The sequence below is a fragment of the Oryza glaberrima genome, chromosome 6 (assembly GCF_000147395.1).
Source record: "Oryza glaberrima chromosome 6, OglaRS2, whole genome shotgun sequence".
NCBI classification, from domain to species: Eukaryota; Viridiplantae; Streptophyta; class Magnoliopsida; order Poales; family Poaceae; genus Oryza; species Oryza glaberrima.
This window is the reverse complement of record NC_068331.1, coordinates 16,624,598-16,685,545: the sequence shown is the minus strand read 5'-3', so window position 1 is coordinate 16,685,545 and position 60,948 is coordinate 16,624,598. Positions and strand designations below refer to the sequence as shown.

Sequence of the window (60,948 nt, the reverse complement as noted above, 5' to 3'; positions counted from 1 at the left end):
TGCTCGCTCGCTTCCTTTAAAGGAGAGAATAAGAGAGAGGACAGAGAGATGATAAGAAAGGGTAGGAGGAGAAAGTTAAAATGAGGAGGAGAATAAGGGAAGAGGTGTTTGCTTGAGAATAAGTGCGAGGGATTATATAATATGTGTCGATTTTAGTCCTAAAAATAATAGGGGGACAAACACTTTCTGAAGCGGGAAAAAATAATCTTTAGTCCCGTTTGATAACACTAATCGGGATTAAAGATCATCAAGTGACGGTGGACTTTTCAACCGGAGCTAAAGATGATCTTTAGTCCTTGTTCCTATTTAAATCGGGACTAATGTGGTTTTTACACCACCTAGCAAAGGTCACTTTTACAGCAGTGTCCAGGTAAACATACTCTTTTTAAAAAGTCATCGACAAAGAAACTATACATAAAACGTATGTACTTTCGTTTGAATCTTGGGTATAAATAGATGGAAGTCCATTTTACAACAGCACCTCTTGTATGTTATCTAAATTATCATAAAATATTCTGAAAAAAAGAATCAATAACACATAGTTCCTAGTACTATGTTATGTATGTAAGTACTAGTGCTAGCTTAAATTAATTCCCTGCTTAGCTATATTTCTGAAGTGCAGACTGCAGCATCAAGATAAATCCTAAGCATGCAGGTACTTGCAAATTGGTGACGTACGACGACCAAGACACGAACAGAGACCTGTGCAATAGCAATAAATAGCACACGCTCCGGCTGCATGCATGCGAGCTGGCAACCCACGACGAAATGCATGACCAGTATGCTATATCTGCACGACACACCGCACCACTTTCCTGCCAGCAACACTACCTGCACCAAACCTAGATAGTACGATGGCCAGCTGAGATCATCTTTTCTCATCTCATCCTATCTCCCATCCCATAGAATTACGAAATTAAGAGGGGAAAACAAAAGTAGAGAGAGCTAGGATGGAGATGGAGGTAAGTCTCCAACAAACACAGGACGAGCAAACAAAGAAACTAGCTCGTTACCACTTGATTTATTCCTCTCTCTGGTAACAGAATATATGCCATTGACTGATATTATTTATCATGAATATATTTGTCTGGAGAAGAAGGTGATGTCCGGGTGCCACATCCCGGCGTTCGGCGCGTGGAACTACCGCGACGACGACCTGCCCATCACGCAGTGCTTCGACCTAGCCATCCAGGACCGCCTGATCAGGCGCGCCAACCGCCGCAGCGACGGCAACTGCAAACGGCGGCTCGTCGTGCCTTTCGACGCCTGGCCGCCTGCTCCGCGCGGAGCAGCTCATGGCAAGGTGATTAGGAGGGAATTGGCACAGAAGCAGTGGGATAATGTTGCCGAGGAGATGATGCAATGGAGAGCTGTTGGGGCGTACGGGACGAAGCGTAAGGTTGGCGACAAGGCTGTGGATGAGGACCTGTACAAGGTGCCGCAACCGCTGATATACCCGAAACGTAGAAAGGTACGTACAGCAGTATATACATGTTTTTAAACAACACGTATAAGATAGTGCGACATTTAGTATTAATAGAGTAGAAAAAAAATACAAGTCTATAGACCTGAAAGGTTATAGCATGAAAAAGAAAAATGCAACCACACCACGCGTTTAAAACCAGAACCCGCTATTAAAAGATAGGAAAGCAACATCCTAAAAAAAAATATTACCTAAACGACGCCTTCAGGAAGGTACCACACCGAGAGTGCCACCGCCGCTCGTCCTAGGATTCAGGACATGGTTTTCACATAGAGGAATCCATTAGATGATAGGAGAGATCACTCAACAACGCCCCCGGGGAAAATGAAACATGTGTGCGTCACCGTTGCTGATCCGGAGAGACTTTGCATTCGCCCGTAATCTTTTCTGCACCCCCGTGTTTAGTCTCCTACTGGACATAGAAGTCACCACCAACCGCAATCCTTCAACGCAGCCACCACAGGAGGACTAGCGTCTGGATCAGAACCCATCCTAGGCCTGCAACGCCCAGCGCACAGCGCCAGCGTTGTCGCCGCCTTGGTCGGGCTACATGAGTCACCATAGGCCACCTGTCCGCATCGCTACCGCCTCATCCATCCTGCCGCCACCAAAGCTTCGCCCAACACACCATGCCATGGCACGCACGTCGTCCCCGCGTCAGCCTACCCCTGTCAGCTGAACGCCTCCACGATGAGTCAGCCCTCCGGCCTCATCACCGCTACGTGCACGGGAATTGGCCTCCCATGCTGCCGCGCCCTTCCTACCTTGTCCCGCCGCCACGCAATCGCGCCCCACCGCCACGTCACAACTGCCGGCTCAGGAACGGCCTCCGCACCAAGGAGGTCAGATTCACACGAGAGGTAGCTGGATCTAGCCAGTGGACGCCAAATCCGGCGACGCCGCCTCGCCGTTGTCGCCCTGGTCGACACCACCGAACCTTGTTGTCCCTTTCGGCTCCAGCCCAGCGCCGCCACGGCCATCGCTGCCCCGGATCCAGGCGGGTCGTGGACTTCGACCCCATGACCTCGTGAGAAAGGCCCAACTGCCACCGTTCTTGTGGCCGTGCGGTTTCCGGCGGCCTAGTCGGGCGGTGGTGAGGAGAAGAAGGGATGGAGGCGGAGGTGGTGGTGCGGCGGCCAAGGTTGCCACCTGTGCATAAAATGGATTGGGACTCTATGGAGAATATCAAGGGAGTAACGTCTCTTGTTACCGCGGCAACGAGCACAAACTCAGTTGATGCGCTATATTAGTTATGTCGTCCAACCTTTGATCGTAAGACAGGCTATTTTCGGCGTGGACATAGCAGTAGCAGGAGCAAAGCACTTAAGTGATCTTTTACCTGACACTGTGTAGAGTATAGTGCTTTTTACCTTTCCTTGCCGTAGGGGCTGTATTTTACTCCACTATGTTTAATGAAAAGGCACACCCTCGTGCTATTTCCCCTTGAAAAAAAAATGTTGGCGTGCTAGGTGGAAATATATATTGTAAACACTAGCCTCACTTCCGCCGTCCATCTAACTTAATTATGTTGTGCGTTGTGTCGCAGTTAATTAATGACAATCTGCCAATTTTTCAGATGAGGAAAGTTGTCTGCAGCCTGTGGATTGGTTGCCTTGGTCTGGATTGCATTGCCTGATCAAACCCATCAAGTGCACTGTGTTTTGACTTAGAATCCAGAAAAACTTGAGGTCCGCATATCTTTGTTCCGCTCGAATTGTTCTTCCAATAAGAATTTGGTGTGCCATGTTTTGTAACATCTAATGATTTGTATTGAGAAAACGTTGCTCTTGGTTTGTTGTGACAAAAACAAAATCTTGATCTCTGGTGCCTTACCATTTTTTAGTTTTCATGTACGTACGGTTATAGGCCACCGTTCATATACAGTTTTGACATGGAAGTTTTCATAAATTTGTTTTCACGATTTTACGTTGCAGGAATATAATATTTCTGAAAATATTTAAATTTGCCTGTTGGATTGTTGGATGGTGACACAGTCGGTATCACCAATACGGTGGAGTTTGTGGCATCGTCCGTCCAATCGATGCGAATTTGTAGCTAGCCAGATAGCTGGGAAACGCGCCACGAACATGCAGCAATGCTGGAAATGAAGAACAGCCATGTTCCCAACCTGATGAGGACATCACGTCGAAACTAAATTCGGCAATATAAAAAGGGGTAGTGCAAGAGGCCATCATCTCCTTTTGTCTCTTTATATAACTAACAAAAAAAAAGAAACAAAAAAAAAAACTATCGCTACAGCCAGCCCTAGCCCTAGCCGCTCCTGCGCTCTTGCCGCCGCTGTCCTTGCGCTGCCACCACGGCCATAGCTGGAGGCCGCAGCCATCGTCATCCATCACAACCGGTGTTTTCTTTCCGTTTTCCTTCTTTCCGGTGAGTTCCTGCGGCTGCTCCTTCTTCTATCGTTGCTGATCTGATGGTTTGTTGCTGCTGCTGCCGTGGTCTGCGGCTGGCTGCTGTTGCCGCGGTCTGGTTTTTGCTTATTGCTGCTGCTACTGATGCCATGCGACTGCTGCTGCTAGGGTTGTTGCTGGTGCTGCTGCAGTGGCCCTGCTGCTGTTGCTGCTGCATGATCAGAAGAGAAGGGTAGAGAGAGGTTGTATAGCAGGGAGACACTATGCCAGATCCTCACACCTCTAACGAGATACCTGTGACGGGCAAAGCAAATGATCACTGATGACCGTCACCTTTGACGGGTCATACGGGATGCCGTCATCGGTGAGGCATCTGGACGCGGCCCATCACAGGTATCACCTCACCTGTGACGGGCCGCAAGACAAAGCTGTCACAGGTGAGGCAGTAACGGGTTTTTTCTCCAACCCGTCACAGGTATGACCTTACCTGTGACAGGTCTCATCATTACAAACCGTCACAGGTGATGGGCGTCACCTGTGACGGGTTTTCATCCCAGCCCATCACAGGTATCGACTTACCTGTGATGGGCAACTCAATTGAAGCCCGTCAAATGTATGACCAATACCTTTGACGGGCTTTTTTTCCCTAACCCGTTTAAGGTGTGTTGGGTCTATAAATACCCCCCAAACCACCAACTGCTTTCCATTCCGACCAGTTCAATGTTCACAAATCGGTTTGGAGGGCAAGAGGGGCGAATTTTTGCTAAAATTCAAGGTAAAAAACACATTATTCTTCCCTTCATTCTCAATATATCGATCATCATATATTTTTCTTCCTATGTTGTTGATTTCAAATGGATCGTAGTTGGATATACCATGTTCATCGTTCGTCTACAGAGTATAGTGAGGGGGTCACTGAATTTGTCACATTTGCGGAGAATGACAGAAAAAGTAGGATGAGCATGTACATATTGTGTCCATGTAGGGACCGTAAGAATGAAAAGATGATCCTTGATAGCTCAGAAGTGCATTCTCATTTGATAATGAATGGATTCATAAAGAAATATACCTGCTGTACCAAGCATGGAGAGCAAGAGGCGCCTGATGTCGCAGCTGAAGAAGTGTTGATCAGGATGTAGAGAACACCGCCGCAGCTCGAGAAGGCATGTTCATACCTTCTCCGTTAGGTGGAGAGACCATATATTTGGACACTCAATGTCTATCTACAATGTTGCATGACATTGAAGACGCAGAGGACAACGGCAGAGATTTTGAGAAGTTTAGTAAGTTGGTGGAATATTGTCAGATGCCCTTGTATGATGGTTCAAGTCAAAGCACAGCAAGTTGTCATGCGTGTTGGAACTCATGAAGCTTAAGACTAGTAATGGCTGGTCCGACAAGAGTTTTACAGAACTTCTTGAGCTGTTAAAGGACCTGTTGCCAAAGGGGAACAATTTACCGCAGACGACATATGAAGCGAAGCAAGTATTATGTCCGTTGGGCCTGGAGGTCAGAAGAATTCATGCTTGTCCGAACGACTGCATTTTGTATTAAAAGGAATACGCTGACTTGAATGTCTGCCCTGTCTGTGGGGCATCTAGATATAAACGAGCAAAGAGTGAAAGTGAAGGAAGTAAGCCAAAGATGGGAGGCCCCGCAAAGGTGGTGTGGTATCTCCCAATTGTGGAGCGCATGAAGAGAATGTTTGCGAATAAGGAACAAGCTAAGCTAGTGCGTTGGCATGCCGAAGAACGAAAAATCAAAAGTATGCTAAGGCACCTAGCATATTCAGTATAGTGGAGGACAATCGATAGGATTTACCACGAATTCTCAAAGGACCCAAGAAACATGCGTTTCGCCATGTGTACGGACGGCATTAATCCATTTGGTGATTTTAGTAGTCGTCACAGTACATGGCCAGTTCTGCTTGTTAACTATAACCTTCCTCCCTGGTTGTGCTTCAAAAGAAAGTATATTATGCTTGCCATGCTCATTCAAGGACCGAGACAACCTGGCAATGATATCGATGTGTTCCTTGAACCGATAATCGATGACTTCGAAAGGCTATGGAATGAGGGCACACGAACATGGGACGCATATGCACAAGAGTATTTCAAGCTCCATGCGATTATGTTTTGTACCATCAACGATTATCCGGCCCTTGGCAACCTTTCTGGCCAAACTGTGAAAGGGAAATGGGCGTGTTCGGAGTGTATGGAGGAAACAAGAAGCAAATGGTTGAAGCATTCACACAAGACGGTCTACATGGGTCACAGGAGATTTCTCCCAAGGTATCACCCATATAGGAATATGAGAAAGAATTTCAATGGACACAAAGATACAACCGGACCCTCGGCAGATCTAATAGGGACAGAGGTGCACAACTTAGTGATGGGAAAAACTAACAAGTTTGGAAAAAAGTGGAAAGTTGGAAAGACAAAAGAGAAGAGCATGTCAAAGGACAAAACATAAGAGCATGTGGAAAAACAAAAGATAATAGAGAAGAGCATGTGGAAAAAGAAGTCAATATTTTGGAGACTACCATACTGGATGGATCTTGAAGTTCGCCACTGCATAGATTTGATGCATGTCGAGAAGAATATATGCGAGAGTTTAATGGGATTACTGCTTAACCCAGGTACTACATAGGATGGTCTCAATGCCCGACGAGATCTAGAAGACATGGGCGTTCGCTCGGAACTACATCCCATAACCACGGAATCCGGTAGGGTGTACCTTCCTCCAGCCTGCTACACTCTCTCGAAAGAAGAGAAGATTGATTTGCTAACATGTTTGAGTGATATAAAGGTTCCATCTGGTTACTCATCAAGAATTAGTAGGTTCATTTCACTGCAAAACCTTAAATTGGTAGGAATGAACTCGCATGATTGTCACGTTCTTATCACACAGCTGTTGCCCGTTGTAATAAGGAATATTTTGCCTCCTATGGTGTGACACACGATCCAGCGATTGTGCTCCTTCTTCCATGCAATCGGTCAGAAGATCATTGATACCGAGGGACTAGACGAACTACAGGCAAAAATTGTGAGAACCCTATGTCATCTTGAGATTTACTTTCCTCCAACTTTCTTTGACATAATGGAACATCTTCCCGTGCACCTTGTGAGGCAAACAAAGTGCTTTGGTTCAGCTTTCATGACGCAGATGTATCCTTGCGAAAGGTACCTAGGGATCCTTAAGGGTTATGTACGAAACCGTTCACACCCCGAGGGGACTATGATCGAGAGTTACACCACCGAAGAGGTCATCGATTTTTGTGTGGACTACATGTCAAAAACATCTTCAATTGGATTACCACGATTTCATCACAAAGGAAAGCTTGATGGTGTTGGTACTATTGGAAGGAAGATTGTTAGGTTGGATCGGAAGGTGTATGATAAAGCTCATTTCACGGTACTGCAGCATATGACTGAGGTGGTGCTGTACGTTGACGAACACCTTGCGGTTCTCCGACAGGAGAACTCGGGCCGATAAGAGAGTTGGGTCAGAAACAAGCACATGTCTTCTTTCAACGAGTGGCTGAAGAACCGAATTGCCATGTTGCAGAACTTGTGAAACACTTCAGTGGTTGTCGTAGGGTCTTGAATGGAGTGCCACCACCTGGCAAGGATATGTCATAAATGGATACACCTTTCACACGGTAAAGCAAGACAGCAAATACACAGTGCAGAACAGTGGGTTACGCATCGAGGCTGCTAGTGACGGTGGTCGGCGTGATCAATACTATGGCAGAGTTGAGGAAATATTGGAGGTAGATTACTTGAAGTTCAAAGTCCCATTGTTTCGTTGCCGATGCGTCGATCTTCGCAATGAAAAAGTTGATAATGAAGGTTTCACCACTGTCAACCTGGCTAACAACGCGTACAAGGATGAACCGTTCATTCTCGCCAAACAAGTTGTTCAAGTCTTCTACATAGTTGACCCATGTAACAAGAAACTACGTGTTGTTCATGAAGGGAAAAGGAGAATTGTTGGATTGGACAATATTGCAGACGAGGATGATTATAACCAGCACGTCCACGGCATAGGTCAAGAAATACCTCTAGAAGAGGAAGAAGAAGAAGATGACGTTCAACATGCACGCGTCGACTATGAGGAAGGATTATTTTTGTAATTTATGTATGTAGTTTATATCTACATGTCTGTTATCTGTATGACTCTAATATGTTCGCAATGATCAATAGTATATTGCTTATGAAATATTCAAATAAAATAATTAAGTGAAGCACCCACTAGAAGCGAAATAAAATAATTAAGCAAGTATAACCACTGGAAATAAAATAAAAAAATTAGTAAAATAATAAAGTACAATTACTACTGTTAGTGAAATAAAATAATTAAGTAAAACAAAATATGTAGTGTATGTGGAAATATATTAAAGGAAAATAAAAGAACTAAGTGAAATAAAATAAAATATTGTAGGCAAACTCACCTGTGACGTGCTCTAACTATGGGGCCGTCACAGGTGACGGCCCAGAGTGTTGTGCCCGTCACAGGTGGCCTCACCTGTGACGGCCCCACAGTTACCGCCCGTCACAGGTGAGTTTGACTAGGGTTGACCTAGGGCTGGACCTCTTCTAGATCCAGATCCGGCCACTCTCTCTCACTCTCAATCTATCGACTGCCGCCGCCGGTCGCCCTCTCCGCCCTCCTCTCCACCGTCGCCGCCTCGCCCTCGCCACCTCTCCCTCTCCGCCATCTCCACCGTTGCCGCTCGCCCTCTCCGCCATCTCCACCGCCGCTGCCTCACCCTCTACGCCGTCCTCTCCACCGCCGCCGCCGCTCGCCCTCTCTGCCATCCTCTCCACCGTCGCCACCTCTCCCTCGCCGCCTCGTCCTCTCCGCCCTCCTCTCCACCGTCGCCGCTCGCCCTCTCCGCCGTTCGTCCTCGGTGCCGCCCCGCCCTCCACGACGCTGAACCTCGACATCGTATTTGCCGCCACCTCGACGTCATCTTCACCACCACCTCGACCTCGTCTATGCTGCTCTCCCTCTCCACCGCCGTCCCCGCCCTCCGGACGTCCCCGCCACGACCCCGGACATCGGCCGTGATCCACAACGCAGGGATGACCAGCGACCAGCGCCGTCGTCGCCTCTCGGACCTCTTCTCCTCGTCCTCTTCTCCCGGACCAGGTACGCCGCCACACCTCCTCCTCCTGATGAATGGATGAATTGTTTCCTTTTTTTGATGAATTGCTACTACTGCTGTGGATTGATTTGAGTCAGTGATGGATTATTTGGATCCATGTGGATGATTTGGATGAATGCAAGACTAGATGAATTAGCTTCTTTGTATTACATGATTTTGGATGAATTTTGATGCACTGGATGAATTGCTGCTGCTGCTACTGCTGTTATAGAATGATTGTTATAGAATGAATTGCCCCTGATTGCTTGATTTTGATGAATGTTGATGATTGTTATAGAATGAATTTGCTGCTGCTGTTGCTCTTATAGAATGAGTGTTCTTTTTTTATGCATAAGAACAGTGGCGGAGCTGGAATATAATTGAGGGTGGTGCACCACTTTATCACATATATAGCGGCGCATTGCTCTAAATAATGATATTTTACTATTCATAGACAAGTTTTAACACTAACATTAATAAGTAGGGAGCAAAAATTCTTACCAAAATATAGGAGGAAAGGAAGCTGTGAAGGGGGAACATTAAGAAAATCTTAAAAGAAAAACGATGTAGACAAAATACATCCTCAAAGTTACCAATAGTCAATGACCTACAATAAACAAAAACATGCACATCTTAAATTTGCACTAAAATTGTATATATCCAGTCAATAAACAAGAATTACCTTCTAGTATACTCATGTTCTCGTTTTCATAGAGCGATCAATTGGCAGCTTTTCTCATATTCAGTCTCATGTTCCCAATACTATCATCTATTTCTAGACATGATTTTCCTGCAGCTGCATTATTGATACTATCCGACGCTTTCCTTTACAGAAATTTGTCCATAACCTGTCAATTAGATAGTTTCATACACTCAAAGTGAACTTATTAAAAATAAAAATAAAATAATTGTGTCACTTGGTTACTTGATTATCAAAGTTCTCATTTAGAGACTAAAAGTTCATTTTCTTAAACCATAATATGGAAAAACAAAAACAAAAACATTAATCAACTTCACATAATTCAGACAAGACCTTTTAGTTATAGAGATTTGAACAAATCAGACAAACTTGACTAGAAATGAGAAAAGAAAGATGGATACCTTTCCAGCTTTCCTCTGTCCCTAATTAGACAAGAAGCAGAAGCAATCTAGCGGAGAATGGGGCTGACTAAAACGAATTGCATCTTGCCGTGCTGATCGGTTCTTCCGGCTCCACGGTAAGACGCATCGATGGCGATGGGACGATGGTGCCTGAGGGCGTGAGGGTGAGGCGGCGAGCAGTGCGGCAGTCGAATAGGTACAACAACAGAGTAAATTAGAATCTGAGATTAGGGAAAAAGAAAAAAAATAAAAAGGAAAGGAAGGTTCGCCTTTGCCCGTTGCGAGCGTGCGATGTGATGTAGCAGCCAGCGAAGCAATCGAGGCATCGCCTCCGTGGCGATCGAAGACGAGCGGTTGCGTCCAGCCTATAGGCCTTCTTACGCTGTGTATGGGCCAATAGGTGGTGCACCGAGTTGGGCCAAGGGGGTTCCCATTTGGTGAAACTTAGAGGGTAAGCACTAAATTTCAAAAATGGACCGGGTGCCTAGGAACCCCCACCAGCCCATTGGGCTCCGCCCCTGCATAAGAACATATTATCTACACTTGTTCATTTTTTTTGTACACTTGTTCGAATTGCTGCTGCTGTTATAGAATTGTTATATGATCGAATTGTTGTTGCTGCTTCTGCCCCTGCTGCCCCTGAGCCCCTTGTTCAGTGATGGATTATTGCTAAATGGCCAGTGATGAATGCTCAATAACACACTGTGCGGACTTGTTTATTTTTTTATGTACACTTGTTCTTTTTTTGACGAATTGCTGCTCCTACTGACCCTGTGCCCCTTGTTCAGTGATGGATTATCTCTAAATGGCCAGTGATGAATGCTCAATAATATTCTGTCTAGGCTTGTTCTTTTTTTTATGCATAAGAACAGATTATCCACACTTGTCCTTTTTTTATGCATAAGAACAAATTATCTACACTTGTTCTTTTTTTATGCATAAGAACAGATTATCTACACTTGTTCTTTTTTTATGCATAAGAATAGATTATCTACACTTGTCCTTTTTTAATGCATAACAACAGATTATCTACACTTGTTCTTTTTTTTGGATTGATAAGAGGAGACTATCTACGCTTTGGGTTGCTTTTTCCTCCTAGTAGCTGATTTCCTCTTTTTTTTCCCTTCATGCAAATTATGGTAATTGATGCATAATTTCTGAGCAAACCTGAGGCCATATCTTTCATAGTATACCCCGTAATACATCTATCTAATGCTAATTAGTATAATGATAGGAAATTTATAAGCTTTTTCGGAAAAATTAGACCATGACAACACCCGACGCAACACGAAGACAGTTGCCGAAGGTCATTCCTTGACAACGGCGGTCGAACAACTCGAAAGTCATGGTAATTTATAGGATAATTCTTCACTACATGACCACATAAATTTTAGCTAGCACCCCTTAGCATATGATGCCTTCTGTATGTGTAGCAGAATCGCCCTAGGAATAACATACGTCGATGTTGGGCGGGACAAGTGCAAGTAGGTCGAGTAGAAACCCCCGGACACAAAATAAATGGCCGACAACAGTTCAAATAATAAGAAAGGTTGACGCTAGTGGTAGGCCCACGGCGCCGAGGACTGTCATTGGAAGATGGTCTAACTGCTGCGGGCTGGCTTGGACGACAAGGTCACAGAAGCCGAGAAGGAGCTAGCTTGGACGGCAATGGAGAAATGGTTCACATTTCCGGCTAAAGCAAAGGATAGGCTCAAGCGGAAGGCATTCCATAAGATGGGCAAAACTTGGAAGAATTGGACGTCGAAGCTCTTCACCGAGTTTGTCAACCCGCCCGGCAATCATACGCCGTTCGATGAATACCCTCAAATAACCGAAGCGTTGTGGGAGGAATTCTGCTCTCTGAAGAACACCCAAGAGTTTAGGGAATCAAGCGAGGCACATCGCCTACTGCAACAGTGGAATGAGCACCCGCATCGGCTGGGCACTGCAGGGTACATCGGCAAGGAGCCAATATGGGCCCAAGAGGATGCAGCCGCTGTAGCACCGAATGTCCCTGCCCCGTTTTCGGACATCCCTGAACAAAGAGCTCGCAACTGGGTGCGAGCAAGGGGTAAGGTCAACCCAAACGACTCTGTCACATTTGAGAACAAAAATGATGCCATCGTCTATCAGGAACTGGTGAGTTCACTACTTAACCTAACTAATTACCGTTCGCATGAAGTAGAAGTTTGTATAAACGACTCTTGTTTTTTATAGTTGGGGTTGGTTGCTCAACAAGCTTCACAAAGCGAGGTTGAGTCCGCGCTGAAGAGGCGCGAAGATGACATCCTCACAAAGGCGCTCGGAACCAAAGAACATCCTGGCCGGACTCGGGGAATTGGCAGCGATTTGCCCTGGAAGCATGGACTGCCGCAGTACAGCTCCCAATACAGGAAACGGAAAGTCTCCAAGGAAGAAAGGGACGCTCGTTTGAAGGCCGAGCGTAAGATGGAGGCCATTCAAGAACTAGAAGCAAGCATGGACGCTAGGGTGGAAGAAAGGGTTAACAAGGTCCTTGCCGACATGAATATACCCCGAGGCACAACACATGCTGTGCATCCAACTTCTCATGCACAACACGACGCGAGTCTGTCACAGCGTAGGAGTAGTTGTGCATCCACAGAGGTGACGACCCCTGGTCTCCCGGTCGCACCACTAGCTGTAGTGGACCACATAGAGGTAATTATTATCCGATCCATATCTAATAAAAAACCTTTACACGCTCCAATATTAAATTCAAACTTTACACATGAAGGGCGTAGCACAGTGTATCCTACTAGCTAGTGTCCACCCAACTTTCGCTCCCGAAGTCGCTGAGGGCATGGCTTTCAAACCCTCGATTACAGATAAGGTCCACGGCACAGACCTGCTAGTTGGGTATGCAAAAAGTGTCCATCGATACAGTAAAGGACACCTGGTCAGGCTATCCACTACCTGTGCCCCCCAATGATGAAATCATGACTTTGGGCGATGCGCGCAAAACGTTCATACAATGGTCCAAAGAAGACATAGTTGTGAAGATGACTCCTCGTCCAAGTCGACCGACGGAGCTTACACCTCCCAAATCTAAGCTATCAATTGAGGCTCCCTGTGGACCGGCATTGTCAGTACCTCATTCTCCTGGGGGAGCTGATATGGACTTGGCAGATATAGCTCAAAGCTTGGCTCCAATTAAGACCACAAGAAAGGCCGATAGCTCCCCACCACTTGTCAAGGGCCAGAAGCGTGAATGCGACAAGGAGAAGGTCGGGGAGTTGGCGCCGGTGCCAAAAAGGGACAAGGCTGCGACGTCGGAGGCGGTGAGCAAAGCAGGGAAGGTCGTGAGGGCGCCGGCCCAATTTGAACTAGGCATGCCATTGGTGGAGGACAATGTGTTAGCTGTGATGGGTATTGCTTGCCGAGAGCTACATAGGCAATACATGGAGCTAAGCAATGTCAAGCGGAAAATGAGGGAGTCATCCATAGTTGGACATCACGACCATCAGCCGTTCCTATCGTCGCCTGCCTATATAACTATAGGCTTTGATGGCCTCTTCGACCTGTTCAGGATCCGGAAGTTAGACACTGGACTTCTAAAATGCTACTCCTTGTAAGTGCAAACCTTCTATACTTGTGATATGATTGGACTATATCTCCTAATTAAATTAGTTCTAATACGTAAATGTTTTAAGGTTGTGTTGGATCAAGAGTCACCGCCTTGGTAATCAGGTTGGGTTCCTTGATCCATCCATGGTGAACGAGGTCAATTTACGCTAGACCGTCACTGATGTTGTTGACTATGTCAACCGGTGTTTATGGGCCCACCAAGACAAGGAGTACATCATGTGTGCACACAACCAGGAGTAAGAGGACAATAACCTTTGTGCATATTGTTTTTGAAGTTAAGGTTCTTATTACTAACGCTACATAACCACCGCGCAGGCAACATTGGATTCTTTTAGTCATGGTACCTAAGTGGAGTAGGGTTACCTACCTTAACTCCAATAAGACGAAAGATTATGATTTCACTGAAATCACCAAGGCCTTAAATATGGCTTGGGGCCCATATGTGGAAAAGGGTGGTCGGCACAAGGAGGGCAAGGACGAACTCTATCATGACACCAAGTTCGCATGCGCACAATAGATCGGAGACCAATGTGGTTTTCACGTGTGCCACAACATGTCAACACTTCTAAGAGAGGTGAAAGATTTCGACCCTCAGGTTGTTGCTAATGGCGAATAAGCTCATTTCAATACCAACATTGCTATTCTAAACGTGCTAACCTCTGATTTATTAAATAGAAAGGTAGAGCTGGCTTGAATATCTCACCCATCAACCAACCCACTATCAGAAGCGAAGTGTGCGCCTTCATTCTTGCAGAAATAATAAACAAGAAAGGATGTTTTCACGTCAAATAGACTCATGAACTTGGCTAGATAATTTCTTGTGATGTAAAAAAAGTTGTTTTTATGATTGTACATTATGGAGTGCAATGTAATTTACTTTCATATGTGCAATATTTATGGTAGTTTGATAAATTGTCATCAAATTTGATCAACTACGATTTACATTGTACTATTCATTGGTTTTCTCCTTTTTTTTTCTAATTGACAGGTCGTGGAGGTTCACAACGAACAGGATACAAGAAATTTTAGTAATCATTTGAGGACTTTCATGGGGTATGAATTGTGTGCTGTGATGTTGTAAATTGCTGCATATTTGATGTTGTAAATTGCTTCTTATGTGATGCATCTATGATGTGTGATGCATCTATGATGTTGGGCAGTTGGGGAATATGTGATATTGGGGGGTGACGGGCATCTAAGATGTTTATGTTTTTTCAAAGGGTATGGCTAGCAATTCCTGAGGCTAGCCAATATTTAGTATTTATTTTTTTTCTGGAATTAACTAATTAGTGACGGTTCCGGAAGAAAAACCCATCACAGGTAACCTCACCTGTGATGGACCCGAAAACATTGGACCGTCACAGGTGACCCACCTGTGACGGGCCTTTACTTTCGAGCCCATCACAGGTGGGTCACCTGTGACGGCTACTATATACCGGAGACCGTCACCTCTGACGGACCTTTATTTAGGGGCCCGTCAGAGATGAGACACCTATGACGGGTCCTAACTGGCCCTAGGGTAGCTGAGACCCACACCTCTGACGGCCTTCTATTAACTTGCCCGTCAGAGGTGGATGTCACCACTGACGGCTAGCCACCCATCAAAGGTGACTGGACTCACCAGTGACCACTGATCACTGACCAAGCCCAAAACCGTCAAAGGTGAGGGTTTGGGCCCGTCACAGGTGACCTTGACCAGTGTAGTGAGAAGGAAAGGAAAAGGCAGAGCAACGTTGAGGAATTTCAGCGATTTTGCAAATTAGGGAAATTTGTCGCAAGGTAGTGTTCCTCCCCTGCAAAGGCAACTTCTATTTAGTCCTTAGAAGTATAAGATTTAAGTAGAAATTTATTCGATAGTTGCTCGTGCAATTTTTGAGGTGCTTGACTATATGCTGAAAGAGTGTTTTCAAATCTGGTATTAAACCATCAGGATTCAGGTTAGTTGTCCTAAATAAAGTTTGTAGTCATCGTTGATATCTTTCTAATGCCGCTGGTTTCGCTCGATTCCAATAAACGGTTTAGGAGAAACAATAGAAACAGTACTGCTGACCGGGTCTGGAAATCATGACAACTATTCGTTTTTCTTAATCTGGGATTTTCAGAGGCATAATCTGATTTTGAGCCCAACATGAAAATTGTAGAGAATTTTGTCTAGATGACCAAAGTTATATTATTTGCTAGATTCTGTTAGACGGTTTGCGAGTTACGCATAAAACAATAATGGGACTGCTATAGGTTATTTAATATGAATCAGTAAAAAAAAGTTTATATGTTATGGGTTTTGATTTTAGTAAATATCCCTTGTAACTATTGTTAGTTGAATATAGTGGTTTATGCATAGTTTTGCTCCACAGGTGTGGAGGGTTCCAACGTTGGAGGAGTTGAGTCGGAGTATCGAAGGAGTAAAGGCAAGCACAAGACGGATTTCTGTGATGTATAAACTGTGTTGTGTTTTTCTTGTTTGGTTTCACATACCCTCACTAATTGTTCGGATTATATCGTTATTGAGTTATTTTATAACTGCCTATCGTGGATGTCCGTATTTTTAGGGGAGACTCTGCCGAAATTTCTAATAATTTTGGAAGTCAGAGGTTTCGAGTGTATTTTTGTGTGGCACTCTAGGTACGTGGTTACCTGGGGTGTTACAGGTTCAGACTCTCTAAATGAGAGGTAATACCGGATTGTATCCACCAAGTTGTGTATTGATCTGACGATCTTGTTGTGAATACCCCAGAGGGGCGCCCTGCCCTCCTTATATAGGCGAAGGAGTAGTCTTACAAGAAAGAAACTTATCCCCATACGGTTTAAGGTGGTGTTTGGATCCAGGGACTAAACTTTAGTCCATATCACATTAGATGTTTGGACACTAATTTAGAGTATTAAACATAGACTACTTACAAAAATTAATTATATAAATCAGAGCTAATTCACGAGACAATTTTTTTAAGCCCAATTAATCCATAATTAGTGAATGTTTACTGTAGCATCACATGGAATGGGTTATGGAATGGGTTTTATCATTAGTCTACGTTTAATACTTCTAATTAGTGTCCAAACATCTGATGTGACAGGGACTAAAAAGTTTTTGTCCCATCGAAACAACCCCTAAGTTTCCTACATCTAATCTACAAATTTAACATACTAGGACTACATGCCATTCCTTGATACACAAGTAAACATAATACCTAGGTCATAGTCTTATACATATTCTATATATATCTGATCTTTCCCCTGTAACCAGTCAGATAGCCCAACCATATAAGTATGTGATACCCATAATCTTCACAGTAGCCCCTGAGACCTTCATAGTTGACGAGATAATATTCTCCCAAGTTAAGGCCCTGTTTGGCATAGCTCTAGCTCCCAATTCCAACTTACATGGAGCCGGAGCTGTGCCAAACGGTCCAAATCCTCCTTTTTTGGAGTGGAGCTAGCAGAGCTACTCGTAGAAAATGAACTACGGGGATGGAGTTGGGTTTTTACTGCTCTACAGCTCCACACCACCCCCAAAAGACCCTCTATCCTTTAATTTTTTAGTCTATTTACACAAAAATGCCACTCAACTACCCCTTCACTCCTCCTCTCCTCCCGTTCTCTCTCCTCCCCCATCTTCGACCCAATATCAACCGAGCCACGGGGGTCGGCGGTGGATGCGGAGGAGGATGACGGAGCGGCGGTCTTCTTCAACCCAGCCATGGGCTCTGGGCACGGGGGTGGCCGGTTGTTTGCCCCTGGGATCACAAACTGCGCCCGCTCTAGCGCCTTGTTCTGTGGCAGCGACAGCTTGCGATCCCTTTGGGTCGTCGTCGGTGGCAGCGACTGCTTGTGATCTCGCGATACCGGGCGAGCTGATCTTGCGCTCGGCGTGGCCGGCGGCGCGCCTGGGGCCAGTGGTTGGATTTCCTTTTTTTTCAATTTTTTTCTCTTTTTTTCAGATGTAGAGCTGTAAGGTAGCCAAACAATTTCAATGAGTCTTCAACTCCAATAGGAGCTAGCTCTCACTGGAGTTGGAGTTTAGAGCCCTATTAGCTATTTAGATTAATATGATCATCATATCTTTTTATAATTGAGCACATTCCCGGATCCAATATGTTTCTCTTAAAAAAGCCTATAATGCAACCAATATGTACATGCCATTTACTAGAATATATATATATTTTTGGGGAATACAGTTCCATTGTCCTCCGTACAGGATCTATTTTGCTTGTAGTGCTTTGTCAGTGTGCGCGGCCACTGAACGCGGAGCTGGTCACTACCATGACACCCACCCAGTAACGCGTTATATTAAAAGTTTAAATTTAAATTGCCGTAACAACATATGTACTCCTTCTGTCCCGAAAAAAACGATTCTAGCACTGAATATAACATATTCTAATATTTTAGTATAACGGATTTGAATAGTGATATGTCTAAATTTATAGTACTAAGATATATCACATTTAATAATAATTTGATTTTTTATAGGACGGAGGGAGTACGTACCGGCTAGTCAAGTCCTGTCCTAGGGAACGACTTCACATCAGGATAAGCTGAAGTACCACGGACTGGTGGACCTGTACGTCCTAGTACATTTGCAACTTGTTGTTTTGGGGATGATCTCCCTAATGCTGAAGCCCCATCTCTCTCTGGTCAGGGGTTGAGACACTAGTCACATGGGGATCGGCCGCCGATCGAGGCTTGACACCCCTAAATTTAATTTCTCTAACTTTTCTTTAATACAACTTACTACGCTATTCGGCTATTGATTAATCCAATCGAGATGAACTACAACACCAAGAGAGGTTAATTAGAACCATTTTGTTCAGATAAAGGAAAATCCACATGAGAAAGGAACCCGAGCATGCGTGCAGGAGTTCAAATCGATCTTTTCTCTTGTGCACAGGTTGGCGTGCCAGCTACTGCATGTGTGTCTGCGTGACTCGATCCGTTGATAAAGCCATTTAGAGCCGGTACAATAACATAGTATAAGTCAGCTATAAATACATTTTAAGAAGATAAAAGATAAGAGAAAAAAGTAGCCGGTTATAGATTTTATTCAGTTGTAGCATGAACTCTAAGATACATATGTATATGATAGGTGGGACCAGATATTAATTGTGTACTATAGATGATTTAGAATCATCAGTTGGCTATACTATTAAACTTCTCTTAGTAAACCTCAGCCTGTTAATTACGATGGCCATTTGACCTTTGAGAAGGACAAACGAGTACTTCTAGTTATATTGCGTGCATTCATGTGCAAAAGGTGCAACCATATGCCTCTCCTGTACACGCGCAAACGGCAAAACCGCTAAGTAAACTGTAAAACAGATCAATGTGGTCGTCACATGGTCTCTGCATGATGCAGTACTCTCTCCCTGCAGCACATGATAACTCGATTAACTCGCATGTTCAGAAGTCCTAATTGGCTATCGAGTTACTTAATTAACCTGTCTCTGCTAGATTCTTACCATCACATATAATCTGTGTACATGCATGTGATGTCACGGTTCCGTACATTTGTTCCCGTGCAGAAACGTAGTTTTAGCTTCTGCAATGTTGTCTGGCTCTCTGGTCTCAGATGCGTGTTGCATGGACCTGCTGAGAGTAGTTAGAGCAGCACACACAGAACATCTCTGAATTATCGCTTTGTGCTATTTGCTCTTTTTTATATTTATTTTGTAGCAGGTATAAGTAGTTGGGACCATTATAAGCACAAAGAGAGAGGGAGGGAGAGGTCGGAAGAAGATAAGCAGTGGTAGCTATATACTTTTGGTTTGAATTGTTTTTAGGCACTCAAATATTATCACCTAATATGTTAAATTAAGGAAATATTTAAGAAGATATTAATATATTTAACAAGACAATCACTATTATAATTTTTAGTTACAAGCAATAAATAACTTATTATGTGGGCCACATGGGAAGCTATTTGTTTTTAAGTGGCTCACAATATGATCGTAAATGCAGGGAGTAGTGACTAGGGACAATGTATGGATGTACTTGGAGAAAAAAGAAAAGGTGAAAACAGCATCCGGAAAGAATATTCTATGAAATGTGCCCATCTCGTCGCATAAATCATATACCACTTAATTACATAGCATCACATCCATAACATCCTTATAGATACCAGTTCACTTAAAATCTATACCAATGAAGAATATTCCGTACAAACAAGCCCCTACGACAAGATCAAATTAAGAACCGATAACTATAATCACTCATTATTATCGGTTTATATTAAAACTAGCACCAATTGTCCCCACAAGTCATAGGAGCCGATTCTTATAATAAAATAATATTTTGAACGTCTTATATGTGCCAATTCTTAAAAAAAAAATTGGCACCTTTGTGTGAAGCGTCTTAAGCGCTGATTTTTGTACTGGCAAATACGAGTAAAACATATGTGTTGGTTCTTAATAAATCTGAGACCTGTGAGTCCATTTAATGATGTCACTTATATATGCGTACTTTTACCTAACATTTTTATAAGCGTAAACTATATATCAAATTTGTAGAACTCAACAAGACCTATGACTTTCCAGTTAATGGTTGCTTCGTTTGAGTTCATTTGGATGTCCGAAAATATGTTATAAGTTCTAGGAAACATTTGGATAAGCGATTTTTTTGCGAACTTTTTTGTTTGGTCGATTTTGATTCCTGAATAAGCTTGGATGGTGGATCTCTCTCATGGATTTAGTGGTTGCTGGATGGTGGTCGGTGGTAGGGTTCTACAGTGGTGGGATTCTTGTTTGATTTTCTACATTGCTTGCTCTCCTCAGCTCGGCTTGATTCCAACCTTGCTAGGGCTTTATTTTTTTTGCGTCGCTCATCCTCATTGGTACAGGTTTAATATATAGAACTGGATATTTCCTTATAGGTGCCGGTAGTGGAACCGACACCAATTAATTTGGGGCGTTAGTGATCCCTACTTGGTGTCAATGCCGGTTATCCCTCTATACATGTTTCTATAGTAGCGATGTTTATTAGATGAGACGATACTACTACATAAACCCTCATGAGGGATAGTTCATATATATGTGCCGGTTTTTTTTAACCGACACCTGTCTACTTCTAGGTGCTGGTTCAAAAGATCGGTGGGCCCACTTATGGTAAGAAGGCTTCCCATGTAGGGAGGTTGTGGCTAAGAATCTTGCCAACCCCATGCGTAAAATCCTGTTAGTTGTAGAAATCGTATTGTGATCATGTATAGGTGCATAGTGAAATACAAAATGTTTTTTCGAATCTAAAAAATTAAAAAAACAGATACACCCCTAACACCAATGAGAGTTTTAGAATCGACAACAATACCTATAATCATTAGTTCCGCTATATTTATGTTGTTCATACAACCGGCACCTATCTCGTCATATTGCAACCACTATCTCGTCTTGCTCTGTGTGAACTTAGCGATGTAGCACACTTCCAAAATACTCCCTCCATCCTAAAATATAATAATTTTTAGTTGGATAGGACGTATCCTAATCCTATAAATCTGTAAAGGCCTCCTGTTCAGAAGTTGCTATATTTTAGGACGTCCAATGCGTCATGGCACTACCAGCCTACCATTGTTAATTAGCTTTTGTACGGCATGATGTTTCTTTCCGTACCATTGTTCCGTTTACACATGCATGCAATGTCAACATGGCGCACTTGGTCTAGCTAGTTATAAATATGTCCCTATTTTAAGTTAATGCTGATGCCCGCCGAGATAATAAAATTACTTATACGCGCGTAGATATGTAGTTATGTACAGCCATTTATCTATTGCACCAAATTGAGGATGACTTTAAGTTCAAAAAAAAAATTGGGGATGACTTTCGAACAATTAAGCTGGCTGCCTGGCTGGCTTCAAGCTCTCAAATTGACATGTATTTTATTCCGCAACAATAGCTTTCGTTAGCATCAAATTTACAAGCGTCTGCTTGTCCTGTTTAGTTGACTAGCTCGCTAAACTGATAATGGCAACCAAAGTACGCAGTTATATTAGTAATGGCGTTAGTACAGAAGGTTGAGGTCACCACAAGCGGTATTCATACTTGTCTAAGGCAATGGTTCTGAGAATAACTGTCTAACTTCATATTGAGATTATATGTATTACAAACACTATTTAGGTATGAATATATTGAGATTATATGTATTACTCATCTTAATTAACAAATCACAAACCATCTGATTGTTCTGAGAATGGTTTGGGGTTGATTATATGTATTACTTTAAATATCTACGTCGGCTAAGATAGTTGCATGGTCAAATGTAGCAAGCCCTAAATAATAAGCATCTGATTGGAATAATACGCAAGTGAAAGTAAACTACAGAAACGGTCGATACGACGATACCATAAGCAGAGCAAAAGGTATAAGGCCGTGTTTAGTTGTTTTGGTAAAAAAAAAACTTGACGTATACGGACACACATTTGAAGTATTGAACGTAGAATAATAACAAAATTACAGATTTCACCTGTAAACTGCGAGACGAATCTATTAAGCCTAATTAATCCGTCATTAGCAAATGTTTACTGTAGCACCACATTGTCAGATCATGGCGTAATTAGGCTCAAAACATTCGTCCCGCAATTTACATACAAACTGTACAATTGGTTTTTTTCGTTCACATTTAATGCTCCATACATGTGTCTAAATATTTGATGTGACGGAAAAGTTGAAAGTTTGAAGGGAACTAAACACAGCCATAGTTGAACATAAATTGAGGGCTGGGAGAACTGCAAATCACTGTATGTTAAAGTACTGTTGATCTTTTTTTATTCTTTTTGAAATGGATACAAATTTCCATCACTCTGACAAAGTTTGGGCGTCTTTGTACCTGATGTGTAGTCCTAACTAAAATTCATGGGTATGTAAGGGAATTAGCAAAATTCAAGGGCGTAGAAGGAATTAGCAAAATTCAAGGGCGTAAAAGGAATTAGGTGAACTTTCAGGGGTACACAGGGAATTTTCTCTTAATATATCCATTTTTCTTCTCAGGCATACAATGCTATAATGCCTCCGTGCTAAAATACAACAAACTTATTTAGTATTCAATTTTATTCAAAATATACCAACCATACCTCATCTTAACAAATCACAAACCATTATCGATTTAATTTATCTACCTATTTTCTTACCTTAATCAACCACAACCATCACCACTTCACTTTACCAACTTTAAAGTAAAATAGATGCAAAGATACAGTGTGTTCCAATCAGGTACTATTTCCATTGATCGATAGATTGACCTGCTACCTCCGTCTAAAAATCTAACAACTTAAGCTACGAATCTGAACATGCACTTATCCAGATTCATGGCTAAAAATTGATATATTCTAGAACTGTGATGATCAAAATTTTCATGGGACGGTATTATATATAGAAGCAATAATATTACTTTTAAACTTGAAAAATGTAACATTATTTTACATACGCAATTTCTCTAATAAAGTAGTCGTGTCTAAACATGGATATTTTATTGGTAAATGTTAGGCCTGTTCCGCTTTTCCATTTCTGATTTCTGCAATAAGTCTGTGAACCATATTTGTGGTAGTGTGGATGATAACGCTAATGTTTGGCACTCACGTTTATGTCATATTATTTTTGGCTTGATGTCTCGGCTTTCCAGCATGTGTTTAATTCCTAAGTTTTCCGTTGTCAAAGGTTGTAAGTGCGCCAAGTGCCATTGTTGTGTGCAATCAAAGCAACCTCGCAAGCCTCACAAGGCCGCCAAAGAGAGAAACTTGGCACCTCTATAACTCCTGCATTCAGATCTCTGTGAAATGAATGGGGTGTTGATGAAGGGTGGAAAACGATATTTCATGACATTGATTGATGATGCTGCTAGATTTTGCTATGTGTATTTGTTGAAAATGAAAGACGAGGATCTGGACTATTTTAAGATTTATAAGACAAAAGTTGAAAATCAACTTGACAAAAAGATAAAAAGACTTAGGTCTGATCGTGGTGGAGAGTTTTTCTCAAACGAGTTTGACTTATTCTGTGAGGAACATGGCATCGTATATGAGAGGATGCCTCCCTATTCTTCCGAGTCTAATGGATTGCTGAAAGGAAAAACCGCACATTGACTTGTTTGTAACTTTTTATATACAAAATTGTTTGAACATCATGGGTGTTATACACTTTTTCTTACCACACTAACAGTGTCAAGACTCAAGATCAGAGAATGCTCAAGTGAGGAGAGAATTGTCGTATACATGCAAGAAGAAGCCATGGCCATTAGGCGTCGGTCTAATTAGTTGAACTGTTGCAAATGATTATTTCAAAAGTCTCATTAACATGCAAAATACACTACTGAAGAAACCATATTTGCTGGGTTGGCCAAAAACTACATTAGTCCCGGTTTGAGTAGGAACCGGGAATAAAGAGTCTCGAACCGGTTAGTGTTTTTTGAGTTACCAACCGGGACTAAAGATCATTTTTAGTCCCGGTTCAAAACATGGAAGGCGGTGTCAGACCCCTTCACTATCTTTAGTCCCAGTTAGTGTTACCAACCGAAACTACAGATATATTTTTAGTCCCGGTTGTTAAAGAACCGGGACTAAAAATCAGCCCCGAGACATGCGCTACATGGCCGGCCACCTCGTCCTCCCCAAGCGCTATAACTCCTCACCTTCCTCGATCCTTCTCCTCACGCACTTTATCTCCTTCTCCTCCTCTCCTCCCCCTCATTCACTAGTCACCCCCATCTCCACCTCCCCTTTCCTCCCATCTCGTACTCCGGCCCCTTCCCCTCTCATCCCCCTCCCGTTCGGCTCCCTTTCGATTGGTGGTGGCGCCCAGGCGGCATACGGTGGCGACCCATGCGAGGGGCGTCGGCCTGCGGCGGCGGTGGCGTGGGGGCGGCGCGAGGGACGTAAGGGTGGCGGCAGCCTCCCCTCCGCCAGATCCAGGAGGGGAGGCGACCGGGGAGATAGGCGGTCGTTCGGCAGCCGCGGCCACGGCCTCCCCTCCGCCGGATCTAGGAGGGGAGGCGGCTGGGCGGCGGCGCCGGAGCGGGCCGGTCGGGCTGCAGCCGTTGGTAGGCGGGAGGGCGGCAGCGGCTTTGGAGTTGATTTGTAGATTTTTTGTGAATTGATTTGTAGATTTTTTTTGTTGATTTTGGGATGATTTTGTGAATGATTTATGGATATTGTGGATGGGCATGTATTATGGATGATTCTGTATGATTTGTGGATAGTTGTGTATGATTAGTGGGGATTTGGGTGTGACGGCGATTGTGGTCGAGGTGCAAACATCATAAAAACAATGGAAATAAAAAGAAAAAAAAATCTTTTAGTCCCGATTGGTAACACGATCATCTCCTTTAGTCCCGGTTGGTGTAAAGATTGGTTATTCACCAACCGGGATTAAAAATCATCTTTAGTATGTCCCAGTTATTTTATAGTCCTGGTTTATAACCTAGGACTAAAAAGTGTTACAAACCGTGACTAAAGACCTCTTCCCCAGCAGTAATTAATAGGATAGTTAAGAGTACATGAACAATAAGTTAAACGGTACCTAACTTTGATTGCCTTCTTTTCATTTGTTTTCCGCTAACAGATGCAGAGGGCTGGTTATGATATTCGAGGACCACATGCACTGCAGTTCTGAGACTCCCAGTGCAATCAATCGTCAGCCATCGAATCGAGGTAGAGGTTTCAAAAGGGGAGTAGCTTCTAAACTCAGGTATTAATAAACAATCTCAAAGGAGAACACAACCCCAGCCACAGCAATAAGAAAGCCTTCATATTGTCTTCTCCGTCCTGCCCTCGATCTATTCCTAGCTTGCAGGTTGTTTCCCTGTCTCTCCCCAGATCTATCTATCCTGTGCAGCTTCCATTCTCAGTTGGTGCCTTAGGTAAATCTCTCCGGCTAGCCGGCGTGTGAGGCGGTGTTGCTGCTAGCTGAGTGAGTCGCCGTGATGGTTCGTGGGAAGACCGTCATCAGCAGGATCGAGAACACGACGAGCCGCCAGGTGACCTTCTCCAAGAGGAGGAGCGGGCTATTCAAGAAGGCCAAGGAGCTGGCCATCCTCTGTGATGCCCAGGTCGGCGTCCTGGTCTTCTCAAGCACTGGCCGTCTCTATGACTACTCCAACTCCAGGTGACGCATCACTTCTATATAATCTATTTCAATATTTGGGTCTCAATATTGCGAATCGATTCCAGGGAAACTTGGTTTTGTGTCATAATCTTTTTAGTTTTCCCTCTTTCTTCTGACAAAACCTAAGATATATATGATTGATCTTGATGGAACTACTCATCACGTTTATTTCTTCCTGGTGTTTCGATCCTGCCAAATGGATAAATCTATCTTTTGTTAGCTTCGTGTAGAGAGTTTTTGTTGGAATTCGTTGGATTGTAGGATCGATATCTCTCTGTTAGTACTTTCCAATTGTAAGAGCATGCAAGGCGCATATGATTACGGTATCTCTGTAGTCTCTCTCCCTCTCTTTCTCAATACTTCTCTCTAGAACGTTGCAAAAACACTCCGAATAATTAGAGTCATACTAGGCATTCAGAAAAACACCACAACTGCAGGCTGCAACACGGAAAACATGCAGAACGCAAAATACAACTGGTAGTTAGCGCTGCTCCTTAAGATTCTAGAAAACCCTTATATCCTGCTGCCTAGTGCGAATCCCCCTCTATAGCAACACATATGTATATGATCAGACGACCAAAACATATAACCCTTCACTCCGGTGCTTTCTACTGGGAGTAGAAAATAATCTAAACCGTTGATCTCAATGGATCCAAGGGTTTAGATCTATTTCTACTACCACCTCATATAACGGTAGTAGAATAGTAGAATCGTGGAAGGGTAATATTGTCTAGGAAAAAATATTTGTGGAGAGGTATAATTGTAATTATGCAGTAACCCTAGCCTCTCTCTCATTCGTTCGGTACTCAGCCAAAGATGGATGCAAGGCTCCCAAATCGAATCTGGAGCCGACGCCGCACGTCTCCTCCCTTCCTTCACACTCGCTGCCATCATCGCCCTTGCCTCGTCCGCCGCCTCCGTCAACCTCGCCGCCGGCCGGAATATCAACGATACAACCAACCCTTACACTGATCGAGACGGTAAAAAAAATATAAATGTCAAATTTGCCTCTAAACTGATTTATTAAAATTACCAACTTACCCTTAATAATAAACGGTTTAGATTAATTCTACTTGTAGTAAAATACTACGAGTAGAGGGCACCGGAGCGTTGCCCAAACATATTTAATCATTGAAGACGTCAGCGATTATAGAATCTTCAATAGATTTTGCCTGATTATTATCCCCTTTTTATCATTTCGTAATTACAGTAATTCTCGCAATCTTACCTATGATCAGTTATTGGGGGATACCGTCTGTTAATTATTATTCAATCTGCTATATGTGCTAAAGCGAGAGTTGTCAGGAAGTGCATACAGGAGTACTAATTAATTTGATATATTTGCATGCGCACTCTGATAAGGGCAACGACTGATATCTGCATGTGAGTGGGTAAGGTATATATTCAAGTGCTGAATAATTTTACGGATTAATTTACCTTTTTATTGCTAAAAAAATCTAACTGCCCTGGTGGTTCTTTTTCCTCACATTTCCTGTTGGTCAAATGAAACATGAAAATAACAGTTCACATGAACTCAGCTTTTCTAGACATGTTATTGAACTGGGTAATTAGCAAGATTATAATAAAAAACGCCAGGACGTTTATCTTGTTGGTGTCCCAATCAACAATCCTAATAAACCCTGACGTTATAACTTTTTTTCAAAACAAATTAACCGCGTATTTTGAAACGCCTCTTCGCTCGTTGCACCATATGGTGTATCCATATATATAGAGTGAGATGTGTTATTCCTAGTTGTCTCTTAATTACTTTGGCTCCTACAAGTACGTCCCTGGAAGAACTCTAAATTTGTCTGCCAGTGCTGGCCATAAACACAGACATGCATGTGGTTTAACCCTGCTGTTTCATGCAGAATATGGTACTCATGTTAGCTAGGACGATGAGAATTTCTCTCTTTGTTCACTTTTGAAAGGTTTATTTTGTTTTCAGACCATCATCTACGTACATTTTTAACATTACCTATGGTTTCTCATAAAATATACCTTCTTCTGACATAAAATATATTTTTAATTGATATAAAACCAATATAGCGTGAACACAGTTTGAAAATTCTTCCTGTTGATCCAATTTTATGGGTAAATATTTATATTAATATTAACAAACAATCGCAGTGTGGTGGTGGAGTCAAGGTGGATGAGTCCATCTACGTATTAGTGTTGAGATCCCAGCACTACAATTACTCTAATGGGTGTTCTCCAGTAGGTATTAGCTAGTGAAGTAAATTATATTAATTTAATTACTACGGGTCTCTTGGATGTGTTTTAAGGGAGCACACTTAGGTGTTTGTACGTACAGTGTGGTGTGGTATACTTAGCTTGTGCTCTTCCATATAATCCAAAATTTTACAAATCCGAGTATTTGTAAAATACGCACACCTTCTACAAAGTGAATTAAGGTAAGACATATCTTATAGCTGAGTACATAGAAAAAAAATCTTTATAGGTGTATATCTTATAATTATTCTAGAAGAGATGTCGTCATACTGCCTATTGTTTGATACATTTCATGGAGTGCGGTGGCGGAGCAAGGAATTTTGTGAAGCCTAGGCAAGACTAAACAAAACGATAAAATCAGTACCCACTTATATAATGTTTATATGCTCATTTTACTGCCAATTGAAGATAAAAACAATTTTCTAACAAAAGCATATAGTTTAGTTTAATATGCATATAATTTTTCACTTGTTGAAAAACTAAATTAATCTTATTATAAAAATGGACGTATATATGCTCATTACCTTTTTTTTTTTTGAATGACTTGCACGAGACGGTGTGAAGTTCTATTTATAGAGCAGGAAAAAATTATAAGATTACAACCCTAAAGGGTCGTAACCAGGAAAAGGAAAAAAAATACCACCACCTACACACCGACAGTGCTAACACACAAGCCCGGGAGAAGGTTAGCACCAGACGGGCCGCTGCTAAGCGTGACCGACCGCCGCTAGACCAACGCTCCACCACCACTCAACCTCTGCCGCCATGTGGGACCACTGCACCAGCGCCCCCCGCCGGCCAGCCTTCGTGCGCCAAAGACCACCAACATCCACCGGCAGCTCCTCCTCACGCCAAGGTCGCCTCCTCCACCGCCGACCACCCCTCTCGTGCCAAGCCAGCCTCCTCCACCGGACGCGCCTCTCGCGCCAATCCGGCCTCCCTCCATCGGTCGCGCCTCTCGCGCCAAGCCGGCCTCCGTCTCCGCCGCTCGCGCCTCTCGCGCCAAGTCGGCCTTCGCTGTCATCGGCTGCGCCTCTCTATGCTAAGCGGGCCTTCGACCCCTCCTCCAAATGCTGCCGCGACGGTTGGATGCGGCCATCTGCCACGCCCCGGACTAGCCGTCCAAGATTGCCATGCCTCCCCCTACCATGGTGACGGTCGCCACCACCGCAGCACCGCCGTCGCCACGAACTCGTCGCCATGACCGCCAGACCTCCGGGCGCTGGATCCGCTGCCGACGCAGCCAGGTTCACCTCACCGCCGCCATCACCTCGCCGCCCTCGCCATCCCCGCCACCAGACATTGCCGCCTGCTGCTGTCCCGCCAGATCCAGGCACGGATCTGGTGGTTTCCTCCGCCGCTGCCAATTCTCGACGCCGCTGCCACCACTACCAGACACCGCCGCCGCATCGCTCAGCCCCGCCGCTGGCTGCCCCACCGCCAGATCCGGCCGGCCAGCATGGATCTGGCCGGTTCCACCACCCCGAGCAAGTCCCCTTCCCATGCCTGAGCACGAGGACGAAGCCCCGCCGTCGCCGTCCTTGTGGCCGCGCGGCTTTGCCGGCGGCCGCTCGGGCGGCGACGAGACAGAGGAGGAGGGAAGGGGAGACAAGTGCCGGCGAGATCGTCGCCTCCCGGTTGCCAGTGGGGGAGGGGCGACACGAGAGGTTTGGTATTAGGTATGTATAATCGACGTGTGTTCGCAACTATATGCTCATTACTTGAGTGGATCATGTCAATCCATTGTGAAGCAGGCAAGTCACCAACCAGTGGCTATGGCCTAATTGCATCATCCAACGTGCTGCAAGGCTAGCTGCCAGTACAGATGCTTCTAGTTATGTTGAAGTCAGAAAATCGACGGATTTTAACACAAGACAATCACTTGATCTAATCGGTGGCGCGCGCGTGGAGCCCGGGCAGCTGCCCGTGCCGCTGATGGAGTGTAAAAAGTGTACCTTATTTTATTTCCTTTTGTTTTCCTGAAACGAGGACATATATGTACATACAACATTACCAAAAAAATGTCTTGTTACTTAATTTTGCCAGCAATATTTTTCCAGAAATAATATTCTAATCCGTTAATATTTTTACCCTGCCTGCCAGCGTGAGATCAGTAATCGAAAGATATCAGCAGATTAAAGATGGTCAGCAACTTATGAGTGCGAGCACCGAGGCAAAGGTATGCTAATATATACATACGTACTCCCTTCATCTAGAAAAAAAAATCAACTATGAACATAATAGCTCCTGTTCAGATTCCTTATAGTAGATTATATCTCATTCTATCCTAGGTTTGGCTTTTTTTAATTTTGACAGAGAGAGTACATTATTTGTGTTATTTGCACTATTGTGAAATTAATAGTCTAGCTTCTGGCGATATCTATGTGACCAAATGTCATTTTAGATAGCACGATTAGTACAAGAAGGTTACATACAAGCACTACTACCACTGGTGGAGAAAGCCTTTTTACTCCCGGTTGGTAACCTCCCTATAGTCCCGGTTTTCCAACCGGGAGTACAAATCCAGAACTAAAGATCGCTATCTTTATTCCCTGTTTAAATACCCGGGACTAAAAATAGATCTTTAGTCCCGGTTGGTGTTCCCTCTCTTTAGTCCCGGTTGGTGTTACAAACCGGGACTAAAGAGAGGGTAGCGGCAGTGCAGTGCGGATGATCTTTTTTTTTTTCTTCTAGTTAATCCATATTTTCTCCCGAATCTAGTGCCATGTATATCCCCAAATCCCCAATTCAAAGTAACATCCCAAATCTTGAGTTCCTTATACACACAAATCAAATACATCACAAATTCTAAAAAAATACAAGCAAATCAAATACATCACAAATCCTAAAAAATACACCGAAATCAAATACATCACAGATTCATCTCAGATCTATCCTAAAATTATACATCTCAATCAATCACAAATTATTAAAAAAAAAACGTCGGCTGGCAGTCGAGAGGGTATGGCCGCTGCCAGGAGAGCCCCCGCCGGCCGCCGCCACGCACGGCTGGCACCTCCGGCCGCCTACCCGCCCGCCATGGCCGCCACCGGGCGCGCCCCCGCCGGCCGCCGCCGCGCGCGCCCCCGCCGGCCACCGCCGCGCGCGGCTGGCACCTCCGGCCGCCTACCCGCCCGCCATGGCCGCCACCGGGCGCGCCCCCGCCGGCCGCCGCCGCGCGCGCCCCCGCCGGCCACCGCCGCGCGCGGCCAGCACCTCCGGCCGCCTGCCTCCATGGTTGCCACCGGGCGCGGCCCCGCCGGCCACCTGCCGGCCGCCACCGCCTGCCACGGCCGCCGCCGCCGCGGCCCCGCTGGCCGTCGCCGCGCGCGGCACTACCGCCGCCCGCCACGGCCGCCGCCGCCGCGGCCCCGCCGGCCGCCGGCCGGATGGGAAGAGAGGAGGGGAGGAGAGGGGAGGAGGAAGGGGAGGAGGGGAGGAGGAGAGGATAAGTTTGAGGAAGAGGATAAGTGTGAGGAAGGGGAAGGGATCTGTACGTGTGAGATGTTGTTGTGATTGTAGATGAGAGGATAAGGAAGAGGGAGTATATACTACGTATTAAATTTTAGTCTCGGTTGGTATTACTAACCGGGACTAAAGATAATATTGATCTTTAGTCCCTGTTAGTAATACCAACCGGGACTATAAAGATGATCTTTAGTCCCGATTGGTGATCCTCGGCCCCCTGACATCCTACTGACAGGGAATGAACCGGGACTAAAGATGATTTTTAGTCCCGGTTGGTAACACCAACCGGGATTAAAAATCATAAAATAGCTGTGGGGTTTTTAACCGGGACTAAAAATCATCTTTAGTCCCGGTTCTTTTTGGAACTGGGACTATTGTGGTTTTGGGTCGACCCAGCAAAGATTGTTTTTCTAGTAGGGTACACAAGCGATTTTTGACATGACCCTTTTAGATTGCAAATAGACCGTAACTAGCAATGTTTGCAGCAAAAAAAAAAAGACATCTGTTTTCACATATAGCTCCTTAAAAGACCCACATACAAAAATCAATTTTCGCAAATGGATCTCTTAAGGGGCCACATCCAAAATGAGCTTATTCTCGTAGGCAGCCTCTTAAGACAATGGGCGGGCAGGAGAGGGCGGCACGGGCGACCTTGGGTAGCCGGCGGAATGGCGGGCAGCGGGCGGGTTCTGCCTCCGCCGGCCCTGCGATGGTCATTTCCGCTACCAACGTCTTCTAGGGTTAGGGTTTCGGAATTTTTTTATTTTTAATTTTCATACGGACGACATAAGCACCCGCACGTGAAAAATTCAATTTTCGTGTGTGGGTGCGCCACCCACATGAAAAAGAGTGATTTCACAAACAACTGGGTGCGTGCAGGCCACCCAGCTGCCTACGAAAATCGGATTTAACGGTATAGAAAAATGTGTTTTTAAGTAGTGATGGCTCATAGTTCGCACTACAGTTTGAGAACAAATTGATCAGTCATTATGAAGCTCTGCAAAACAGCCATTTAGACATCAACCCACTTAATTACTTCTATAATAATTTTGTGTAGTATAGTTAGAGAATATTTATGTGGGGTTAATTTATATATACTAGCTTCAATTTATCTAATTATCCATTGAGATTTCGGGTGCTAACGGGTCAAGTGGGATTTGGTTTCTTGGGCTGGTTTTCAATTTGGGTTCACCTTAATCGGTTGAATTGCACGGACAAAACTAATGCGCGAAGGCATGATTTGAATTGATTTTGTTTTTATTTGGTTGTAGCAAATGTTTTGCCTAAATGGTTTTAGCCCAAGTTAACAAGGGTAAAATTGTCTTTTGCAAAGTTTTATCTCTCCTTTAGAAAGTGATATATTAAAATAATGGATTTAGTCTCTTTTGGCGAGAGAATCACAAAGCTAGAATATCATATGGCAAAACCATAAAACTAAAGTGTCCTATAACAAATACCACAAAGCAAGAATGTCTTCACCCCTACCAGGCCATCGACTGAAGATTTTCCAACTGACACCCTATCAAAAACTGCCTAGCAACTTTCGGTCTATTAATAACAATCACTGCTATGTAAATGCTTTTCCCAAATGACCACAATCCACTTTCACACGCTGACCGACTTACCACCCAGAACAAGGTGCCTGTAAAAACCAAAATTTTCTTAGGTACCACAACCGCACGCAAAAACATATTTTCGTAGGTGGGCACATCCCGATTACAACAAGATTTCTGATGAAAAAATATAAATTTGAAAAAACATTCCAGGAACCCTAGCACAATCCCAGCTAAAATAAATTGCCGCCACGGACGGCCATCGCTCACGTATCCGACCTCCCCGCCACCGGATCCACATGTCGCCAAGGTCTCCGCTGTCGGATCCACCATAACTGAGGTCCCAGCATCGGACCCACCGTTACCAAGGTCCCCTCCGTCGTATCCGCCATCAATGAGGTCCCTGCTACTGGATCCATCATCGCCGAGCTTCTCAATGTTGCTCCCGCACGTGCCTGCTGCTGCCGCCTAAAGCCTGACATGTCGCCACCTGTACCACCCCACGGAGTTGCCATCACCGCCCAAAGCAAGCCGCCTCTGCAACTGTCGCGCGCCGGAAAGTGGGAGAGGTGAGGCAAGGGGATGGGATACAGGGGGAGGGGAACTCCCTTGGCTGTCGCGAGGTTTGCTACCGGGAGGGGAAGTCCCTTGGCTGTCGCGAGGTTTGCTACCCTTTCGAAAGAGGAGAGGAGATGAGCACTCCACAGCGAGTACCCTGACTTTTTCCTCTCTTTCACGGTAACAATCAGCAACCAATAATATATATGACTATATATCTCTTGTTTAGATAATCTGAGCAGTAAATAAGTCTTGAATAAAATGAGCAGAATCACAAGCACTGACAGTATGAGATCAAAACAGTGCAGACGTTGCAAATTAAAATATATACGAGGGCCAAATAGATGGTAGCACAAAGTAGAAATCAATCTGATTAAATAGATATCAGCTAATTAATTAACAACCAGAAACCGTAAATACTAGTAGATGATCTCCTGTACTCGTGTATCAATTAATACACGATCAGAAAGGGTTTGGATCCCAAAAGGAACCAATCGAGGAATTCAGCCAGAGAATCTATCATCAGCGCCACGCGTGTTATCCGATTCACCTTGATTGTGGCAGTAGCAAAACTCACTTTAATCAGATTGGAGCGCTTAGAGAAAACCGTAGAACACCAAGACGTGAAAACCAATCGCATCTGTAATTACATGATCACTTGGCCTATTTATATGCACGCAGGCATACTGGACTTAGACCGCTAATCGAGGACCATGCGCATCACCGCATGCGCTCCAAGGCTTGTGAGATCAAGGCTCAAACAAATCAGAGTAAATTAATCTAATTAATCCAACTAGGCAATGATATGGCTAATGATAGTAATTAGCTATAAGACCTAATACGAGCTTACACTTGATTGAATATCCACTACTACTAAAAAAAATTTTCATGGAGGTCATTTTAGGTTTTCCACCACAAGCCAATGAAAACCAAGATCTTCGCTGCCGATTATCGATCACCAGCGATAAGGCTGTCGTCTTAAGCCAGTCGCCAGCAAAGATCCATTTTAGCTGGCGGTTGTCTTACACCGATAGCCAGCGATAATTCATTTTTACTGGCGGCTGTGTTATACTGGCCGCCAGAGATAAAAAAACCCACATAGCTGCCGTCTAGCCGCCAGCAAAAATGAATATACCCACGTGCTGCTACCCTGTATTCCCAAATCCAAATCCCCAAATCTCATACCCCAAATCCACAACAAGCACAAATTCCGCAAAAATGCAATCACAGATTCCAAATCCACAAATTAACACAAAAATTTCACATTGCAGCACAAATTCTACAAGTTCCACATCACAGATCAAGCACAAAAAATTTACATCACAAAGATTAAGAGGTGAGACATCAAAGATCGAGCACAAAAAGTTTACATCACGAAGATTAAGAGGCGAGGATGGATTTGTTGCTCCCGAGGGAGGGCGTGGATGGCCGGCGGCGGATCCGCTCTCCCGGGGCTCGCCTGCGCCGGCTCTACTCCCCACTGCCCCTCCCACACGCCGGTGCTGCTGAGCACCGCAACTGCCCCCTCCCCCGTGCCACTCCCAAGGACCGGCGGCGGCGGATCTGCCCTCCCAAGGCTCGCCGGAGCTAGATCAACCTCACCGCTAAGAACCGCCGCCACCCTCTTCCCCGTGCCACTGCCGCACCTCCTTCCCCCGCCGCCGCCTCCTTCCCCACACAGCGGTGGGGAGTGAAGGGAGGCTAGCGGCGGTGGAGAGAGAAGGGAGGCTAGCGGCCGTGGAGAGAGAAGGGAGGAGGGAGAGAGGCGGAGGGACCGTGCACCGCGGCGCGCTCGCCTTCCGTCGCCGCCACACGCCGCTGTTGGAGCGCCGCGCCCCGCCGCCCGAGAAACGCCGCCGGAGCAACCGCCGCTGCCTGTTGGAAGGGAGTAGGAGAGGGTGCTGGTGGATCTGGAGGGAGGAGGGAGGAACGACTGGTGGGTGGCGATTTTTAAATGGGCGGAGATATTTTTAAGAGCATGATTTTTTTCGCTGGTGGTAGGATAAGAAGCCCGCCAGAAAAAATAGGGTTATTTTGCAAGCAGATTTCTTAAGCAACCGCCAGCAAAAACAAATTTTCACTGGCGGTCCTAAACTCACCGCTAGTGAAAATGGATTTTCCCTAGCGGTCGTAAACCCTCTATCCCACGTTAGAATTTCACAACTTGATTTCTAATATGACTGCCAGAAAAAAAAAAGGTAAGATCATTCCCTTCACGAGTCTGTTCCCTACTCCGCCAAATACGGATACGCCTCCTACCGCCATAAAAAATCGTTTTTTATAGAAATAATAAGTGGTTACTGATACCAAGGTAAGAAATAAATATGATCCAAAGCTATGCCGGCTAGACCTCAAGCATGGAGCTAATTTTAATTACTCGATTCAGCTCCAATTATTTATTATGATAATTTTCCGTTTTATTTTGCTTTGCAAAAATGGGCATATAGAACCAACGACAAAAGATATAAGTGCCTTGCTCACACTAAGACAGGTGATGAGGGGGAAGGGATGCTGGAGCAAAGGAGAGGAGGAGGGTCAAGAGGAGAAGATAAAAATTAAGGAGAGGATGGAGGAGAGAAAAAGGTGCAGGTGCAGGGAAAACGAGTGGTGTTAGGACGTGCAAGGCTCGCACGCCTTAGTTTCGTGCAAAGTATTAATTAAATGGCTGTCTTGAAGAATGATTTTCACAGGCGAGAGGCCTGCAAAAGTCGTTTTTTTCACAAGAACAGCCCTCATAAATTTTCGCTGGTGAGTCTGTTTGCAAAAATCCATTTTTCAGGTAGTGAGTTCTATACTGTTGTCTATTTTAGAGTAATGGTGTACTTGATGTTGAAAAAGGGTAAATACTGGTCAAAGGAGGAATGAAAAGCGATTAACTTCTTGATTTCCTTAGTGACTTGGGAGATTTGAAAGTATTGTAACAACTGTGTTATCAACAGCATCATTTGTAAAGTTGCGAGGGTCTTGCAAGGGGTAGAGAATGGGGGCAACCTTTAGTATTTCGCAGGAGCTTCTGCCTGCCAAAAACTTCTTAGTGGCATTGCTTTGGGTTTGTGTGTGTTTAGGTGGGATGGTTTTTTTTCTCTCCCATTTGTTGTAAATATTTTTACTTTGGTTTCTTTTCCTTAATGAAACGAATCGCATTTCTCCTGCGTTTTCGAGAAAAAGAAATGGTAAAATAAAAGGAGAAGTGAATATCAATAGTTCATGGACTAAGTGAAAAGTATCAGTAGTTTGTATTGAGATAAGTGTAACTATTTTTTCTTATCGATGATGACTTATCTCATTTCAGCGTATCTAGAGAAAGTAGTTTCTGCACATCTGATACCCACGCCATAGGTATATTTCTAGCTCATTTCAGGTAAACAGATTTTTACCTGACTGGAGGTCATAATAGGAAAGTAGATTTTCACCATATGAATATGGAGATAGCAGCATACCGGTAGTCAACGGTGGCTTGTGCAGACATCGGTCTGGCACTGTGCTTCCTATTCTTCTTCTTCAGGACTACCCAAGTAAGTTGAGTTCATATAGTTTGGAGCAAGATGCTACGTGATGTAACAGGATTAAGGTTTTCTCCCATATGAGAGATGTATCTTACCTCTCCATAAAGAGATCATAAAAACTAGTCTTATACATTATGATATATATATAGTATACTAATATAATTTATATCTTGTTGACTTTTTTCTTGAGTTTTATGAGGTGGATGGTTTCAATCTTTGTTTGGAGGTATATACCTCCTAACTAATTAACATTATGCGTACCTCTCTATACCTCACGAGGACCGCAATTCTCTCGCTATTGTCAGTTATAAACTTGTATTCTAGCTGGTTCAGTTATATAACACTCCAAGGACCATGGTTGGCAGAAAACCTTATTAATAAAAAGCCACTGCTGGAGTTAAGTTTTGCCTACTGTCAGCCATTAGGTGAAACTTTTGATAATATGACTAGCCAGTAGTTATTTAATTAAGTGGATATTTATCATCGGCCACAGTTGGTCGACCATTTATCTATAGTGTGGCATATTTTCTTACACCGTCAGAAATTAGATGTGCTAGAACATGCCAGTTCATTTAGTTTCCGAAGAATATTACCACACGATATAGTTATCTCTAATGGTTAATTGTAAGCAATCGCACACTCTTCTACTATACATTGACACTAATGTCACTAGATATATTTGTATTAACTATTGCTTTCCTACTTCTCATATGCTAATAGTTCTGGCAAGCAGAGGCGGAACGTTTAAAACAGCAACTGCATAACTTAGAAGGAAGTCAAAGGTATGACCATCATTCAAGTAAAACATAATTAAATTAGTTGGCTTATATAAATCACCATCACTAGAGAAAAGCTTATTTTGTTTGCAACTGCAATATTCACAAATCACACATGAAGTATGTGCAAGAATAATATAGTTTTTTTTCTACTGTAAGAATAATATAGTTGTACTTGCCCAATTACCATGGGAGTGATATGCATCATGCATGTAAGCTACTGCAGGCAGTTGTTGGCACATGATCTCTCTGGCCTTGAATGGAATGACCTGAAGAGTCTAGAAAATCAACTGGAGACGAGCTTGCATAACGTTCGTCTAAAGAAGGTAATACTAACTCTTTCTCTATGAATCGAGAGATGAACAAATGGTGGTGCGTCTAACACCTTTTGCAGGACAAAATCATGGTCGAACAAATTCAAGAATTGAGAAAGAAGGTTAGTCACCAACTATTATTTTTACTATCATATATCCAACAGAAAAGGGAAATGATATGCGTACTATTTTTTTTTTTGCAAACAGTTTATAAAACTGATATGACACATTGTTGGTTGAATCTTCATTTTTTATAACTTCCTGTTGGCTCAATCAAACAGCTTAGATTTTTGTTAGTAAAAAGTTTTTAGTACGTACTCGATGGAAAATTAGTTCTGTAATATATCAACACGAGGAATAATACGTTCTAATATCATCTTAACTTAGCCCCTTTTTTCAATTATAGGAGAACATCATGCACCGAGAAAACATGGAACTCCACAGTGAGTTCAACATGATCCGTCAAGATAGTGTGAATTTCCAGCGAAAGGTACTTAATTAAGAACAAAGCATATATATTTCATATTCTGTTCGTGTTCCACAATGTGAGGTACTATATATAAGAATATGATTTGTTATTAATATTATTTCTTTCAATGTATCAGGTTTATGGAAAACAAGATGTAAATGGAGGACAGGGAAGTTCTGTTACTCAGAACACCAATACTCCGGATGATGCAGACGAAATTCGTCTTGAGCTAAGCCAACCACAGGTTCCGGATGAGAAACCAGAAGCAGCAGCATAAGGTGATTAATTTTGTTCCTCCTGACTGCAACATTTTCTAGTTGTCGCTTATGCTGATATTTTAGTACTCACTAAAAAAATCAACAATACTTTGTTTGGATTTAATAAAGGTCAAAACTTTCCCAGGAAGAGCGCTTGATAAATAAGAGGTTGGCCATGACGTACTTGTCACAAGTCAAAATTCCGTGAAACAATTGGATGAAAAGTATTGTGTTTGCGCACTATATATCTGAGCTATAATGTATTTGTCATGCCGACATTCGTTGTGGGAGTTGTAGTTTGTATTGTGTATTTTGTAGTTGGCAAAGACAATAGTCCTAGGATCAAAACATTAAGAGTGTATTGCACCTTGAGCCACCTTTTCTTACCATTGTTGCAATTTGGACTATGTTAAACCTAACTTTTCACTTTGGGTCAGGTATCTTTACACGATGTTTCAATTTAACTCCCTTCTTCTTCCTCCAACTGGATCTCTTCCTCCTCTCTTTCGTTCAATTTCTATAGTCTTCCAAAGAATTTAAAGGGTAGTGTGCATTTTCAATCACCGGCTAGCTAGTACTTGTGGCTTAATTCTAAGGACAGCAGAGGGTGCACAACAAGTATTCTTGCTGGTAGCAACTACCATTCGAAGAAGCTGGCCGGCAACGAGCCAACATCATGACAGACACATGCTGCTACTTGCTGAACTGACAATAAGAACTAAGCTATGACAATAAGAACTAAGCTAAGTACGTAGCAGGCAGCCACGCTCAAGCTCGACCTCCGCTAGTGCTACATGTTGTGTTGCGCTAAATTTCCACGTGCGCCGCTCAGGCTCCACCTTCGCCCATGCCACCTGCATTTGAGCTTGAGCTCAGCTTCGACATGTCGGTGCACTGTGAAGGGTTTCGCTTCTGACCTTCCCGTGCAGCACTCCTGATTGAGAAAAAGACCTTGGGTTGTACGGAGAAAAGAGAGGAAGAAAGAGAGCCCAAGGAAAAAGAAGAGAGTCTAAATTGAAACTCGTGTAAAAAAAACCTGGTCCAAAGTGAAAAGTTTTATTTACCTTGGTCCAATTTGCAGCACTGATAAGAAAAAGGAAAAAAGAAATTAAAATATACTTTTTTCCACTGATTTTACATAAATACACAAGTTTAGGAAGAAATGGCAAAAACATACCATTCTCGCATAATAAAAGTGTGAGACCGCGCGCTCTCGCGTGGTAGGTACGCGACACTGCGGTCTCGCGCCACGAGATCGTGTGACCTCGCACGGTAAGTAAGCGAGACTGCACGAACTCGCGCGATTAATGGATCAATTAGCGTCATTAACAATTAATTACTCTGCCCATTTCAGGTTATTTGACGACTTTGGTGAAAGTCAATCTGCTTTAAGTTTGTCTAAGTTTATAGAAAAAAGTAGTAACATTTCAACCCAAAATAAATTTATTATGAAAATATATTCAATTATTGATTTGATGAAACTAATTTATTATTATAAATATTACTATATTTGTCTATAAACTTAGTCAAATTTGAAATAGTTTGATTTTGATCAAAGTCAAAACGTCTTATAACCTGAAACGGAGGGAGTAATTAATTAATATTTATTTAACTAGCATCATTAGTACTTAATTAATCCTTCATTAATATTGTTAATTGTGTCATTAGCATCATTCCGGCCGGTGTTGCTCGAGGAACGAGCGAGACCGAGGCCTTCTCGTTGCGGGAACAACCGAGACCAAGCGGTCTAGCATTCTCACCCTGCGGGACCGCTTTGGTCTTGCGATTTCTCATTGCTGAATCGCGACAACGGTCTATTCGTGCAAATTCATTAGAATCTCATATATTTCTGAGAAAAAAAATTTGAAAACTAAAATAGTATCATTTCAATTTTTTTCTAAAAAAATAGCCTAAGATGGAATTTACTCAAACATTAATAAATTTGCTTGTTCCATCTCATGTGAATTTAGGATTGTATTCTGTAATACTTCAGAATACACGCAGGAAATCATTCTTGCTTCGGTTGGCAAAACAGGAGAAAATAAGTAGTAAAAGTGAAGTACCATATATTGCTTCGGTTGGCAAAGCCTCCCATTCCAAGAAATACCATTAAGCAACACAATTTCTACACAATGCCATCGTACAAAGCCAACTTGACGTAAAAATGTCATCGCTATCAGTGTTCCGTTCATTCCACTTCATTAGCCTACGCAAAAAGACCATGTCACTCTGAGAGTTAATTTTAAACTTTGCCAAGACCATTTTGGGATAATTTAGTTCAATTTATCTAGATTTTGCAGATGGATTTTCATAGACTTGATAAAATAATGAAGAAATAAAATAATTTTGGATAACTTTTTTCATTACACATCAGCCATGGAAAAGCAAAGAAAGAGGAATAAATTGTAACTGGACTATGGCATAGTAATCACCGATATCTAATGACTAACGGTGCAAGTGGACAAGCCCACGAACCTTCTTATAGCACAAATAAATGGGTCATCCTATAGGTGGGTTCGCGAGCTGGCCTGCTTGCACACCTACTAACGAGCATCCTACATTCTTCATTGTTAATCAAAATTTGTGTGATTTTGCTACCCTGGAGAATGAGCGACGGCCACAAACTTGTCCTTTCTTAAAATTATCCCCTCATTTCTCTTACCTAGGGATGGCAACGGGGCGGGTCGGGTGGGTTGGGCTGGAACGACACCTCCCCCGACCCCTGACTTCTCCACCCGGCCCTGAGTAGAGATGCGGGGCCAAATTAAACCCCATCCCCGACCTCTCCGGGGTCCTACAACCTGACCGAGGCCCCAAATTGAGTAGCCTTTCCATCAATCAACACAAAAAATACAAGATAATCATCAATTCAGCAAGAACAAAGGTTGAACATAATTGACATATCATCAAAAATAGCATCAATACTTGAATAGCATCCTAAAAAGTCCAGCAAGAATACAATCACACAAATATTTTCATGATCCATCATTCCATCAATTAACTGAATGCATGCAGCATGCATGACCACAAGGCAGAAATACTTTTTCAGTAGTGAGCCAAGACAGTAGCAATTCACACTTCATTTCATTCAATACACAGCAATTCACCAAGACAGTAGCAACCTCCAAAGAGGCACTCAAGTAGACACTTATAATCAAAAGGATCACAATTAACACATGACACATCCAAGCAAGCAAAGTCACAGCCTCACAGTCTTAATAGGCTATTACACTGCCAACATAACAAAATATATAGGTAGATAGATAGTTTGCAATTCCAGCCCATCCTTCACTGTCCTTCGCTTTTGAAATCTCCATTGCTCAAACTTCAGTGACAGTAGATGCATCATCCTCGTTGACGGGCGTTCTCGACCAATTTCGACCGTTAATATTATCTAATTATTGAAGACTACTATGCTTGGAATGCATAATTTCCAAATAAAATATCTACTTACACTATGTGCTTTGCTACTAACATAAATGCAGGAGAAGCATTCATAAATGGAGGAGAATCGATGGAACATAACCATACAATTAATCGAAATCTGTCAAGAGGCAGACTTACGGGTGTATGGGCCTCTAAATACATTAAAATAATATCAATTGGGCCCAACGACTACACTACTAGGCTAAGGAATCAATAGGGAGTACACCTGCCGAGTTGTGGGCTGATTAGGCCAACCCAGGGTTCGGTCGAACCAGCAGCTAGACCAATTAGCCCAGTTTTTCACCAGTTGGTAGTTTTCAGTGTCACAAGGCGGTTATGACCGGTTCTACCTGAAGAACCGTCGCTGGACACTTGGCACGAGGAGGTGAAGCAAGAGGAAATATGTTCATGGGAACTTTGAGCATCTCTACACTCCCAAGGCACCTCATGGCCTATAAATACCCCTCATCTCACTCCATTCTCCATAGACTTAAGAAGAAGATAGCTCTCTCAAGTTTAGTAGTATTCTAGTGCTAGTTGAGTAGGAATTAGAATAGTTTTCTTAGTCCTCGAGTCTTCGGGAGATTTCGGGTATGGATATAGTTGTGTAGCTAGCTTACCAGAGAGCTACAGTGGTGTAGGTTTAATGTCCGATTATTCGGTTGCTCTATGTCATTCCAGGGGATATAGAGTAGTATTTAATAATGAAGGCGTGGTGTCTAAATTATTAAGTTTCATTATCCGGGCATATATGCTGCGGGATAGTAGAGATGGGCCGCTGATGGTGACAGCTCAGTACAGGTATTCTTCCACGTTAGTATATATTCCTAAGACAATTTCTTGGGGAGGATACTCCTTCGTATTTAGCCCCGGTTGTATGGCCATGACGGGTTGTCGTAAGGGACTCAACAATCAGGGGTGGTCTCTCAAAACACCAGGAGGGCATTGTTAGGGGGTATTGGTTGCATGACTGTATATTAGCAAGTGTAGACTAAAGATGTTTGTATATTAGAAGTATAGGAATGAATTCTTTTCTTAATTTTTCTCCACTTAGCTTAAATCAATTTTTAGTAAGAGTATCTTAGTTCTTTCTTCTGTATGTCACCTTTATCCTAACCTTTGAATTACTTAACCCTTGCATAAACTTTGATGTATACAAGTAATATATAAATTATTAGCATAATTATCCTTATCATATCTTCCCTTGGGATTAAATAAATATGATACCTTACAATACTTCCGGGTGTAATGCTACAAAAGTATATCTGTGCGCTTCTGGATTATATCTGTAACCATTAATATACCAAGGAGTATTTCCGTGCCAATGCTAGGAATCATATTTCTAGTAATGCCGTTAAGAAATACCAACACTCCTGAAATCAAAATTAGAGTGACCATATGTATGTTATAATAGTAGAAACAATAAAGTGTGAGTGTGGACATACCGGTTCTGATTCATCCTCAACGACCATGTTGAATGCATTGGTCTTGTTAGCAAATTCAGCTAATGGCAAAGAATGTGATTTGCAATTAGGTGAAAAGAAAGACACATGACATGACAAATTGAAAGATAAAAAAGTAAAAAGATGAAATTACCTAACATGTTTGCACGACCTCATGCTTGCACACACGTAAGAGTCTCCACAAATTCAGGTTTAAGCTAATTTAGATTTGACTAATCAACCTCCCACTAGTACTAAATGTTGATTAAGATGCTACTGTTGTAATAGGGATTGCCATAATGTCTCGAGCCATCTGTTGAAAAGTTGGATACCTAATACCCTAAAAATCTCCACCAAATGATAATATCAAAATCTTGCGTCCTAGGCAGCAGTTTCTCATCCAAATACAAATCTAACTCAGTGCGAAGCAATGAGGAAGAGGCAATTGGTTCTCCAGACATATATGGATCAAATATATTAAACACCTCATCAGATCCATATTTCTCATCCAAATACAAATCTAACCCAGTGCAAAGCAATGAGGAAGAGGCAATTGGTTCTCCAGACATATACGGATCAAATATATTAAACACCTCATCAGATCCTTATGGAGGGATAACACTACTAGAAGACACATTGACTCTATCTGAAGTTCCAACACCCTCTTCCACATGATTTTGGTATTGTTGCACTAATTTAGACAAATCTTATTATCTTATTTCACCTCATTAACTATTCCTAGTGCCAACTCTTCTCCATAGATTTGTATAAGCGTAGCAAACAACATATAAAGTTTATATCTATGGTCCAAAACACGCAATAGCCAAAATACCATACACATCCTTCCAGTATTTCTCATATTTTGCTGAGATGAAAGTGGTCATTTTTGTAATGTTTGGATCATCACTAGTTGACCATTTTTTCATACCTAAATAAATAGCACAAACCTTAGGAAAGAACATATTTGCAGTAACATACTTACCACCAGAAAAAGCCTCAGTTGCATCATAAAATATCTTCAACCTATCACAAAAGCACCCTAGCAAACTTTCAATCATCATTTGATGGACAAAAGGAGTACACAAATTTTCAGGAATTCCAAGTTTTGCAAAGACATCTTGATATAAATTTGCAGTGCTAAGCATGAGATAAGTAAAATTCCATCTAATTTTGCAATGAAAGGCAATTTTTTTCTCATACTTAAGATTCATTTGTTGGGCCTTTTTTTCAAATTTCTCATGTCGCTTTGGTGTTGCTGTCAAAAATGAAATACTCTCACGAAACTTCTCAATGATCTTATCTACGATAGTCATTCCATCTTTCACAATCAAATTCAAAATATGTGCACAACAACACATATGCAATAATAAACCTTTTAAAGGTCAAAACTTCTCTAGGAAGAGCAATTGATAAATAAGAGGTCGGCCATGACGTACTTGTCATATGAAGATGTCATTACAAGCACTGTCGATATGTATTAGCACACTTAGTGGTTATCCAGTCCAAATTCCGTGAAACAATCAGATGAAAAGTATTGTATTTGCATAGTATGTATCTGAGCCAGAATGCATTTGTCATGCTGACATTCGTTGTGAGAGTTGTAATTTTCTAGTTAGTGAAGACAATTGTACTTTGATTAAAACAATATCCTTCCTAATTGTGTTTTGGGATAGAATCTTGAACAAATGCTAATAGTGCACCATAAAACCTACAAAAACAAACATGGTCTACAATAGAAAGTGGGTACTCATGGAGGCATATCATCGGTGCAAGTTCTTTCCTGCATCCAACGGAGCCACGGTGGGTTCGGCTGAACCATGGGCTCGGCCGACCTGGCCCAATTTCGGCAGGTGGCCTCCTCTTTTGCTCCTTTCTAAAGACTTGTGAATTTTGGGTTGTTTTGGTTGTGTCAATTTGGTGTTCTCCACCCACTTGTCCGCAAGTCTGATTTTCGATAGCGTCCGATTGATTGATCGTCCGTTTTGCTACCGATACTCCTCCATTTTGTATTATTCTCTGCAAGAGGTTTCTAGTGGAATATAACTTATTTTAACATAAATATGTATTGCAAGCATAACTAGATCTTCTTTATTTTGGTAATATTGACAGGCGTAACTAATCGAGAACGGCCGTCAACAACAGACCGTTAGAACCAACTGTCAAAACCTTACGAATTTCGATAAACACTACTATTGAAGTTTTAGGGATTATCTCTAGAGTGCAGTCACGGCACAACGGCATTGAGGTCATCTTAGATTTCCATGTATTTTAAATCTCTGATTTTGACGTACTCATAGGTCATCCCATAGAGAAACTCTTAGATGGGCCTGAAACCGGTGTCCTCAACCTAAAAATAGGAAGAATCGCCACCTCTGTCTCTGTGCTGCAATCAATCAATTCTTTGACGGAGCCTCTTCCTGTTCCCGAGCCAATTGAGAAAGTGCTGGCCATTTCTCCATTCGAGGCCTCAGAGTCTACTCTCAATCATTCCATCGAAGAAATGATTGATCTGCTAAAAATGGATCAGCCGTCATGAACCTATATTGAGCTAAATCCCTTACATTCAGGCCCACGCTATGCCTTTCTGAACGGTGAGACGAAGTCTCTAGTCTTTAGAAGTGACAAACTCTCTAAGAGGGAGACGACCCAACTTATCGCTGTTTTTGAAAAGTATCGTGCTGCTTTTGGCTATTCCCTCCAAAACTTAAAAGGCATCAGTCCGACCCTTTGCACTCATCGCATTCCCTTAGACTCGTATTGCACACCATCTAGGGAACCTTAAAGGAGGCTAGATAAAGGCAAGAGGAAGGTTGTTAAAAAGGAATTATTGAAACTCCTACATGCCGGGATCATCTATCCCGTGCCATATAGTGAGTGGGTTAGCCCTGCCCAAGCAGTGCCTAAGAAGGGAGGCGTGATAGTCATTGAAAACTCATACAACGAAGTGATCCCACAACGAACCGTCACGGGATGGAGGATGTGTATTGACTATAGGAAACTCAACAAAGCTACTAAGAAGGATCACTTCCGACTGCCTATCATTGATGAAATGCTTCAGCGGTTGGCGAACCATTCCTTCTTTTGTTTCCTTGATGGGTATTCTGGTTATCACCAAATCCCCATCTATCCCGATGATCAAAGTAACGCCATGCTCACATGCCCATACAGAATGTATGCATTCCGAAGAATGTTGTTTCGGTTGTGTAATGCACCACCATCATTTCGAAGATGCATGATGTCTATTTTCTCTGACATATGATGGAGGATATCATGGATGTCTTCATGGACGATTTTTCAGTCTATGGTAAAACTTTCAATTATTGTCTGCAGAACTTAGACAGGATCTTACAAAGATGTCAAGAAAATGACTTGGTACTTAATTGGGAAAAGTGTCACTTCATGGTTTGTGAAGGAATAGTCCTCCGTCATCTAATCACTAAAAGGGGAGTTGGGGTGGATAGACCAAAAATGGAAGTAATTCGACAGCTCCCACCTCCTGTCAATGTCAAGGGAGTATGTAGCTTCTTCGGTAATGCGGGGTTCTATAGGCGCTTCATAGAGGATTTCTCCAAAATCGCTAGACCCCTAACTGCCTTGCTAGCTAAGGATGTCCTGTTTGACTTTGATGATGAGTGCCCAAAATCCTTTAAAATCCTTAAGGAATCACTCCTCTTAGCACCAATCATCCAACCCCCTGATTGGTCGCTGCCGTTTGAAATCATGTGTGATGCTACTGATTTTGCAGTAGGAGCTGTCCTTGGGCAAACTAAGGACATAAAACACCATTCTATCATATATGCTAGTAAAACTTTGACTGGAGCTCAGCTTAATTATGCCACGACTGAAAAAGAGCTCCTAGCCGTAGTGTTTGTCATTGATAATTTCAGGTCGTATTTAGTGGGAGCTAAGGTAATAGTATACACTGACCATGCTGCACTAAAATACCTGCTCACTAAAGAAAAGATGCGAAATCTCGGCTAATTAGGTGGATTCTTCTACTCCAAGAATTTGACATAGAAATTAAGGATAAAAAGGGAGTAGAAAATTTTGTTGTAGATCATTTATGGCGTATGCAAATCACTAACATGCAGGAGCTACCGATAAATGACTATCTGCGAGATGACATGCTGTTAAAAGTGACAGACTCTAACCCGTGGTATGCAACCATCGTCAACTTCATGGTCGCGGGGCATGTGCCACCTAGAGAAAATAAGAAAAGGTTGACCTACGAGAGCCGCAGACACTTGTAGGATGCACCTTACCATCAAAAAGTCTGTTCAGACGGTCTACTATGGACATGTGTTCCGGCAGACGAAGGCGTGAAGATTTTTGAGAAGTGTCATGCTGCCCATATGGAGGTCACTATGGAGCATTCAGGACACACACAAAGATCTGGCATAGTGGATTCTTTTGGCCAACAATGTATAATGACAAAGAAATTCATTCAGAGCTGCACAGGGTGCCTGAAGCATGGAGGGATCACTGCTCGGGATGTGATGCCATTGGCATAAAACCTTCAAGTCGAGCTATTTGATGTATGGGGTATCGGCTTCACGAGACCTTTTCCTATGACTGCGAGTATATCTTGGTGGCCGTTGACTATGTGCACATGTGGATAGAGGCAATGCCATGCAGGGCCGCAGACGCCAAGCACATCCGCCGGACATTTCAAAACATTATCTTCCCTCATCTTGGAACTCCATGGATGGTGATAAGTGATAGAGGGTCTCATTTCATCGATAAGACCTTCCGAAGCTTTTTGCAAGAGCTTGGGGCTCAGCAGAACATTGCCACTCCATATCATCTCCTAACAAGTGGACAAGCAAAAATGAGCAACAAACAAATCAAGAATATTCTACAAAAAAACAGTCAACGAGATGGAGAAGGCATGGAAGAACAAGCTACCTCCTGATGCACTTAGGGCATATAGGACTGGTGCTGACGGAGACAGCTCGGCGTGCTCCAGCGATGACAAGAGAGGTGGCGCGGTGTTCGGATCGGCAGATGCATTGCTGGCTTGAGGAGGACGTCGGATGGCGTGTTAGGCCATGGAGTTGGTACCAGCCTGGCTTGGAGGCGTTGTCACGCCCAGAAATTTAGCCCAAATTTCCAGACTATTTTGTGTATTAAATCCCTGTTTAGGACCAGCTAGGGTACACAAAACGACAAGTAATATACAGTTCCAAACGTAAATAAAGCGTAAATACTTACAGAAGAGGCGCTTAGTCGTTACACCGAAAAGAAAGTAGCAGCAGCGGAAAAGGCGATCCTAGTGGGTCTTCAGCTCCACTCCACAGGCAAAACTCAACTGGGGTCTGAGCCTTGGTCCTCTAACTTCGTCTTCAACTCAGAAGCACTACACTTCTAAAAAAAGGGAAATAATAGCAAGGCTGAGTACAACCATCGTACTCAGCAAGCCACACCAATGATGCAGGCGTGCAACGGAATACAAGGATGGCTTGTGGCTATTTGCATAAAGGCTGTTGTAAAACATTTTGTTGAGCAAACAGTAAAACTGTTAAGTAATAAGGTAAAATTGAATCTCCACTGATCAACGCTACACCACGTTAAACAGGCCCAACCAAACCACCTGAACTACACTAGTTCATTAACCAATTATTAAGGATATGACTAATCACGGTGAATTTGGTCGATCGCCCATAACCGCGGGCACGGCTATTCGAAAAGTTTTACTCTGGCCAGAGGTGCACAACTATACCCACAAGACACAATCCACTGGCATGTCACCATGTCATCATGTGCCCATGATGAACACGTCACCATGTCGAGTGATTGTGATAAGACACCTCGCATAACCCTCCCCTAACCATCCACACCACGCTAAGGTTTCACCCCCACGCCCTACCCCGGGGGTGGGCAGTCCCCTCGTGCGCCGTGGTGAATCCGGCAGCTGGACAACCGGACACCCCGGCCGATCCAACTCCATCATGCCCACCCTCGCCACCGGTTCCTAGGAAAGGGTCGAGCACCCTCGCCACCGGTGCCTAGGAAAGGGTCGAGCTATACTACAGATCAGGCAGTTACCCATTCCCGTTTGTGGTAAGCACTATAAGTCTTCCAGGGTTTCCCGTGAACCGGTCCTTAATTGCCATGGGTGCGACCAGCAGAACCATGCACCCACAGCCCACATTTTAGTTGGATAATTATGGCCATGAAACATGGCCAGAAGTCTCGAGTACGCAGCTCGTCAAGATACTAGATGTCTAATAATGTAATTATCCCATTTTGTGAGCTAGTGGTAATTAAGCATGGCTAAGCATATATAATTCTAGCTAGATCATCATAAGTATCACGAGCTAGATAAATTATCACCCAAGGTTGACAAAGGACGGGTAAAAAGTAAACATGGCACAAGCGAGCAGATAGGTAAACCCTATTCCCTTGTAATTAGCAAAACATGCATATTTTTTTTCAAACGGTAAAACATTTATAAATTGGGATCAACATGCTCAAGGGGAAATGTGTGGCTTGCCTTGCTTCTTCAAACAATTTTCTGAACAATTTTCCTCGTGATCGTGATCTTCCAAAACAGCGAAATCTACGCGGTAGCACGCAAAACGAGGAAAAACTATAATAAAAACCAAGAAAGCAGCACTAAAAAGTAAACAAACAGGCAGAGCTCAATTTTTGATGAATTTTGCAAGTTGAATGGCCCAATTTGGAGTTCGTATGAATTAGATATAAATTTTAGAAGTTTTGAGCCATTTAAATGAATTTCTATAATTATTATCGAATTATTGCACAATTTAATACGATTTATGATGTCATCCGAGGGATAGGTGGCGTCGGCAAGCGGGCCCCACCTGTCGGTGACTCAAGGTCTTCGGCCTACCGTGGACCAAGTCGACGGAGGCACGGGATGAGTGCACCACGTGGCGCACACGTGGCGCCGACGGGGCACCGACGTGGCGGCCATGTAGGCGGAAGCATGGATGGCCCAGATGTGCCTTGGGGCGGATCAGACGGCCAAAGCGGAAGGGGGCCGGCTCGGCGGCTGGGCCAAGCACGCGGTGGCACGGCGGTGACGCGACGGGCCCGAAGGCCACTGGTGGCGCTGCGGGATGCGACATCGCACATGGAAGGCATGGGGGAATGGAGAGGGGGAGCCCACCAAGCGGCGCCGATGAGGGGCGACAGCCAGAAGGGCTCGGCGGCGGAACCCGGAGGGAGCTAGGGACGGGGCGGAACGGCGCTCCGACGGCGGTCCACAGGAGGGAGGCGGCGGACGGAGACAGCCGTGACCTAGGGAAGGTAGAGAAGGGAGATAGGGTGAGGGAGATGGCGCGGAACGACGGCAAAAGACGGTCGGAGTCCGGCGGAGGAAGCCGAACTCACCTTTGGCGGCGATTTGCGAAGATGGAGGGGTGGCCGATGCGCGGCTCGACAGCACGAAGACGGAGGTGGCGTCGGCACGACCGAACATGGCTCTGAGCGCCGGCGGCGAGCTACTAGAGGCAGTGCTGGCAGTGTCGGCTCGGGTGTGGTGGTGGAGTTGGCGATTTGGCGACGGATTGGAGGAACGAGGCAGCGGCCGGGCTTCCCCTTGAGATAGTGAAGCTGGTGGAGGTTGTCGCGTGGCGTGCCGACGGCTAGGACGGCGGCGGGGTGTGGCTGGAGGCGGTACAGGCGGCGGTGGCTTGGCCTTGTGGTGGGAATGGTGCTACGAGGGTGGAATGGGAGGACAGAGTGGATGCCGGGGTGGAGCTCGGTGCGGCCATGCCGACCGAGGTGGCAGCACAGTGCGGCGGCGGCCCTAGCAGCGGGAAGAGCCGGCTGGAGAGCTCCGGTGACGGCTGAGGGAGAGAGCGACGCGGGGGAATGGCTTTTAGGCGCGGGGAGCTCGGGGAAAGGGGAAAAGGGATAAGGGGAGGTGCGGGGATGGTTTTTATGGCATTAGAATGGCGGGATCGAGTCCGGGAGAGACGGAATCGGGGTGGCAACTGGTAGGAAGTGGGGCACCAACGTGGAGGAAATGGCGGCCGGGTTTTGCGGGGAAAGTGGGGATAGTGGTGGGGAAGGTGGGCGGCATCCCGGCACACGCGAGAGAGGGTGTGAGGAGGTGCGGAAAAAGTGGCGGCATGGGCGGTTTTCGGCGGCCATGGCGGCAACGCAGTTGCCAGCATGAGGTTGGGGATGGAGCTGACTTGTGGGCCCCGACTGTCGGTGTCAAGTTGCATAGTTGATTCCTCAAAACTGAACTGACCGACTCATGCATTGGAACTGACGCAACTTGAGGAGCTGGGGTGTCGCAAACAAAGCTGGTGATGTGATGACGCTGACGCCTTGCCGTTGAAAAACCTTCTGAGAAGTGACCTATCTCACACCTTCCATCGATAGTTGGACACTTTTCAAGAACTGCCATTATGCACCATAACACTATAGGTAGCGCTTGTTGCTTCAAGAAACGACAGTGGCTTAGCTGTGCTGGTTTGTTGAGGACACGACTGTACACTGGCAGGAGTTGTAGGTGCTTCCATTGGAAAACAACGCCATTGACTTGATTCTGGTTCTGGACTTGCATCGAAGCTTGTATTTGTCGTTGGAGACGTTGTCGTTGCATCTGCTGCATCAGACTCTGTGGTTGCTTCATCAACATCAAACACATCCATCTTCTAATCTTGGCTCACCAGAATCCGACTAGAGCGAGGTGCTCTAATTTAGCTGGTAGCTTGTTGCCTTGAGTTGATCCAATAGCTCTGACCTCAACACGCTACTGCTAGAGTTACATTCGCTACATTTGATCTTGGACACACCTTGTTTCGAGCTTGCATCTCCCGCATCACTGCAGCCATCATCTGATCTTGGACACCGAAAGTTGATCATGAGCCGAGGTTCTTCTGACATTGGGGGACCTTGCATCTTTCAACTGAACTGTTGATCCAACTTTAACACACCGTTGTTGTTGCTCTTCTCTCTAACACTGACCATCTGCTGCCAGGATGCAAGATAGATGGAAGAGAGGGGTTGCTAAAGATAAGACCTTAAGCCACTTGACTAGTGATCTATTGTAAGTACACTTGTATTGTTCAAGTTGCTTAAGCAAACAACCTAGTATGGTCGCATCCCCACCAATAATGCAAACCATACCCCTACACACAAGTAAACAACACACGATCTAGAACCTAAAGAACTACTCTTCCGAGAAGGATTGGGTTTAGGTAAACTCCGGGAAAACTTCACTTGATCTTCGTAAAACGATGACTCTGGACTGTTCATCTCGCTCTTTGCACGAAGCTTGAGGCTTGACTTGACTTCCGAACAGGCACGAAGCTGACGATTTGTCCTCCAAGTTCAACAACTAAAAGAGTTGGAGGGACAGGGAGGAGAATTTTATGAAACCGTTTCACAAAGAAATGCTGAAGGGCGACAGGAAACATTTTGTAAATAGGGTTTTCAGAAAACTTGTCCTTAGGGTTTGATCATTTGGCTCAACCTACAGTCGAGTTGGCTCTGATACCAGTTTGTCACGCCCAGAAATTTAGCCCCAAATTTCCAGACTAGTTTGTGTATTAAATCCCTATCCAGGACCAGCCAGGGTACACAAAACGACAAGTAATATACAATTCCAAACGTAAATAAAGCGTAAAATACTTACAGAAGAGGCACTTAGTCCTCACAACGAAACGAAAGCAACAGCAGCAGAAAAAGCGATCCTAGCGGGCCTTCAGAACAACTCCACAGGCATAACTCAACTGGGGTCTGAGCCTTGGTCCTCTAACTTCGTCTTCAGCTCAGAAGCACTACACTTTTGAAAATGGGGACAATAGCAAGGCTGAGTACATGCTTTACGTTTGAAACTGTATATTACTTGTCGTTTTGTGTACCCTGGCTGGTCCTGGACAGGGATTTAATACACAAAATAGTCTGAAAATTTGAGGCTAAATTTCTAGGCGTGGCGAGTGTCCTGGGAGGCTGGTGGGACAGAGGCAAGCCGGTGTGGGCTGGGTTAGAAGGGAAGGAGCGAGATTGAGACTAGGGAGGGGAACTAGATTTACGTTAAGTGTTTTCTTTCTCTATATATTTCTTTGGAGGAGTTCTGCAATTGTAAAGAGTTCGTAATTTCAATAAATTTGAATTTTGCATTGGTATAAATCAAAGTAAACTACAAGAAAATTCCAGGGTGATGCAACTTTGGAAAAGTTTTTGTTGGTTCCAGATTTTAGTTTTCGGGTTTTAATAAGAAAATTAAAGCAGGGTGTTACAATCACATTTGGAGGAAGAATTCGAATTGCGAAACTCAGATTTTGAATTTGGAATTTGGATAGGAATTTTTGGGGTGAGATTTTTTGGTCTGAAGTGTAGAGATTATGAAATCTTGGGACTTAGATCCTTAACCACACTCAAAGATCCACCTTTTTATGTAGGCTAAAATAGTTTTTACTGCCGTAAAATCGAGGCATTGCAGTTTTGTGCTTTTCATTTGTATTAAATAATTAGAAGAGTTGAAATACGACAAAAGAAGAGTGTATTCTTGTGCTTGCTAGAGATATAAGTGAGCTCTATTCCTCGCTTGATTACGTTGTACGCATTCTAGTCTTTAAATGAGTATTTGCTATTGCATCTATGGGAGATGAGACGTGACACTTCAAATCTTCTACTTGAATTAAGTAAATACGAAGCTAGTGCTAGTTTGGATTACTAATGTTTGCATGTATACTTCTTGGATTTTGATTTCGCAAATGCTCTAAATGCAATAAGTGCAATCGCAAACTTGCTTGTCTTTATTTTTAAGAGAGGTAAAAATAGGTTTCGAATCCTTGGAAACAATAATCATGACAACAACGTATCAACAGTGATGATAATACTGGGTGCCTAAACCTTGGAAACAGTAACCAGGACAAGAACGTACCCCGGAAAAATTGAGAGATTTATGTCATTACGTTACCAATGTTCAAAGGGAGCTAAAAAAAAGCTGAAATCTTTGCTGAAAGTTTTTCTTGATTATTTTCCTTTAAGGAGCACGTAAATTTGTTAATGAGCGTTACTGCAGCTTGTCTATGTATAAGTGTTTTTCTTTCAACCTATTATTCTAGTCAATAAATTCCATTATAAATTGTATGAAAACATAAATCTTTAGTCTAGACTTGAACTTATTAATAATATATCCGATTAATGTTTATACTCTAATGTCCGCTTGCTAGCTAATTGATTAATTTCTCTCTTGTCTTGCAACACGTCCTATTATTACTCTAGCTACACTTCTTGAAAAAAAATGGATATGAACTTCATGATGAAGGGAAGAACGATACAAAATGCAAAAAAAAATATTACACCAGGAAATTTCTTGCTTTTGAAAAGGGGAGGCGTTTCCTTTTCAATTTTTTGAGCTTTAAGTGATTTCTACCACTTCTTTGATGCTATTTCACAAACACCAAAATAACATTTTGAAAGGTTTTTCAATGCGTTCTTCAACGGGGGGCTTATGAATTGATTATATTGTTTTTGTCGAAATAGTCATTTATTGGGATAAGTGTTTTTTGTCTCTCGATGCATCTTGTCGGACTAGCCACGCAACGGCGGTCGGACTGGGTACAACGGTTTAATCTTTGGACTATCACGGTTGGACCGAGCAGGTGTTGCCAGTCGGACCACCGGCATAATGGTAGTTGGACCGACCGGCCTGACGGTCTAACCGACAAACTTCAACTGGGCATTGGTGTCATGTTGTTTTTATGGATTCTAGTAATTGCTTAATGTATATGACTTCTAGAAGCTTTCTAAACATATGTTGTGTTGTTGTTTGCTAATTTGAGTCAAGTTGGAAAAGAACTTGTCCTCAGATATGGTTTCTTGGTTTGTTCATGTGTAAGGTGTTGCTTGAGGCTTCGGAAGAGTATTGTCGGTGCTTGATTAGGAGTTGACTTCGGAGAAGTTGATATCCTCGGATGATCAAAGAAATCATGTTTGGTAGTATGGCTAAAAAAATAATGCACATGGTGGTGAACATTTCATATGACATACGAGAGGGATTACGTACATATGGGAAGAGAAGTCAAATTTGGAATGAGTCCAAATTTGGGAAGATTGGAGTTTGGATTATAACGGAATAAGTTAGATACAAGTACGGGCGAGTTTCCTAAGGGATTAGGTTTACTTATCCAAGTTTGATTCATGGCTTTGTGCAGCCACGTTTGGGTATAAATAGACATGAGGTTTAGGTCTCTTTGATTTGAAGGAAAAATATATAGGAATTTTGTTCGATTCTAATCATACAAGATTTTTCCTTCTATGGTCCTTTAAAACAAAGGATTGAAAACTATTGAATCCTATAAAATTTCTATGGGCCTCAACCCATACAAGTTTTGGATGATTATTAACATTTTTTTTTGAAAGAAGATTATTAACATTAGGTCCAACCTCATGTAAAGTTTCCTCTAAGTGTCTCCCTCATCCAATCAAACAACCATACTTATATTTTCCTGTGTTATAAAATCCTCTGTTCTGCACTTGATTTCATGCGGAATCGTATGTTTTCCTATTCATGTGTTTTCTTAATCGTGCATTTGTAACAAACCCCTAGGCTCCTGGTATCGTTTCTCAGTTTTAAAAGAAGAGTAAAATGCACCAGCGGTCCTTAAACTTGTCAGGAGGTTTCACTTAGGTCCACGAACTTGCAAAGCGCACATCAAGGTCTCTAAACTTGGTTTATTGTATCATCCCGGTCCAAAGCCGCGTTTGACCGTGGTCGTACCTACGTGGTACGCCACGTGGACGATGACATGGATTTTTTTTATTTTTTTCTCCCTTCTTCGTTATTTTTTCTCTTTTATGAAAAGATGATGACATGGACGATGACGTGTACGAGGCATTTTCGTCTTTTCGACAAGGAAGAAAGAGAAAAAAAGAAGGAAGAAGGGAGAAAAAATAAAAAAAATTATATGTCATCGTCCACGTGGCATGCCACGTAGCTAAGACCACAGTCAAACACGGCTTTGGACCAGGATGATACAATAAACCAAGTTTAGGGATCTCGATATGCGCTTTGCAAGTTCGTGGACTTAAGTGAAACCTCCTGACAAGTTTAAGGACCGTTGGTGCATTTTACTCTTAAAAGAAAATTATGGTTTCGGCCTGGATTTTAATTTAAGTTCGAAATTTGAGACAAGAGTGGTGTACTGCAGTTGAGAAACACAATTGGATGCAACAAAAGTTTATCTACTTTTAACATTTTCTCTGAATTATGTTTTCATAGATCCCGACGGTTGGACCGGTGGGCAGTGCAACCGGCAGCCGCACAGGAGATCGGTCCGCTGCACGGGATCAGGGACCTAATGGCGGTTGGATAGGCAGTGATAAGGTGGTCCGAGTACCAGCATTGCTTCATCAGGTTAGAGGTTCTTTTTAATTCCGTGAAAACGATTTGGTTTTTGGTGTTATTAGCATTCACCTAAACTCTGGTAGTAACGGTAATTGTGATTTTATCCTACAGGTTAAAATATTATCATAACAAAATAAAATACATATTATATTTTTGGAGTGTCTATTGGTCAGTCGACGACAGACATCTGGTGGTTGTGACAGTCGATTTTTTTACCGCCCATTACAAATCCTATATAACTATATAAGTGACCCCCACTTAATATAGTTATTACCAATTTTCTGCATTGTGGTTGATCCACGTCATCCAAAAGAATAGCATCCATTCGATCAAAGCTGAATGGTCTGGTATCCAAAAGAACAACAGCAGTAAGATCAAATCTAAATGGTCTGGATGCAATATGGATGGTCCAGTGCATATCACAGCCGCAGCCCAATAATTACACAATTGAAAGCCCAACACGAGGTTTCACACCACCTCTTATGGCATCAGGACTGCTCATCTCCTTGGGTGTCACCAGCAATTAAAGCTGCCATAGTGCCATCAACTAAGAGCAGGTACAATAGCAGGCTATAAGCCAGCTGCAAACATATTTTAGGGAGTCAAATAAGGAGAGAGAGGAGCAGCGGGCTACAGATTTGTAGCCAGCTGTAGCACGGACTCCAAGACGCAGTGTGTGTATGACAGGTGGGACCAGGTATTAGTAGTGTAGTATGTAACTATTCTATGGATGAGCTATTAGATTGGCTGTAGATGAATTGGAGCTAGTAGAGCAAGTTTAATAGTATAGCCAACTACTAGCTCCAAATCATCCATAACCAATATAATAGCCAATTTATACAATAGTTACTAACTACACTATTAATACATGGTCCCACCTATCGTACACACATTATGTCTTGGAGTACGTGCTGCAGCTGGTTACAGATCTGTAGCCCGCTGCTCTTCTCTCTCTTCTTTTATTTTATATACCTATACAAGTGATCCCCACTTAATGTAGTTATTACCAATTTTATGCTTTGTTGTTGATCCATGTCATCCAAAAGAATAGCATCCATTCGATCAAAGCTGAATGGTCTGGTATCCAAAAGAACAACAGTAGTCGGATCAAATCTAAATGGTCTGGATGCAATATGGATGGTCCAGTGCATATCACAGCCGCAGCCCAATAATTGCACAATTGAAAGCCCAACACGAGGTTTCACACCACCTCTTATGGCATCAGGACTGCTCATCTCCTTTAGTGTCACCAGCAATTAAGGCTGCCATAGTGCCATGAACTAAGAGCAGGTACAATAGCAGGCTAAAAACCAGCTGCAAACATATTCTAAGTAAGGAGATAAATAAGGAGAGAGAAAAGCAGTGGGCTACAGATTTATAGCCAGCTGTCGCACGGACTCCAAGACGCAGTGTGTGTATGACAGGTGGGACTAGGTATTAATAGTGTAGTATGTAACTATTATATGGATGAGCTATTAGATTGGCTATAAATGAATTGGAGCTATTATATTGGTCATGTATGATTTGGAGCTAGTAGTTGGCTATACTATTAAACTTGCTCCCAAGTTTAATAGTATAGCCAACTACTAGCTCTAAATCATAGATGACCAATATAATAGCCAATTTGCCAATTTATATAATAGTTGCTAACTACACTATTAATATATGGTCCCACCTGTCATACACACATTATGTCTTGGAGTCCGTGCTGCAGCTGGCTATAGATTTGTAGCCCGCTGCTCTTCTCTCTCTTCTTTTATTTTATATACCTATACAAGTGATCCCCACTTAATGCAGTTATTACCAATTTTTTGCTTTGTGGTTGATCCACGTCATCCAAAAGAATAGCATCCATTCGATCAAAGCTGAATGGTCTGGTATCCAAAAGAACAACAATAGTCAGATCAAATTTAAAAGGTCTTGATGAAATATGGATAGTCTAGTGCATATCACGGGCGCAGCCCAATTAGCACAATTTAAAGCCCAACACGAGATTTCACACTACCTGTTATGGCATCAGGACTGCTCATCTCCTTGGGTGCCGCCACCAATTAAAGCTGCCATAGTGCCATCAACTAAAAGCAAGTTTAATAGTATAGCCAACTACTAGCTCCAAATCATCTATGACTAATATAATAGCCAATTTATACAATAGTTGCTAACTACACTATTAATACATGGTCCCACCTATCATACACATATTACGTTTTGGAGTCCGTGCTGCAGCTGGCTACAGATCTGTAACCTGCTGTTTTTCTTTTATTTCTTTAAAATATGTTTATAGCTGGCTTATAATCTGCTATTGTACCTGCTCTAACTAATTCACTACTCCAGGATAACCATGGCGTAATTATCATTGGCCTTCCCCATGCTTCGCATGATTCCCCATCACCCAACCTCTCCATCTCCCTTGAAAGTAATGTCCATTTTACTGCAATAATCTTTCATTTAACTCATGTAACTGATGGTCCATGTGAAAAGCCAACCATCATGTAACTGGTACTCACCGTGTCCACCATGCATGTAATCACCACTCCTACTCAGTGAAGTATTTAAGCTGTGCATGTGCAATCCCCTTTCCTCCCCCCCCCTCCCTCTCTCTCTCTCATATTGATGTGGTGCTCTGTTTAGACATTATTCCAGTTGATCAATAACCATTTAAATTTTGTTATTGTTTTCTAGATTTGAAGTATATCACATGATAGCACTAGAATGGATACCCTCATCTCAAACGGGCGGTAAGCCCCATCTCAATAGGGTACGGCGTCCGTCACAGTCTATAAGTCACTGATGTGAAAAGTAATGTCAATCGGGCAAACGGCCGTCACTGATGAACCTATCTCAATTGGGCCCTAATTAAAGCCCGTCACTAATAGCTTTGACCTAGACTACCAGTCAAACTATAGCCCGTCAGAGATGACCTATCTCAATCGGGCCACAAATAGAGCCCGTCACAGATAACTACTAACCTCAATTGAGTCTAAATTAGAGCACGTCACAGATGATACTCATCTCAATCGGGTCTAAACTATAGCCCGTCAGAGATGACTGTCTTCTCAATTGTATGGTATGGCAATGATATTTTGTAATGTTCATGTCATATGTTCGATGGAGTGCCTGAGTGAGGATATCATATTAGCAAGCATGGGCCTTTCTACAGCCGGTAATTCTCACCTCAGGTTTGTGTTTTTTATGGTGGTTTCTTAATCAGCATCTTAATAGATCGACCGATTTGTTCCATCTAATAATGTTGTTTGATACTAGAAGGTAGCCACCGCTTAACGTGGTTGACTGATCGTTGTTTTTTACTTCAGTTATGTATGTCACAAACAGAGGTCATTACAATCATGCAGATGGATGATTAATCAGTGCAAGTTTTCTGACAAACGACTAATAGTTCATATTTTCTGGCGTTGCAATCTGCTTGATACTGATTTCAATCAGCGATGACTAGATAGGCACTTCATCAATTGTCTTGCCCCACTGCATATCCGCCAACAGATGGCCAAATATATTTTCTTTCCTTTTTGATTCACAACACAATAATTTGTTTAGTTGCTACTGTCCAATTTACACTTGAGTCTAAAGTTTTTCTATCTGTTTCAGTTAAATCTTTGAGACCAATAACAAGTTGAAAACTTGTCGAAACAATATTTCAGCAATATAAAGGGGGTAGCGCACGAGACCTAAAAGTGGATGGATACGGAGATAAATGATTTAGACAGGTTCAGGCCCTCTCGGTGAGAGGTAATACTCTACTCCTGTTTGGGGATTTGAATCCGCCGGGTGTATTTGTCAACGTTTGATGTCGCGATTCCGGTATTTG

At 43.2% G+C, this 60,948-nt stretch overlaps 2 protein-coding genes across 3 annotated transcripts; both read left to right on the top strand.

Moving 5' to 3' along the window:
- Positions 1–833: 833 nt before the first annotated feature.
- Positions 834–3,346, top strand: LOC127777908 (uncharacterized). Its single transcript, XM_052304531.1, has 3 exons — positions 834–962; positions 1,097–1,471; positions 3,060–3,346. Exons 1-3 carry the CDS (start codon positions 951–953, stop codon positions 3,117–3,119), a joined length of 447 nt encoding a protein of 148 aa, XP_052160491.1. The 5' UTR covers positions 834–950; the 3' UTR covers positions 3,120–3,346.
- A 22,070-nt stretch (positions 3,347–25,416) lies between these two features.
- LOC127775699 (MADS-box transcription factor 23-like) lies at positions 25,417–39,377 on the top strand. 2 transcript variants are annotated; one of them, XM_052301986.1, is made up of 8 exons: positions 25,417–25,782; positions 30,118–30,193; positions 37,820–37,881; positions 38,102–38,201; positions 38,270–38,311; positions 38,596–38,679; positions 38,795–38,936; positions 39,061–39,377. In XM_052301986.1, the coding sequence occupies exons 1-7, from the start codon at positions 25,601–25,603 to the stop codon at positions 38,933–38,935; spliced, it is 687 nt and encodes a 228-aa protein (XP_052157946.1). In that variant the 5' UTR covers positions 25,417–25,600; the 3' UTR covers position 38,936; positions 39,061–39,377. The 2 variants fall into 2 exon arrangements, with proteins under 2 accessions (XP_052157946.1, XP_052157947.1); XM_052301987.1 differs by having other exon boundaries at positions 39,045–39,377.
- The last annotated feature ends 21,571 nt before the right edge of the window (positions 39,378–60,948 follow it).

Bases quoted from the DNA above. Each gene is read 5' to 3' on its own strand.
- LOC127777908 (XM_052304531.1), top strand. The intron at 1,472-3,059 runs GTACGTACAGCA...CCAATTTTTCAG, and splicing joins TATACCCGAAACGTAGAAAG to ATGAGGAAAGTTGTCTGCAG.
- LOC127775699 (XM_052301986.1), top strand. From the start codon at position 25,601: ATGGTTCGTGGGAAGACCGTCATCAGCAGGATCGAGAACACGACGAGC. The intron at 25,783-30,117 runs GTGACGCATCAC...CCTGCCTGCCAG, and splicing joins TATGACTACTCCAACTCCAG to CGTGAGATCAGTAATCGAAA. The intron at 38,312-38,595 runs GTTAGTCACCAA...TTTCAATTATAG, and splicing joins TTCAAGAATTGAGAAAGAAG to GAGAACATCATGCACCGAGA.